A 72,089-nucleotide genomic window follows, 5' to 3' on the forward strand; every position below is an offset into this window, starting at 1 on the left:
TCACCTTGAATTCTTCAGGGCATTCGCATATCTCGAACACCGATTCCACCTTTTCAATCCATCTTTTCAGGGTTATTACTCCCCCTATGTCATTAAAGGTTCGCGGTTTGGCGTTGGTGAAATCTTTGTAGGAGCATGTCTTGGTAGGCCCCTGGTTCATTCCGTTGTTTGAACTTCCGGCCCCCTGTCTGTTGCCTCCACCATTGTTTCCATTGTGAAACTACGCCAGCGCTGCTGTGACTGCAGCAGATACAGCCGCTTGAAATGCAACTGAGTTGATTTCTGGTGGCGGCGGTGGTTGATTGTTTCGACGGTTTGGTCTTTGCGGCATCTTGCTGTCATGGAACAGAAAGATGTTGAGTACGCATCGTATTTAAGTTGGGAATTCCGTGAATCGATTCTGCATCTAAGTGGTTCCATAGATTTACACCAAATAATAAGAATATAAAACACATAGCAGATAACAACATCACGATAAAACACATAATATTTTCCACTAATAATATCCGCCTTTGATACATGAAAACTTGCCCGAAAGGGCATACATAAGGGTACAAAGTTTGGCAGCATAACGACTCTATGAGTAGTGTGATCACTTAAACATAGAGTCATCAATACATAACGTAGTGCACATAAAAGAAACATAACACTAGTAGGGGGTCTACTGATTCTAAACACACTAGGAGGTGTCTAACGGTGGTAGCGAAATCATATCCCAAAATGTTGTGCCAATAACAAAGCCATCTCGGTCATTTCCCCGATGACCTCATCCCTTTCCTGCTCCGCCTGCACGGCTCGTGCCTCCATGGAAAATAGCTGTTGCCGAAGTGTGGCGGTCTCTGCCTCCAGAGAACGATCCTCACCAACGGGATTTCCTGGTGGAGCAGGGTGGTCCTGGTGTGCCTCGTCGGTAGGTGGTTTGACGGGGGCTTCGTCTATGTCTATCTCCTCCTCCATGTCGTCATCAGTCCCATCAAACTCGTAGTCCGTATCAGTGTACTCGTCGGGCTCAATGTCGGGTGCTGCCCCTTGTCCTTCCTCGGGGTCGTCTTCAATCATTCTGTGGGCCACCAGGGCTTGGTGAAACTGAATGCCTTGATGCTCCTCCTCCATGGTGACTATGCGAGAAATTTGTGATGAGGAACGCGTAAAGAGGGTAAATTTTGTAGAAATGAAAATTTGTTCTTCTGGGTATTAAGTTTTTGTTTTATCGATCATTACAATCACACCCGGGCACATGACAGTCGTACCTTGGGTGAATGTAGTTGATCAGGCTACATTTACCCCCATTACGGCTTCATAACTGTCCGAGCACAATTGAAAATGTTCGAATCCACCCAAGACTTTTAAATGTTGTTATATTGTTGTTTTTAATATAAGCACATAAGTATGAAATTTTATTTTTGTTCAGAGTTATTTATTCCCATTATGTTTATAGTTGCATATCATGTATGGTTAGATATGCTAGTTCACTATAAACAAAGCTCTAATACCAACCTGTCACACCCCCGAACCAGACGGCAGAAACGTCCGAGGGCTCGTGTGACTTAAATTGAAATATCATCACAATGAATATACATGAAACATAACATAAACATCACCATGCATTAATACATTACAACTGACCTTGTTCACATCAAGTACATTGTTTACATTACAACATCATGGAACATAAATGTAACAACGTAAAATTTCCAAAACAATTTTTCATTTTTAATTCATACTTTTAATCATCAAAAACAATATCCAACAAAATGTATCCAATGTTATCATCACAGAACAAATCCCAGAATCTCAAAACATAATCTCTATGAGTGTGTACGGATCATGCCGGCGCCTTCCCGCGATCCTCGCTAGTACCTGAAACACATAACACAACAACTGTAAGCATAAATGCTTAGTGAGTTCCCCAGAATACCGCATACAACACATACGCCACTCGAGGCTACAATACGACCCTCCGGTCGATGTGTCTCAGCGGGACCCTCCAGTCTCGTAGCTCGTTGGACCCTCTGGTCCGGTCATAGCTCGTCGGACCCTTCGGTCCAGTCTGTGTCGTTGGACCCTTCGGTCCGGTCTATATCGTTGGGCCCTCCGGCCCGGTCTGTTCAACACATAGCATACATATAACACAATGCACATAAACTCATATATACACATAGCATACAAGACCCTCGGGTCTACACACAAATACCACTCTAGGTAATGTATAGTGAGAAGACTCACCTCGGCTATCTCGGATAATCTCGCACACATATATACTGATCTAGCCTCCGTCTAAACACATAAACAATTATCTCAAATCAATAACGACTCTCCATGATAGACTAGTCTCTTCTATATCCTTTAAGAAGGCTAAAAGACCGTTTTACCCTTCAAATGGTCCATAAGTCCAGTTGTTGACCAACACTAAAAGTCAACAAAAGTCAACGGTCAAACTTTGACCAGACTCGTCGAGTGCACTCAGGCGACTCGGCGAGTCCACATTGGTCCTCTGAATTCTTCTAAGCCCCACTTGGCACGACGAGTTCCCTCCCTACTCGCCGGGTTTCTCAGTAACGAATCGCGGGGCAACCCCGACTCGACTCGTCGAGTCCACTTATGGACTCGGCGAGTTGCTCCCATAACAACTCTCAAATGACCTTCTGGGGTCAGATCTGCTTCTCTAAACTATAGACCTGACTTCCCCACGACCAATAACCACGTAAAGGTCGAAACTTGACTCACATGCAATGCACCCAAGGCTTTCCTTGGTGAAATGGCTTCTAAAATGGCAACCAAGTCTCCTTTGCTCCATAAACCAACATAAAGCAGAATGGGGAAGGCTCTCTGGACCTCTATGGGTCCAGATCCGAGGTCTAACACAACAAGGGACCATAAACTCAACTTTTCAAGCCCTAAAAGGTTATAGAAAACCCTAGATCATAGATCTTAACCCAAAACAGAAAGGAAGTTCGATTTGATACCTCAATAGTGTAGATCTGAACTTGAAAACCCTGGATCCACAGCTCCCTTGACCTCCTCTTGCTGGAAACAACTTCTCCTTTGCTGGAAATCCGGATGTTACAATTCTCCCCCCACTAGAATCAGACTTCGCCCTCGAAGTCTTGCTCCGCAAACAACTCTGGATGCTACTCTCGCATCTCCAACTCCGGCTCCCAAGTCAACTCGGGCCCTCTCCGATGTTGCCACTGGACCTACACCAGGGACACCTCCTTGTTTCTCAGAACCTTGATCTTCCGATCCCGGATCGCGATGGGCCTCTCAGCATAATTCAGGCTCGCATCCACCTGAATATCCTCCAGCGGTACCACCGCTGACTCGTCGGCTATACACTTCCTCAACTGAGACATGTGGAAGGTATCATGAATCTGGCTCAACTCCGCAGGTAGATCCAACCGATATGCTACCCTGCCTACCCTCGCGATCACCCTGAACGGACCGATGTACCAGGGCCCCAACTTGCCCCTCTTCCTGAATCGGATCACTCGTTTCCAAGGAGACACTTTCAGGAGTACGAAGTCCCCCACCTGGAACTCAAGCTCGGATCGTCGCCTATCCGCATAACTCTTCTGACGACTCTGAGCTGTCGACAACCTCTGTCTAACCTGTTGTATCTGCTCGGTCGTCTGAAGCACTATCTCAGTGTTGCCCATCACGCGCTGCCCTACCTCTCCCCAGCAAATGGGAGTCCGACATCTTCTCCCATACAACAACTCGAAGGGAGGCATGCCAATACTCGAATGGTGGCTGTTGTTATAAGAAAACTCAGCCAATGGCAGATACGTGTCCCAACTTCCCCCGAAGTCCAACACACATGCTCGGAGCATGTCCTCGAGCATCTGAATCGTCCGCTCACTCTGTCCGTCCGTCTGGGGGTGGTAAGCGGTACTGAAATGCAGTCTCGTGCCCAACTCCTCGTGGAACTTCTTCCATAACCTGGAAGTGAAACGTACATCCCGATCTGACACAATCGAGATCGGCACTCCATGCCGTGATACCACCTCCCTCACATACAACTCTGCCAACCTCTCAGCAGAAGATCTCTCATTGATAGCAAGAAAATGCGCGCTCTTCGTCAGCCGGTCGACGATCACCCAAATTGCATCGACACCCCTCGCGGTCCTCGGCAATTTGGTGATGAAATCCATAGAAATGTGTTCCCACTTCCATTGGGGAACCTCAAGTGGCTGCAACTTGCCATGCGGACGCTGGTGCTCGGCCTTAACCCTGCAACAGATCAAGCACCTCTCAACAAACCATGCTACATCCCTCTTCATACATGGCCACCAATAGTCCCTCTTCAGGTCTAAATACATCTTAGTGGCCCCGGGATGGATCGAGAACCTCGATTGGTGCGCCTCCTCCATCAAAGTGGTGCGCGTCCCGCCTGCATACGGCACCCAAATCCGACCATGAAAGGTCATAAGCCCACGACTATCCGTAACGAACTCAGGTACCTGCCCAATTACCCGCTCTCTCTTACGGTTCTCCGGTCTCACGGCCTCTGCCTGGGCCTCCCGAATGGTGCCCAACACCGGAATCATCATTGTCAAACGCATACAAGTGTCTCGAATCGGGGCACTCTCCGCCCTACGGCTCAGCACTTCAGCTACAACATTAGCTTTGCCCAGGTGGTACAGGATCTCACAATCGTAATCCTTTACCACATCCAACCATCTTATCTGGCGCATATTCAGGTTGGGCTGATCCATCAGATACTTCAAACTCTTGTGGTCCGTGTATATAGTACACCAAACCCCATACAGGTAATGGCGCCAGATCTTGAGGGCGAACACCACTGCCCCTAACTCCAGATCGTGGGTGGGATACATCATCTCATGAGGCTTCAGCTGCCTCGATGCATACGCTATCACATGCCCCCTCTGCATAAGCACCGCACCCAACCCCGATATCGATGGGTCACAATACGCCACAAACTCCTCCATCCCTTCCGGGAGGGCTAACACCGGGGCTTCGCATAACCTCTGGCAAAGTGTCTCAAACGAGGTCTGCTGCTCCGGACCCCACGAAAAAGTAACGCCCTTCCAGGTTAACCTGGTGAGAGGCACGACGATCTTGGAGAAATCCTTGATAAATCTCCGATAGTAGCCGGCCAACCCCAAAAAACTCCTGATCTCGGTGGGAGATCTCGGCACCTCCCAACTCATCACTGCCTCAATCTTGGCCGGATCGACCAATATCCCCTTCTGATTGACGAGATGCCCCAAGAACTGGACCTCTCGCAACCAGAAATCACACTTGGAGAATTTGGCGTAAAGCCTCTCCGATCTCAAAACTCTGAGGATCTCCCTCAAATGCTCCTCATGCTGCTCTCTGGATCTCGAATACACCAATATGTCATTGATGAACACGATCACCGATCGATCCAACATCGGCCTACACACCCTGTTCATGAGATCCATGAACGCTGCCGGTGCATTGGTGAGCCTGAAAGGCATCACCACGAACTCGTAATGCCCATAACGAGTCCTGAACGCCGTCTTCTGGATATCCTCATCACATTCTCATTTGATGATATCCAGACCTCAGATCAATATTGGAGAACCAAGACGCTCCCTGCAACTGATCGAACAGATCATCAATCCTTGGTAGTGGGTAACGGTTCTTGACCGTTAACTTGTTCAACTCCAGTTAATCAATGCACATCCGGTGTGAACCATCCTTTTTCTTGACAAAAAGGATCGGCGCTCCTCACGGTGAGCTACTCGGCCGAATAAACCCCTTCCCCAGCAGCTCCTGCAGCTGTGAGGATAACTCCTGCATCTCTGGTGGCGCAAGGCGATAGGGCGCTGCCCCCGGAACCAAATCGATACGGAACTCTACCTGCCTCTCGGGAGGCACACCCGACAACTCCTCGGGGAAAACATCCGGGAACTCTCGCACTATCGGGACCTCATCAACTGACCTTGGTTTCTCCGCATCTACTCTCATATCCACCACATAAGCCACAAACCCACTACAACCCTGCTGTAGACTCTACCTCGCTCTAGCGGCCGAACAAAATGCTGACCCAGAACGGGTACCCTCGCCATAAACCGTAAGAACTCCCCCACTAGGGTCTCGTATGGTCACCAACTGTCGCTTGCAGTCGATAACCGCTCCAAACCTGCTCAACCAGTCCATGCCCACGATGACACAGACATCTCCCATCGCAATCGGTACCAAATCAATCGGAACTTAACGCCGAAGATCTCGAGTACACATCCTCGGATCACATTAGTAGCATACACCACTCGCTCGTCGGCTATAGAAATTCGTAGAGGTCGACTCAACGCCTCTCGCTGAACACTGATGTGCTGACTAAATGCTAATGACACGAAAGATCGACTCGCACCCGAGTCAAATCACACTAACGCAGGTATAGAACTCACAAGAAAAGTACCGGCCACGACATCGGGCGCTGCACGGACCTCTTCCGCTGTCAACTGGAAGGCTCTCCCGTGAGCCTTCGGTGCCTCGGCCTTCGCTGACCGGACCTCGGTAGCTCTAGCAGCATGTGCAGATCCCTGTGCCGATCCCTGTAGTAGCTGAGGGCACTCGGCCTTCCGATGGCCGGCAGTGGCGAATTTAGAACAAAAAATCACGTGGTTCCTAAATTAAGTGAGGCCAATAAAAAAATATCAACAACACTTTTGGGGTCGGGTCGGGTCGGCTCATGTACCTTAAAAGAACTGAACCAGTTCAATCGGCTCATGTACCTTGTGCCACCGATTAAAAATTTTAAAAAACTGATTGAAATATAACTGAAAAATGTGTACGATTTAACGAAAAACTAGTTGATTATTAGTCCATTGATAAAGCGGCAAAACGGAGAGTGAGAGTATTTAGCATGTGGGCTTTTATTTTATTAGAACAACTTATTTATTTATTAATATTTTGAGAGTGCTGATTAAGAGTGGTTCACTTTTTGTTATCAATCTCATAATTTAAATTAACAAATTGCCTTAATAACTTATATATTTCTCTTTTTAAAATGGTTTTTAAGAAATTTAAAAAAAAAAACAAACTCAAGTAGGTCCTTTATTTTTTCTAAGATAGTTCCTAATTTTTCTAGTGTATAAATTCTAAATGAAATTGAGAACTTAGGTAGGTCCTAAGACCTACCTAAGCATATGGTGGATACGCCCCTGATGGCCGGTCTGGTTGCAATGAAAGCAAACCGAGAATCCCTTGGGGCAATCCCTCGCGTAATGCCCCTCCTTCCCACACTTGTAACACACCCCAGTTCTGCACACCCCCTCGTGACTCTTGCCGCACTTCCCACAAGTGCGGCCCTTCGGACCCCCAGATCTCGAATCAGCGGGCTTTGCCCGCTTGGCCGCCGGCTGCGTCTGTGCCGGTCGCCTGTCCCTCCTTTGAGACTCGGCCTCCTCCCTAACCCGAGTCTCCAGCTCAATCTCTCTCTTCCGGGCATTTTCCTGGAGTTCGGTAAATGTCCAGTATGACGAGTTCACCACGAACTCACGGATATCCCTCCTCAGTATGCTCAAGTACCGGCTCATACGTGCCTGCTCAGTCGACACGTGCTCAGGGCAAAACAACGCCCTCTCATGAAACATCCTCGTAATCACGGTTACAGACTCAGTTCCCTGCTTGAGGGATAGGAACTCCTGGGCTAGACGTGATGGGTTTTTGAGCATTCTAACACTCCTAAGTGTACATGCAACCCTAAATACCTTGGATCTATGTTTTCTCTATTATACATGCAAATATGATTATCCAAGGTATTATCCTAACTAGCATACCAAAACATTGATACTAGGATACTAAAATAGATAGAATACATACCTTGTTGTTGTTGCTTGACTCCATGAGGCTTGAGAGCCTAGTGCCCCAAGTGTGACACCTCAAATGGTTCACACAACATCATGAACTCTTGGAATAACCATGAGAAGAAGACATACATGTTCAAATTGGCTAGCCCTCAAAGTATGTATCACTAGTGCCAATTTCTTGAACTAAAGGGGTTCTTATATAGTGTGGCTATTAGGGTTACACCATGTAACTCATGACTTTACCCATTCCTTATGCTCCATGGGTTTTAACCTCCATGGAGTATCCATGGATCACCACATGGGTTAAACCCAACATAAAGGAATCTTGGATCATAAGCCCACATATATAAGAATGAATGATCTACACAATCAATCCCCATATATTTAATTAGTCTCTTTTTGATCACTAAATTAAGTCCAAATTAATTCTTGATCAATACTAATTAAATCACATGATTTCATATTAATATATTAGAACTTATAATATATTAATATGTCACAAAATGTCTTTTCCTCATAAACGGTCTATCCAAATGTTCCGATGCCATGCAACCCAAATAGACCATGCCGAGTCGGGTCAAGTACATACCAATTATAGTTATGGACTTAGACACTAATCCAACAGTCTCCCACTTGGATAAGTCTAAAACTATTATTGCGTATGACTTCAGGAACCAACTGGCAATCGTAGCTCTCAAAAGCCGCTGTCAAACTCTGACCTTGTAGATGAACTCTGACCTTTGTCAATGACTTGTCCATTAGATAAGGGATCATATATTCCTCCATTCTAGATATCATATGGACTGAGACATGGATTATAATCATTCTCTCTGTCCATTTGTTGTTTCCCGATTTCCGATTTATGACGACTGACTAATTGAACAAATGAAATCAGTACTGGCTCGGCCGAGCACTTCCATTTGTCATCATCAAATCATCGAGGGGCCCACAGATATCGCTTTTATCCCGAAGGTAAAAGGAATGGATAAACTTCGACTCATATGGCTTGTTCTACTACTTGTTGAATCATACACAAAGGCACGTTTTATAACACCGAGTTATCGAATGCGTTTTCGTGCAATCAATGTACAACCAACTCATAGTAACAACTCATATCTCTAGGTTTGAAGAATATAAGATATTATCGTCTCATGATCACTCGTGATAAAATCCATGAAGTGATTCCAATGAGCGCGGGTTGAATCCAATACTCAGAACTTATGAGCACTCATGAGTGTTGTAGCCCCTTGTCCAACATCTTAGACCTCTACAAGCCAACCCATGACAGTCTTGATTCATATCTACTTCCAACATATGACCGACTGTGGATAGTTTGAATAACTTAGTCAATCAGGAAGAACGACCTAGTTATTCTGGAAGTCAAAACATGCAAAATGAAACACAATAATAATAGAATCTAATATGGTATCAAAACCTATGAACATAAATAAAACACCTTTTATTTATCACCATATGATTACACATTATTCATTGTATACTGTTTCAACTATCAACTTTATTCTTGAATTTAAAACAATAGTTGTCCCATGCTCCAAGCATGTACACAATGTTTTCTAAACACTAGTCATGCCATACACCAAGTATGCATACTATGTTTGTCTATGATCTTCACTTTGTGAATTAGATCAATTGAACATAACTCCAATGATCCTCTTTCACAGTCCCAAATCCTTACTGCAAATGCAAGAATTCCAAATTCATGCCATTTACTGAAATCTGTTAGATTCTAAACTTATATGCATTGATCCTCTTGTAATGATTATGCACAAAGTCACAAGGACTTGACAACAAACATTACAGAGCATTCCAAGGAGATCAACTCCTTGGAAACATCCTTCTTGCATTAAGTTTCCTAATCTTACACAGATTGAATAATTTCCAACTTTGAAACATTTCCATATTCCATTTTGACTATCACTTCTGAACAAGAGTTGCCTCCTTACAGATTATGTCAATATGGTCCTTCCAGAATTAACACTATACTTCCAACTGTCATTGAGCAACCAATCTTTGGTAAACCTTAGATTGTCCTCGACAATTGCTTAATCCTTTTAGTCATATCCAGTTCTAGACCTTTTCCCTTCTTAATGCCCCAGGCATTTGGAAAATTTTTAGAAAGGATAAATATAGCACATGTAATCGATCCTATATCCGAAGCATATGGGACACGAGTCATGATGTCTCACATAAAGACTAAACCAGTCTTTTGCTATAACACTTCCATTTCTATTTGCCAAGTTCTCATAATTCAGATTATGAAAAGGGATGCCGTAATCATAATCGAATTTTAGAACGCAAATAATGGACCCATATATAGAATTTCCTTATGTTGAGCCATTCCAACATGAAATTCATATATATATCCTTGACTAAATACGATTAAAATCTCAATCTAAGCTTTTAGAATTGAAATGAAGTATAATTTTCTCTCCCTTAATTATAGCAAAACAACTTTTTCAACCCCTGCAGCCTCACGAATTGAAACTTTTGTTTTCTATAATTAACATTGCTAACTTGCAACCTTTATCATAATTATCATGCTCCCACTAACATGATGATTATTAGCATAACACTTTTGCTCCCACTAGCTTTGACATGTAATCAGAAATCAGCTGGACTTATAGAAATCAATACTTTATTGACTTTCTTACCAAAGTTCAGATTTCTGATACTAGATTGCTTTGATAAAACTTTATCAATATCATACACCTTATCTTAGATAGCTCACAGGTGTGTCTAAACAATTTTAAGAACTATGAAAAGGGATGCCGTAATCATAGTCTCGATTGTTTAGACCTTTACCACTTCTCACAAGTCCATGTTAGTGTGCCGGTTAACCACACACGCTCCACTAACGACTTTGAGAATGCAAATATCACAATTGCTATCTAGCTAAAATCTACTTAGTGAAAGTGTTTCCTCACCATCATTTTCATGAATCGGAGAGAAACCTTATGACACTTAGATTTTATGGTGTATGAGTTCCTATCCATGTGAATTTTGTCAAAACCATAATCACAAGACAAGGTTACTGACAAATCCACACTTATATGGATTAAACTTGTGCAATCTTAAATTCTTGCCATTTGGCAGCTCAAGGGCCTGCCATTGCTTCCAAGTAGCTGTGCAACTAATTGAGAACTCTCAGAACTCCTATGCAAAGCCAACTTGAATAGGCACAGACATGTCGACACGATAGGTTATAAACCTCAAGTCGTGTGCTAGTGAAGAACTTCAGGTTTTATTCTTGATTAGTTCTTGAGACTTTCAAGACCTTTAAGACTCCCACTGTCCTCTTGACATATGAGACTTTCTTGTCAGATATTCAAGAGATAGTGTGGATTCTAATCAAGACAAACACTTCACACAATTGGCCTTAGTTGGTCTTTGTCTTATCCAAAACATCACAACTTACCAATTCCAAATGTACAAGAGTAGAAAACTTTTACTCTTACATTTGACAAGTGTTTTAAACCTTCTTTAAGACATGTCACTCAAGTTACAATCTTAGAGTATAACCCTAAGAATTGTTTTTGGAACGAAGTATAAATCATCTTCTTGATTTAACCACTTCAACAATTCATAACTCCTCTTCTTAGCTACCAGAATGCACTTAGAGGATGAATTGTGATAAGGTCTCTTAATCATTAAGATGATTATCTAACATGATACTAAAGTACTCTCCCATCTTTTCAGATTTGAGAAACTTTTATCTTTATGCTTAAGTTGATTCTTCTTATTCGCTCTGCCATACATTGAAACCTTTTTCCAATGCTTCAGAATTATACTTAAGCCTGTAAGTATAACCATATTTACTAAACTTTAGTAAATCATGACGAATAGTCTTATCGATCTTTTGTGGTGGACTTAATCAGTGCACAAGAATGTGTACTCGATCCCTTAGTCCGTTACTCGACTCACACATCCATGTGAACAAGTAGTTAGTCTTAATTTTTCCAATGCTTGAAGGTTCTCATTCATCATGCTCTACAAATTTCATGATTCCAAGTTTCGGTCCAATTGAAACTTGGGTGATGAGAATATTTCCTTATTTGGTAAATTTAGACACTACCACAAATGAAAGAATCAAATTCATATTTCCACTCTTGCTCTTAATGGAATCTTATAAGCAACAAAAGTTTTCACAAATGCCATTGTAAGGATATTTTAAAATAAATAAAATCAAAAAAAAAATTCTTTTATTTTAAAACTTTGCGGAAAAACTATCCTTACAATGCAAAAGCACATGAAAACTTTGTTGTTATTTATTCCTAAGCAATATATCATAACTCTTAAGAAGTAGCTCAAGAATTCGATCTTCAAACTATGCGATAGAAATCCATCTATGCCATCAGATTCAGCATATTCTTTCTTTAAGTTCCTTCACTTTTTCTTTGATTCTTAAAACATCAACATGTGACCCAGTCACATCATGTATCAAGAATCTCAGAATAGAAACTTAGCAGAGTTAGATAGTGGACTTTACCCGAAGTAGAGTCAAACTTATTGACTTTAATATCCTTAGGTAAATTTGGCAGCTTCGCAACCAATGCCCCTTTCTTTGGCAATAGACCCTTGATAATGGGACTATCTCAGACTTAGCCGTTCTCTTTACCATTTGGTCAACCGAGTTGACTATGGCCGATCCCTTTCCATTGGGAAGAGAGAGCTTTACTGGATATCCAATGTCATCATTGTCAATGTCCATAAAGTTTTAGGAAGTTGATCTTAGCAAATAGATAAGATCATTAAGGGTCTTGTCATAGTCTGTTTCATAGGAGTCCCAAAGGAACTCACTATGTGACTTAGAAAGTGATTCATCATCAGCTTCCTCTAGACTTTGACACCCAACTCTCCCGGCTTGTCAATATGTGACTACATCTCCAAGATGTGATCACATATAGACCTTTGCTTGCCAATAGGGCTTGAGTGACCTTAAACTTTTCAGGAACTTGTGGGTTAGGGAGAATAATTGGAGGAGATGAAAGAAGTATGATTTCCATGGGACATCATCTTCATTTAGGAAAGCTTGTTTCAAGAGATTTGGGAAGATCATCTTTTGGGAGATATTCAAGATAGTTGATTTAAAGTCCTTAATATAACACCCAATATGAAATATTAAGGCTAGGACCCAACAACCTATTTATAACTGGAAGAGGGATGCCGTAATCCAAGTTATAAAATAGTTGAAGGTAGGTAAATGACGATTTACCAATTTCCACCATGAAAAACGAAATATAATTAAGTTTTAATTGGATTTGAAACTCCTAGATCTTTTGAGATACATTGAACTTTCAATGGCATGTTTGAATCTCGATTGTGCCCTCTCAAGTTTGTGACTGGGATGCCGAGGATCACAAACAAGGTGTGAATAACCATACAAATTGACTTGGTACCATCAACAATATTACCTAATCGATGTGCCGGTTAACCACACACGCTCCACCGATCTATAATAAAGTTAAGTTACCCTTTGCCACTCTTACTAGTCCATGTTAGTGTGCCGGTTAACCACACACGCTCCACTAACGACTTGGTAAGGTACAAAGTGTAATTTTATGGGCTAGCACCAATTTCACATTTTCCTAAGTAACTAAGAATTGTGAATTTATAAATGTTTAGTTACTTAGTATTTATCGTTAATACTTTTAATGAAGGGAGAATTATAGTCCTTTCCTACCCGTTCGGCTAACGACCCTCCACCAGTCAAGGAAGCGGTGGGTGAGAGTGGACACCCATTAAACTGCCATTTTATAGGCAGTAACCTTATACCCCCTTATAGACCGGCTTCGTGAATGAGGTCTACTAACGGTAAGATTGACTTTATCTTATACATATCTATATAATTAAAATTATAATAATAGTATAAGGGTTTGAATTTTAACTTTTAAAATTCTAAGGGCTAACTTGGAATTAAAGTATTCATAAGTGAAACTTTTCAAATTCCAAAACTTGAGGGCAAGTTTTGAAACTATTCAAAACTAATTAATTCCATAACTTATGTGTTTAAATTAGTTTTAATTAAAAAACTCTTCAAGTTCCATAACTTGAGGACAAGTTATGGAAGACTTTAAACTAATAAAAGAATGTAACTTTTCTTTATTTTGTAATTTATGGAATTAACTAAGGTTACATATTTTATTACTTAATGAAGTGACTCTTGAACCTCCATAACTTGAGGACAAGACTCTTCATTTTTGTAACCATTACCAACTTTTATGAGTTTTATGAAACTTAAATGTGACTTTTCATATAACTTGAGGACAAGTTACAAAAACACATTTTAGAATCAACTCTTAGATTAAAATGGATTGAAAACACATAATCCATTAACTTTTCTATTAATCTAAGCAACTCATAAGAACAAGATAATTCAAATCAAACTTTTTCATGTAATTAGCCTAATCACTAAACTAATACAAAACATGAATCTATTGACAATTATCTTTGAAATTGGATTAGCATGAACATTACCACATCAAAAACAAGTTTATAAGTCCAAAAACAGCTTAGGGTAATGTTCCTAGTCCATTTCTAGCCAAAAACCTCGAAAAAATGCTGTCTGGGGCTCCTACTCGTCGAGTGTATCAACCTACTCGCCGAGTAGGATGATTTTCTTCATGGACTCGGCGAGTTCATCAGTGGACTCGGCGAGTACAGTGCCCAGAATGCCCGAAATTCGACTTTTTCAGCATTTTTCAGCAATTTGCATCAAGTATAATTGAAAACAAGCCTAGGCTCTGATACCACTGATGGGTTTTTGAGCATTCTAACACTCCTAAGTGTACATGCAACCCTAAATACCTTGGATCTATGTTTTCTCTATTATACATGCAAATATGATTACCCAAGGTATTATCCTAACTAGCATACCAAAACATTGATACTGGGATACTAAAATAGATAGAATACATACCTTGTTGTTGTTGCTTGACTCCATGAGGCTTGAGAGCCTAGTGCCCCAAGTGTGACACCTCAAATGGTTCACACAACATCATGAACTCTTGGAATAACCATGAGAAGAAGACATACATGTTCAAATTGGCTAGCCCTCAAAGTATGTATCACTAGTGCCAATTTCTTGAACTAAAGGGGTTCTTATATAGTGTGGCTATTAGGGTTACACCATGTAACTCATGACTTTACCCATTCCTTATGCTCCATGGGTTTTAACCTCCATGGAGTATCCATGGATCACCACATGGGTTAAACCCAACATAAAGGAATCTTGGATCATAAGCCCACATATATAAGAATGAATGATCTACACAATCAATCCCCATATATTTAATTAGTCTCTTTTTGATCACTAAATTAAGTCCAAATTAATTCTTGATCAATACTAATTAAATCACATGATTTCATATTAATATATGAGAACTTATAATATATTAATATGTCACAAAATGTCTTTTCCTCATAAACGGTCTATCCAAATGTTCCAATGCCATGCAACCCAAATGGACCATGCCGAGTCGGGTCAAGTACATACCAATTATAGTTATGGACTTAGACACTAATCCAACAAGACGTTCCCTCTCCACAGGGGGAACATACTCATCTCGAAACATCATGGTGAACCTCTCCCAGGTCACCGCAGTAAGCTCTGCCGTAGTGAAGTCTGCCGTCACAAACTTCCACCAGTCCTTCGCTCCCAAGCGAAGCTGGTTCAGCGCAAACCGAACCCTCAGATGCTCCGGACAAGAGCAGGTGTAGAAGCATCCCTCGATATCAGAAATCCACCTCATTGCAGCAATCGGGTCCTGCGTCCCATCAAACTCTGGTGGCTTCGTGTTGCTGAACTCTCGGTATAGCAACGAGTCACCCCCCCTGTGGCCTGGCAGCAGCGACGGCTGCGGTGGCCGCAGCAACAGCAGCATCAGTAAGAGCAGCGTACCGCTCATCAAAAGTCTCGATCAGCGTGGTCTTGATAGACCCGAACATCTCTGGTATCTCAGCTCGAATGGCCGCAACCACCTCCTCGTGAATCAACCTACGGATCTCCTCATCACTGGTACCAATGGTACCACTGCCTCCTGGGTGGTGGCGCGTCCCAACCATGACGTCTCTGAAATACGACACAAAAGAAATCAGTGACTCGCTCGAGTATACTCGCACTCGATACCCAACCCTACTTGCTCTTTAGTACCCTGAGGATTCTTACTTGGACTGTTCACCGATCCGGTGTTTCCAGTAGTACGGGCCCTTATACTACCTTCCACAGCGCATCGGTTTTCACCCCAAGTCCTCCTCCTAGGATCCTAGATCACAAGTACTCTATATCTCACTAAACTCAAGCTACTCTCTGGTAGACCACTCATAAGTTCCTCGCTGCTACCTACTTACTCTCGAAGTATCTCATAGTAGCAGTAACTCCTAGGTTAAGGCATCACAAATCAGGCCCACTCTTGTCCTAACCATGAATACCTAGCCTACTCTAGCATGCATAACATATCACATAATATCTCATAACACATAATGTAAGGGTATTTTGGGAAATCACCGTTCGGGCGCTGGCTGATCGTACACACTGCTCCGTTCCGCTTTTCTCAAAAGTCCTTTACTCTTTTGGAAAAATTGTTTCTTTTATGAAAAATTCTCTCAAATCCTCTGTCTGAGTTCAGATACGCCCGGAGGTGTATCCGAGTCTCTCAAACCAAGGCTCTAATACCAACTTGTAACAACGTAAAATTTCCAAAACAATTTTTCATTTTTAATTCATACTTTTAATCATCAAAAACAATATCCAACAAAATGTATCCAATGTTATCATCACAGAACAAATCCCAGAATCTCAAAACATAATCTCTATGAGTGTGTACGGATCATGCCGGCGCCTTCCCGCGATCCTCGCTAGTACCTGAAACACATAACACAACAACTGTAAGCATAAATGCTTAGTGAGTTCCCCAGAATACCGCATACAACACATACGCCACTCGAGGCTACAATACGACCCTCCGGTCGATGTGTCTCAGCGGGACCCTCCAGTCCCGTAGCTCGTTGGACCCTCTGGTCCGGTCATAGCTCGTCGGACCCTTCGGTCCAGTCTGTGTCGTTGGACCCTTCGGTCCGGTCTATATCGTTGGGCCCTCCGGCCCGGTCTGTTCAACACATAGCATACATATAACACAATGCACATAAACTCATATATACACATAGCATACAAGACCCTCGGGTCTACACACAAATACCACTCTAGGTAATGTATAGTGAGAAGACTCACCTCGGCTATCTCGGATAATCTCGCACACGTATATACTGATCTAGCCTCCGTCTAAACACATAAACAATTATCTCAAATCAATAACGACTCTCCATGATAGACTAGTCTCTTCTATATCCTTTAAGAAGGCTAAAAGACCATTTTACCCTCAAATGGTCCATAAGTCCAGTTGTTGACCAACACTAAAAGTCAACAAAAGTCAACGATCAAACTTTGACCAGACTCGTCGAGTGCACTCGGGCGACTCGGCGAGTCCACATTGGTCCTCTGAATTCTTCTAAGCCCCACTTGGCACGACGAGTTCCCTCCCTACTCGCCGGGTTTCTCAGCAACGAATCGCGGGGCAACCCCGACTCGACTCGTCGAGTCCACTTATGGACTCGGCGAGTTGCTCCCATAACAACTCTCAAATGACCTTCTGGGGTCAGATCTGCATCTCTAAACTATAGACCTGACTTCCCCACGACCAATAACCACGTAAAGGTCGAAACTTGACTCACATGCAATGCACCCAAGGCTTTCCTTGGTGAAATGGCTTCTAAAATGGCAACCTAGTCTCCTTTCCTCCATAAACCAACATAAAGCAGAATGGGGAAGGCTCTCTGGACCTCTATGGGTCCAGATCCGAGGTCTAACACAACAAGGGACCATAAACTCAACTTTTCAAGCCCTAAAAGGTTATAGAAAACCCAAGATCATAGATCTTAACCCAAAACAGAAAGGAAGTTCGATTTGATACCTCAATAGTGTAGATCTGAACTTGAAAACCCTGGATCCACAGGCCCCTTGACCTCCTATTGCTGGAAACAACTTCTCCTTTGCTGGAAATCCGGATGTTACTATTCTCCCCCACTAGAATCAGACTTCGCCCTCGAAGTCTTGCTCCGCAAACAACTCTGGATGCTGCTCCCGCATCTCCAACTTCGGCTCCCAAGTCAACTCGGGCCCTCTCCGATGTTGCCACTGGACCTGCACCAGGGACACCTCCTTGTTTCTCAGAACCTTGATCTTCCGATCCCGGATCGCGATGGGCCTCTCAGCATAATTCAGACTCGCATCCACCTGAATATCCTCCAGCGGTACCACCGCTGACTCGTCGGCTATACACTTCCTCAACTGAGACATGTGGAAGGTATCATGAATCTGGCTCAACTCCGCAGGTAGATCCAACCGATATGCTACCCTGCCTACCCTCGCGATCACCCTGAACGGACCGATGTACCGGGGCCCCAGCTTGCCCCTCTTCCTGAATCGGATCACTCCTTTCCAAGGAGACACTTTCAGGAGTACGAAGTCCCCCACCTGGAACTCAAGCTCGGATCGTCGCCTATCCGCATAACTCTTCTGACGACTCTGAGCCGTCGACAACCTTTGTCTAACCTGTTGTATCTGCTCGGTCGTCTGAAGCACTATCTCAGTGCTGCCCATCACGCGCTACCCTACCTCTCCCCAGCAAATGGGAGTCCGACATCTTCTCCCGTACAACAACTCGAAGGGAGGCATGCCAATACTCGAATGGTGGCTGTTGTTATAAGAAAACTCAGCCAATGGCAGATACGTGTCCCAACTTCCCCCGAAGTCCAACACACATGCTCGGAGCATGTCCTCGAGCATCTGAATCGTCCGCTCACTCTGTCCGTCCGTCTGGGGGTGGTAAGCGGTACTGAAATGCAGCCTCGTGCCCAACTCCTTGTGGAACTTCTTCCAGAACCTGGAAGTGAAACGTACACCCCGATCTGACACAATCGAGATCGGCACTCCATGTCGTGATACCACCTCCCTGACATACAACTCTGCGAACCTCTCAGAAGAAGGGCTCTCACTGATAGCAAGAAAATACGCGCTCTTCGTCAGCCGGTCGACGATCACCCAAATTGCATCGACACCCCTCGCGGTCCTCGACAATTTGGTGATGAAGGCCCATTGGGCATGTAATTGGGTCACCAAGGCCCAATAAACATGTTTTGATTATATTGGGCCCAACAATCGTATAATTGGGTCACGAAGGCCCAATAAGCACGAGTAGGAAATATTGGGCCCAACCATTGAATCGTTTTTCTGTTTGTCGATATAAGTTGTAGTATGGAGTTTGGTTTACACTTAGTGCTTACTTTCGATGTTAAAATACTCAATGTTGGTTTATAACGATATTCTTAGTTTTTATAAAAATACCATTTTTAAACCTTCATGTTGTAAAAATTTATATCTTTGATCCAATTGTTTAGAAATTTACATATTTGGCCCAAAATGTTTATTTGACCATTTCAGTCCCTTTTTCATTCAAAATTTACATTTTCAGCCCTTAATGGTGCAAAATGACACTTTTAGTCCTTTTTGATGAAAAATGACATTTTTGTCCATTATATTATTAACTTGGCATTTTCAGCCCAATTAAAATCTTAAATTATAATTTCAGCCCAAAATACAACTTTTGACATTTTCAGCCCTTATTTGCTAAAAATTTACATTTTTGGCCCATTTGCCGTAAGTTTTACAATTTTGGCCCAAAATCTATAAACTTTGCATTATTAGTCCAATTTAGCAAAAATTGTCATTTTCAGCCCCTGAATTTAATTTATTCACGTTTTTGATTTATACTTTGATAAATTTACAATTTCAGCCCCAAGTTTCATCATTTTCGCAAATTTGGGCCCAAAAACCGTTGGGGCCCAAATATAAGCCCAATAAGCAAAAATTTATGTTTTTGGTCCCTTGAGAAACATTATTTCCATAAAAATCATATTTTATATAGATATATACCATATTATCCTTGTAAAAACTGAAAATGTCATCTTTTAACCAAATCTTTGTTATTTTGCAAAAATGACACTTATGAAAATATTTGGTCTTGTTTTTCACTTCTTGAACATAAAGAGTCTTAGATCTTTGAAGTATGTTGTTTATTATATTTTTGTTTGTGTATCCTTCACACTTTAGCCATAGATCTCGAGATATAACAAATAATATCACATTTTCACAACACAAACCAAAGAAATCACATATAACATGCAAACACACATAGATCAACACACAACACTTGTATTCTCCCCCCAAAAACAAGCAAAACCGAAAACAAGGGGGTATAAACTCACTTTTGCTTGTTGTTCTCGGTTTTGAAGAATAATGGAAGAAGATGGTGTTGTTTTTGGCTCTAACAAGCTCCTTGAGCGGTCTTTGGCTTATATGGGTTCTAAGAAGCAAGATCACGAATTTTGCATGAGTTAAGAGGAGATTTTGAAGTTATCAAGAAGCTAAGCCATGGATTTAAGCAACAACTTACCAAAGATGATGATTTTGATGGAAGAACCTTCTTGAAAATGCCCAAGATCTCGAATTTTTTTGAGAGAAAGGATGAGTTGTTGTTGTGAGTGTTTAAGAGAGAAATTTTTGAATGTGTGTGTGTGTGTTTTCTATCTTCTCGGCCGAAGATAAGAAGAGAGGGGGGAAAGAGAGAGGGTGAGGTGATGTGCATGGATACCCTCCATGCAATAGTGAGGTGTCTCATGCACATAATTCACTTCATTTCTTTTTCTTTTTTTTTATTTGCATATATATATATATATATATATATATATATATATATATGTATGTATATATGTATGAATGTGTATATATATATATATATATATGGGTCGATTTTGTTGGGATTTAAAAGGGAAGAATGGGTTTTCTTGGGCCATTCATAGCTTTGTTCGAATTTCATAGGCCCATAATTACTTTTCAGCCCATTGGACTTCTTTGGATGATTCACGACCCAATTGTATAAAAGAATGGGTTTATGGTCCATGAATGCTAATTGAATCTATTATGGCCCAATAAGGCCCATTAAGGTAAACCAATTCATTTTGGATCCATTATGGCCCAAAATGTTAAGTTTCATGAAAGTAGGTTCAATTAGAGCCCATTTAAGGGTTCTAAGCCCAAAATAGTCAAATTGGAAACTTATTGGTCCATTAGGCCCAATAAGGAAATCCTAGTCCATAATGGACTTAAACCGGGATTTTCAGGGTTTCCAATCTTTCGTTGACCATTTGAAGTGTTTGTATAGAGTTTTTGATGTAATTTTGTTGTCATTGAATAAACATCATGCATGCTTCCAGATTTTGTTTACGATTTTGTCCTTGTTAATATTTACAAAAGCATAGAATTTCCTGGTTGTGACAAAAACAATGATTTGGTGGTATTTTATATTCAATTGCCAATTTTCAACAAGAATCGATTTTCAGCAAGAAAAAAAAATACATACCTGATGACGTCGACTGTCGGACGAAGAACGAAGAAGATATGCGGCGGGGAAGGACCTTGCGCCGGCGATCCGGTGGCGACGACGAGGTAAGAATCGATGGGTAGGAGGTATGCCGCGGTTTTTTTTGGAGTGGGAGGATCCGGTTTGTTTTTAGGTTTAGGTTTGAAGAGGTGGGAAGAGGTAAAACAAGTGCTTCCCCAAACAGCACACGGGCATAGGTTTTCAGCTCTGAAGACTTCCGAAAAACAAACTGCCGCGGGACAAAAAATATTGCGCGTGTGCTGCGCCGCGCAACAATAAGTGTTTTGAAGAGGTTTTTTTATAAAAAAAAACAAACACCACCTTAGTAACTGTGGTATCAAGACTATGCAAATCAATAATTCTCTCGAAATTGAACTTATGCTCAACCACTTCAATCTCGTCCATAGTCATCACAAAAGAAATGACATTAATTGTTTGGTTGATCATTATTATCAACAAAGGCAAAAGTGAAGGTAAATATTATAGTTTGGGGACATTTGTTAAACTGTATTCCAACTAGATCGATTGATCTTCCATTAGTTTTTTTTCCTGGTTTGTTTGAACTATGAAGAAAAATTGAAGCATTTGTTTTTTAAATGTGAAGTGATGACTAGAATTTATAATGATATTGCACATTGGAAAGATCTGGATATACCCTCTTATAATTTGGTTGTGAACATTTATGAGTAGGGGATTCACAACGTTTGACAAGCACGAAAAAATGGTAGTGGAAGCGACAATGACCACTATAATATGGTTGTTATGGCGCTCTCGGACTTCAAATATATTTGGTAACTATAAACATAAACGAGAGATAATTTATGACATAATAGTTGAGTCTTCTTATTAGGTTGGACGAAGTACTTCCTAGATGAAATTTTTGGGTTTGACCAGGGAGGATTTGAGTGTTATGCGGGTTGAATCTTTAGAGATATAAAGAGAAAAAGAAAAGGAAGGTTTCAGCTTTGATGACCAAAAGAGAGAATGAAACAAGAAGAAAAGTGGACGAAGTGAAGGTTAAGTGGATTGGCTAGAGGCGGCATGGGTGATGGGTGGGAACACTATTTCATCCTCATTGAGACTGAGGGTAGCGGAGGGTTTGGAGGTAACCACTCCGTCCACTCTTATTGGTTCATGTATAAGAATTATAAAAATGTCATAAAGTAGCTTTCTTGGTTACAAAACCAAATACTTGTTAGGCCTTGTGGTATACATACCACGAAACGATTCGTGGTCCAGGTGGCCACGAGAAAACTTCGTGCACACCACCCCGACATTCTGTGGTCGGGCGTGGTCGTTGTTCTTCGTGTTCCCGACGACGAATGTAAACGGAATCGATGATTGGATGCTCATTTTTTGACCGTTGATCGGTCTTTTGGCCCTTTTTTTCAAACTCAATTCAATACACAAATAAATAAACCATCTATTTTCACCAAAACACACCTTCATTCTCTCACAAAACCTTCATTCTCTAAAACCACAAAACACAAACACATGGATTCCACAAAACACATGGAATTCTTAAAAACTTTTGACTCGGATGACGACGTAGAATTCGTCGAGACATTCTTCAACGTTGCGCAACACATTCACGACGAAGAAAGTTCGAATGTTGCTCGTACAAGGGCGGTCGTCAATCGTGATCGCCAAGCCGCACACGACTTATTGGTACGTGATTACTTTGCCGATAATTGTCTTTATAATGACGACTCGTTCGAACGTCGTTTCCGTCTGAATAAGGATATATTTTTACGTATTAGTAATGCTTTAGAATCTCGTTATGATTTTTTCAAACAAAAACCCGATGCTAGAGGAAGAATGGGTTTTAGTAGTATACAAAAATGTGCGACTGCTCTTAGGTATTTGGGATACAGTATAACATTTGATGCATCTGACGAATACTTGAAAGTATCCGAGAGGACCATAGTTGAATGTGTAGACTATTTTTCTGCATGTGTGTATGAGGTTTTTCACGAACAATATTTGCGCAAACCAACTCAACGTGATATTGAGAGATTATATTCGACTCATGAAGAGAGGCATGGATTTACGAGTATGCTTGGCAGTCTAGATTGTACGCATGTGGCTTGGGAAAAATGTCCAAATGCATGGCGTGGTGTCGTGGTCAGTTCACTCGAGGAGATATAGGTGAACCAACTATCATCCTAGAAGTTGTTGCATCTCAAGATTTCTGGATATGGCATGTCTTTTTTGGAGTAGCGGGGTCTAACAACGACCTTAATGTTCTTGGCCAGTCTCCACATTTCAACGATATTTGGACCGGCAAGCACCTGATATGACGTTCACGGTGAACGAGCACGCGTACAAATACGGTTACTGCCTTGGTGATGGGATATACCCGGATTATTCTATATTGATGAAGGCATACTCGGTTCCTCGAAGTGAAAAGGCAAAGTTGTTTACAAAAAAAAACAGGAATCGGCGAGAAAGGATATCAAGAAGGCATTTGGAGTCCTTAAGCAGACATGACATGTAGTGAAATATGCTACCCGACTCCGGGATAAAGAAATAATTAAACGAATGGTCCTAGCATGTATTATAATGCATAATATGATTATTGAAGATGAAGGTCGAGCGATTTGCACGTATGATCCGAACGACGTTGTCGTTCCAATTGAGGAGTTCGTACCCGGAACGAATGCGTTTTTAGAGCGAGTTGTTGAAATTTATAACAGTGAAACGTGTTTCAATCTTCGAGAAGATGTTGCGGAACATTTGTACCAACGTAGCATGAACGATGATTAGGTTTTTTATATGTATGTTTGTTTGTTTTTTTAATTAATGTAATGTTTTTTTTCTAGATTAACTAAGTAATGTAGTTTGAAGTTGTAATTTTATTTTTATAATTAATGAAAAACTAGTTTAAAAAAAATGAATGTATTTTAATTATAAAAAATGTAATTTTATTGTATTTTTGAATTAAAAAAAATAAAAATAATGATGTGGAGTGGTATGTTAGTGGTAGGTATCTCATGTTAGTGGTAGGAGAATGTGGTGCTGATGTGGTACCCACCACATATGTGGTACCCACCACATATGTGGTATATGATTGGTATAACGAATGACCTTATTATTTTGTAATGTTCTCTTTTTCTAACATTGGACATTGCAAGCATGGTAATAAAATTTATGGTAATAGAATTTAAAATTAAAAAGAACTTTATTAATAAATGAAACTTTATAACTAAATCCAATTTAGATCTAAAAAAACTGATAACTAAATGAACCACTTTTGGGGTCATATCCACCCAGGTATAAAATTTATTTTATAAAAAAATAAAAAAATAAAAAAATAAAAAAATAAAAAAAACTTCATAACACTACCATGATATGTCCTTCCAACCTCTTTGTATAAAATATGATGCGGTATGCAAGAAATGTGTTGTATACCTAAAAATGATTGGAAATTTTTTTGTTTCCAGTTAGTTTAATTAATATGATGTAATTTTCTATTTATTTTAATAATATTTAATATAGAATTAATTTTTAATTATATATAAGTTTATGCCATTTTAATTTTTATCTATCTTATTAACTATTTTTTGTCAAACTTTATTGTTTTATTAGCTAGTTAGGCTAAATGATATGATAGATAACAATGCCTCTAAAAAAAACAATGTCTCTAAAATTTGGTGCCAATAGAGGTCACATAGGATTCAAACATTCAATGTCTTTTTATGCATATATAGTGGTGTTGTGTGTATCAACATTTGCAAATTTTTGTTTGTATCTCTTAACTTTAATAGTTGTACATCAAGATATGGAGCGCTATTGTCGCTCAAACTTGAGTTGCAAATATTTACCTATGAACTATGCCTGCAATGGGGTTGATGTTTGCCGCCGGTATCCATTTCGTCGACACTTTATAGTCTTGCCTAGACAGAAATAAGTTTTTTTAACCTAAAAATTAGTTTTTCATGTTAAAGTCAAAAGACAACCTAAATACATGTTTTTAATATTCCTATTATTCCTTGAACACTTGCATGTTATGTTATGACTTATGAGTTGTTATTTATACCCAATCTTGTACTTAAATATGTGATGTGAAATGTAATACAACTCATTTATAATTTATGAATAAAATTAAAAATTATGAAAATGGGAGGCAACCACTTTCCATGCATTTGGTTTCATGGGCGGCGAGCGTGTGGAATCCACAATTAGTTCCCGGCGCCCGCGTCTTCCTTTAATCGTTTTTCTCATGGCTTTTCTTGTTTCAGTTTCCCTTCAAAACCGGATGAATTTATGGGAATTTCTCATATCCAACGAATAGGCTCATTAATTTAAGTATTATAGAATATAGATTTAAAAGTCATAATTTTTTGTTTCCATGTAATTCTTATAGTTGACGTAAGGATCAAAGGCAGACTTTCCATTATTCAGTGGAACCCAGTAGAATGCCAGAAATCTGAGATATTCAAAAAATACAATATGTACATATTAGATTTTATTTCCATTATCCAGATCCGCCTCTAATTAGATAAATATTGAAATGTGAAATGTAAAAAATACATGAAACCAGGTTCAGCATTTTCACATTGTCATTGTGAGTCACACAGTCACGCCTGGGCATAGCGTAAATTGAGCAAAGCCGACACTAATTGCGGCATATATATAAATCAGTCTGCTAATTAATCTTAATAATTCTAACGTAATCAAATGCGTGTCGGTACATAATTTCTACATAATTACATCACCTCTTCTGTTCTGTCTTATCATTTTCTTTCTTTATTAATAAAAATAAGTTTTTCCTCCTCATTTCCACTCACAAACGGACTCGTGAATCTAATACAAATTTTGTGTTTTTAAGTTTTACATATCCTCCTTTATATTACGACATGTTTTCACATTTGAAGTTTTTTTTTTTGGTTAAAAAAAACATTCAGTTTGTATTTAAATATTAAACATTGGACACCATAAGTTTACCAAAAAGAATATTACCAGTCATTAACACAACTCGAATATGAATGTGTTCGGTAAAATTAGCTAGAAGTTGGAAGCTTAGTTTTTATTTGTATATTAATGATTGACAAAAATAACTGAAAACTTTTAAAACAAATAAAATTACTTATCGAAAACAAGTTATTGGTTTAAAAAAGGATAATAAAGTCGATTTGTAAAATTATAAAAGAGCATTTGTTTAAATGCTCATTGAAATAGCTTTTGGAAAATTGCTTCCCAAACTTGCCCTATATAACCGAGTCTTGAAATTTAGTGTTAATATGGGTTTAATATCCCAGAATATATATATATATATATATATATATATATATATATATATATATATATATATATATATATATATATATATATATATAAAAGTTCAATAGAGAACCATAATTATTGGTTGTTTAAGGAACCAAATCTTTTTTTCAATTTCTAGAGCTTATTCTTTATCGAAAAAAAATCTAAAAATATCTAAATTCATATATTAACATTGTGAATGTGAAAAATATTTTTCGGATTCACCGTGTGAATCCGTATTCACATTGTGAATTTTCAAAGATTCACATTGTGAATTTGACGTAAAAAAAAATCGAATCTGATATCATTGGAAAATGGATAAAAAGTTATGAATTTCTGTATTTTTAGTTTTTTTTTTGATAAAAAATAAATTCTAAAAGTTGAAAAAAAGATTGGTTCATTGGTTAATTATGGTTCTCTATTGAACCTCACCCTATATATATATATATATATATATATATATATATATATATATATATATATATATATATATATATATATATATATATATATATATATATATATATATATATATATATATATATATACACCCCGGTATATGAAAGGCAAAAAGAAATAACCAGTCAAATAAAAATATTATAACGCCATAATCTTGACTTCCATAAAAAAGGATTTGTATATGTTGACATAATTTTTTTTTTTTTTTGGTACATGTTAACAAATACTACAGTGTAAACAGGATATATCTGAAGTATTTAATTGTCATGCATTATTTATTTTAATTATAAAGGAATGGAAGTCATAAACATAATTGTGATTATTAATTGCCATAAACTCTATAACATGTAACAATAATAAATTAGGTAAGCTATGAATGTGAACATGTTATGTACATACGTATGCAATGGTATAATGTTTACAAGTTGCGACTACTTATAAGATTGGAAGGTTATACATTTAATACTTTAATTATATCTTTCATATGTAAAGCTATTAGTTATTTAGAAAATAAAGCAGTTAGCCTTTTAATACACAATTAAGTTGGAATTTCTATTATTAAATTACCTTAACATGTAAAACTAATACGATTGATTATTAATTATAGAGGTGGCAAAGTATACTAATCCGATAAGTTAACATATCAAAACTCAAAAGAACCAAAACAACTTTATATGGATTAATCAATTTTTTAAATGGAAAAATCAACTTCTTATCCAGTCAAAATACAAATATTTTTTTTTTCTTATTCTTTTGAAGTTATAAATAATTAATATGCTTAACATTTTAATAAAATTTATTATTTCAATACTGTAGTTTTTTTTTAATATATTCGTTTTACAAGTTTTATGTACCATTATTGGAGATTAATTTGACCCTTTTGCATACTAAAGTGATCAAATTATCATTTATAATCAATTAGAATTCCATAGAAAGTAAGGTAATGATACTTTTCTAAGTTTGAATGGTGTTAAAGTTCCATGGAAAGAAATAAAATTATCAGTAAAATTAAAATTCAAAGTATTGTGGTGTTGGCTTTTTGGGTACAAGTCATAAACGTTTAGTTTAGTTTCATACCTGAGTTGAATCGTTCTAGAAACTTGAACATTCTGGGAACCTCTTACTCGAGGCTCGCCACTCACAACTCACTCACTCGGTCAGGCTTACATGGGCAATGACGGCTACGGCTACCCACTATTTTCACATTCATACCATTATTCTGCACATTTTTCACTTTATCCCCTTTTTAATTACTACTTTCCCTTTTTCGTCCCCACACGCATCCCACTTGTCTTCAAACTTCAACTCTCCAGTTCCGTGTCTAATAAGTAACTAAAGTCGCTTTCGTCATTCACACACTTTGGTCAAACTAAAATAAGTCAACACTTGCCACCTATAAATACCATCTCCCACAATCAACTCTTCACTCCATTCATTCTTTCACATTTCCATTCGCTTCCAAAACTCTACTTTTCGGCTCCATACTTTTACATTAATACCCCTCATCAACTTTTCTCATAATCCCATTTCGAGGGTTAATTTGTAATTAACTAAAACCGATATACTATGGTGTGTTTACCGATGAAGAGATCAAGAGATCAGGATGCACTAACAAGCATGGCGAACTACTTGATGATTCTATCGAAGGGAACCACAAGCACTGAATCTTACGATGTTAATACAGTTAACAAAGTCTTTGAATGCAAGACATGTAATCGTCAGTTCCCATCTTTTCAAGCACTTGGTGGACATAGGGCTAGCCATAAGAAGCCAAGGCTAGATGGCGATATGACAGATCATCATGACGCCATTGTTTTGGGTAAGCCGAAAGCACATAAGTGTTCGATTTGTGGGCTTGAGTTTGCCATCGGACAAGCGTTGGGCGGACATATGAGGCGGCATAGGGCGGCTACGACGACTGAGAATCACTCTCCTCTGCCGCTAGATCTGTCGCCGGCGCCGATGGTAAAGAAGGTGAATCTTAGAAGGGTTTTTAGTTTGGATTTGAACTTGACACCATTAGAGAATGATTCTGGGTTTAGGGTTGATGATGAGAAGGTGACTCCGATCACGGTTGACTTCTTCTTATGATGTATTATTGTTGAGATATTATCTTTTTTTGACTTGCGGATTTTAGAATAGGAATTTTATTTTATTTTTTATTTTATGGGGGAGAGGTTTTTTCTTATATAATTATTAAAATGTATTTATACACGAATACACACGATCATTACCATATGATTTATTTTTAGATTTTGTTATTACATGGATATTAAATACATCATTTTTTAGTGAAGAAATGATTGAAATGTTTATATATATTACCTTGTAAAAAGAAATTACCATACCTTATAAGTTATAAGTTAAATTAACATAATAATAACAATAATCCCATACTTTTAAAAATATTGACTTTAACTCTTGCATCTTTAACAAAACAAAAGAATAACAATAATCCCACACGTTTAAAAATATTGACTTTAACTCTTGCATCTTCAACAAAACAGACAAAAGAACAAGGGAAGATACAAGATTTAGAGGTTGGAAGAATATATAAGCCGAAAATCAAGCCGTAAAGAAGGAAGGAGTTTTCCAATCAAGCCGAAAATCAAGCCGTGACATGTATAACATTTAATGTTCATTTAATGATATACAGGATTTAGAGGCTGGAAGAATATATAAGCCGAAAATCAAGCCGTGACATGTGTAACATTTAATGATATTTTTGTAAACTAATATGACATATGTCATCATTTAATTGGGTAGGAGGATTTGTAGGAAGAAAAGTAGGAGGATATTTAAGTTTTCCAATGCAAAGAGAAATTAAATATCCTCCTATGGTATGGATATTTATTTTTGAGATAAGGAGAATTAAAGATATTCTTAATATAAATTATTTCTGTATATTTTAAATATAACATCGATATAATTATAAAATTTTCTGTTCGGGTAAACCTTATATACTTAATAAAATACCAAACAAAAGATGAACTATATAATATGAATCGTCAATTTCCCGAACTAGAAGTCTAAACCCATACTGGGTGCATAACTACACTCCCGTTCTTTTTCATTTCCACAGTTCCTTATTTAATAGTTACTACTCCACATAAATATATTAAGCGTGGGAGTTTAAACTAACGAATATTATTCTGGATAATAAATAAGGTTTGTGCCTTTGTGGACTTTTTTTAAAATTATTTTCCACATTAGCTGCACAACGTGTTAAAATTTTTCATTCGATTTTCATTGAGATTTTATAATTTCTAACATTTTGTTCCATTTGAAAAGACAAAATTATAAGAATGGTCCCTGTGGTATGTCAAAACTAGCAACTTTGGTCCAAAATGGGTTTGGCTTGCAAAGATGGTCCAATAGTTTCGTTTGTTGCGATTTTAGTCCAAAAATTTTAAAACTTTTTATAATGACTGATTTGCCCTTGGTATTTCCCCTTTTTAATTTTTTTATTACATAAATCAAAAAAAGAAAAAGAAAAAAAATCTCTCTCTCTCTCTCTCTCTCTCTCTCTCTCTCTCTCTCTCTCTCTCTCTCTCTCTCTCTCTCTCTCTCTCTCTCTCTCTCTCTCGTCATCACCTAGAACATTACCCAAGAACATTACAATGGAAAATACCCTAAAAATCCGAATTATCAAAAGATAATAATGCAGAAATTTTATTTGGATTCTTGAATCGATCTAGATGGATAGAAGGGAAAGGGCTTTTTGTGCCCGTGTTCGATGTTTGATTGGGTGATATGAACGCGAATGAACCACAGTAGACACGAAGGAAACAAGAATGAAATCAAACATTAGCCTCCGATTGATGACCGATCGTGAAGAAGATGAAGCGCCTCCGGCGCATGACGGGACCGGAGAAAATGAAGAATCGTAAGAAATCTTAAGTAACATTTTGATTGAGGGGTGTGGTTCGACGGCGGATGGCGATTCGCAAGGGGAAGGGAAGAAGGCTCGCATGCGGCTAATCCCGGTGCTCCTGGGTCGATTGATAGTGACGAGGGAGATCGTCAGTGGGTATAACGTGGTCGTCGACTATGGAACAGGTGAGGGAACGGGATGGGTAGGGCAGTAGTGAGGGTCGATGGGGCCGAAGAGAAGGAAAGGGAAGGCAGTGAAGCTTCTCTCTTCCTATTCTGATAACAAGGTTCCGGTTGAGCTAGGAGAGCAGCAACATCGGCGCAGGTGGTGTGTTTGGCAGTGGAGCTCGACGGGAAGAAGAGCAGGTGCGATGGGGAGTGTTCGACGTTGGTTTTTGCTCGACAATCACATGTACTCTTCTTTTTACTTTGACTGTAAATCCATGGGGTTTAGTCAATAGATTTAGGTTAAGATGAGTGTTTGTTGATTGATTCTTGACAGAAATGGATAAATGGAATGGATGAGTGAGGTTAATCTTTTACAGGAAATCGATGGGTGTATGTTTGTTTTGCTTGACAGAATCGATGGGGTGTAAATCACTAGGTTTAGGTTTGTGTTTTGGTTGCTTGAAATTGCCATGGAAAGAAGATGAAGCAATAACAAGGAGTGGTTGTATTTCTCATTTGCAGGTATACATGAAAAGAACAAGAATACTCTTGTGTTCTTGGCTGGGAACGAATGGAGAAGGGAAGAACAAGGATATATGTTGATTGTATTGGTTTATTAGAGAGAGAGAGAGAGAGAGAGATTTTATTTTTGTTTTATTTTTAATTGTTGTAATAAAAGAAAAATGGAAAATAAAATAATAAGGGGCAAATCCGTCATTATAAAAAAGTTCATAGGAAATTGGATTAAAATCGCAACAAAACGAAACTATTGGACCATCCTTGCGATCCAAACCCCTTTTGGACCAAAGTTGCTAGTTTTGACATACCACAGGGACCATTCTTGCAATTTTGTCATTTGAAAAACACGGAGACGGATTGTAAGTGTATCCCCGTTATATGAGTGTACGGTGTTTTATAAATAGTTTTTATACTTAGTTGAAAATATTTGTTTGTAATTGTGGATATCAAAAATCAAAACTCGTTTTCTTATAAAATTTAAAGTTCAAAGGGCAAGAAAACAACATAAGCCTTCCGGAACATACATAGCGAGCCATTCGGGCTGATGAGGTGGCAGGCTGGCGGCTCACCATATTAATTTGTGAACACCATCATAATGCAATGTGGTGGTTTGTGATGTGGTTGAATGGTCATCACCAAGGTTCTAAATAACGTAAGGCGTGGCTTGGCGGCAAGGTAAAAGTTAAGCCATGACAAGCCTTGGCGAGCCATGGCGTTTTTCAAGACGTGACTATTTTATACATATTAAAAAAGATAAATCATATAATTATTGATTTTTATCAAGTATATCAAGTTTTTAGAAGTGGTATGTTAGTATTTAATATAAAAAGTTAACAAAAACTCAATTATTTTAGGCCCGATAAAAAAATCAAAAAAAAAAACAAAAAAAACTCGCGCCTTGAAAAAAACTCGCGCCATATCGCGATAAGGCGCGCCTTGACACGTTATTTGGACGTCACGCTTAACAAACCCGCCTTGGACGTTTTCGTAACGGCTACACCACGCCTCGCGCCATGGCACGCCTTGAGGCACGTCATGTCGCGTTTTTTAGAACCATGGTCATCACCATAATTGAACACAACCATCATTTTCTTTCTCTCTATATCTATCTTAACCGTTTAATTAATTAAAAAAATTATTTAAGTAATGAAAAAAAATACAAAAAATGTGGTGTGGTGAGTATATCAAACTATGTGGTGATGAGATAGTGGTGACATGACACCCTTAGACGGGTATAGGATGAACTTAATATTTGGTTCACTGACACATTTAAAAGCCTATGTCTAACCCTTGTGATGAGATCCTAAAACCGGAGGGCGTCACATTTTCTCATTTTGCCACATTGCCACATAAGCGACACATCAACATTTACTATAAAATGTGGTTTCATGTCACACCCAATGAGTGGTGCCACATTCATTTAAAACCATTAATACTTGTCAAAATTTTGAAGACTTGAATTAATGAATGCTATTAAAAAATTAATTTGGAGCAAAATAACAATTTTAAAATATTAAATCCATCAATATAAGTTAAATATAAGTTCTAAACATAAATATTTTAATTAAAAGTGGTAATATTTCTTATTACATAATAACTAATAACAAAATCTAATAATTATTTTCCCGTAAGAAATCTATTCGCCAAAAAAGATATTTGTCGCCGCTGCTTTGCGCGGGCACACATCTAGTATGTATGTATATATATATATATATATATATATATATATATATATATATATATATATATTCATTTGAAATATGACCGTTTAATGGTAATGTAGGTGGAAAGTGCAACAAAGGAGCGTGGCCACAGAGTGCCACATTGCGGTCTCTACCGCATCAAAACCGCAATGAGGGGGCGATATTCCAAGCTGAGGTGGCAAGAGAGTGCACCCTCTGCCACATCCATTCTCCCAGGCCTAATGATTGAGGAGCGGAATTTAACACAGAAGACATATGGTTTAAACAATTGCACATCCAAAATATTATACTATTTTTTTACGATTGACCTCTCATGTGGGCCGTGAGGCGGGTTAACAATGTAGGCCGTTCAGATGGTGCAATTTATTATTTTTTATGATAATCGGATTTTTTGTATGCCCAAATCTTACAATCGAATAAAAGGTTTTGAACAAGATTGATTCATTTATTATTGTAAATCGTAAATAATAAATATAATAAGACCATACTAAACTAGCTTCGTGTTTTTGTTTAGTTGACTTCTGGTTGCTAAACTTTTGGGTTTCAGTTTAAAGATTTAGATCCTATTGTAATTTGATAATTATAGCAATTCTTAGTAATAATTGTTTTATTACGAAAATTTTATAGTTGCGTTTTTCTCAGGTAACATACTAACATACGTCATAAATGTAGGCATGCTTTCGGCCATTCAATTATTCAAATACACCCATTGAAGCCCAAAATAGGCCGGTTCTTACTTGTGAGACCATGCTAAACTTCATTTGTTGGTTCTACTTTCTAAAATGTAAATAGAATAAAGGGTAAATTATACGGAAGGTCCCTATGGTTTAGGGTAATTTGCGTGCTTGGTCCCTAAGAACTTTTTTTAACTCGGACCATCCCTAATGTATATTTTTGTTACACGTTTGATCCTCGTCTGACCTAAAAAGACTATTATGCCCTTATTAATTTCTTTTTTAATTTTCTTTTATTTATTTACTAATTTTAAAATCAAAAAATAAAAATAAAAAAACAATCTCTTCACCAACCCACCCCTCCCCCTTCCTTTTTCCTGTCCCCTGTTTCCTTCCTTCCCTTAGCTCTCTTAAAAGAAAAAATGGCGGACCCTAAAACTCTCGATCCTGTCTCTGCTCTACTGATGAACTCCGGCGTACACTGCACTGGAAATCGTTCGTCGGAATGGCTACGATGGATTGAAGGCGGATGCGTGGTCACTATGACGACTCTTCCTCACTCTCCTTTATTTCCCGTCCAACCATTTTCCGGCGACCCTAGAACTCCCACCACCCCCGCTCTGACGCCGCCTAGCTAGGGTTTTGAGTCTACCGGTCGTCAGGGTGTGAGATCGAGGCTGTATGTGCAGAGCTGCGGAGGCTACCATCACCCCAATCTTCCTCATTTGATGTGAAATACACCCAGAAAAAAGAAAACCTTTTAAGCTTCTTTCTTTGCAACTCAGAATCATCACCGACATACCTGCAAGGTCTGGGAAGATCATTGTTCACGGTAGGGTTCATGGTTTAGAAAACCATGTTCTGATTTTGCTAAAGTCTTGGTTCTAATTTTGCTAAACTCTCACAGGAAAGCATTAGGGTTTCAAATTTTCCAATTTTGTATCTGTATATTTTTTGGTGTGTAGCTTAAAAATTGGTGTTAAGATTTCTTTTTCTGATTTGGGTTTTTGCATGTAGCTTGAGTTTTGGATTTTGATTTCAAATTCATTTTAGTTTTGGATGATATCATTTGATTTGGTGTGGTGAGGGTTATTCAGAACGAGGACAACAAAGAGGGGTTTCCGGTGATGGTTATGCATATTTCCTGGTGTAGATTTTCCGATGGTAGTGGTGGGTATTGTTCTTAAACGAGAGAGAGAGAGAGAGAGAGAGAGAGGGTCGTGTGGTATATGTTCTTGAATCAGACCAATGTTTATCTGGTTAATATGTTTTCCACATTTAATTAATATTTTTTTAATAAACTGATAGTTTAAAAAATGTAAAAGAAATCAATAAGGGTAGATCAGTCTTTTTAGATGGGACAGGGACCAAACGTGCAACAAAAATGTAAAATAGGGATGGTCCGAGTTAAAAAAAGTTCTTAAGGACCAAACACGCAAATTACCCTAAACCATAGGGACCATCCGTGTAATTTACCCTAGAATAAAAATGGTACAATACTCGGATCTTTAGACATTTAAATAGTAACTAAAATTTTGTTCTTGGGATGAAAGAATTGGTGTCTAAATTATTATAGCTCGTTTCTTTAGCGATAAAGATTTTATAAAACACATCAAGCAAGCAGCTAGATAAACCACAAAAACATAAACAAAGTGCAACATTACAAACAATGATCATAGGGTTTTGTAACCAACTCACCAAATTAATCGGAGTCCTACACCAAACATAAGGCTTGAGTAACAATGTTTTTGAAAAGAATGGCCTTCTTACGTTGGTCCTTACCAAACACCATCTTGTTGTGAAACAACCAAAACCAAATACCCCACCACATAACATAAAAGACTCCTTCAAAAGATATCTTTAATGCCCTTCCTAAGTCCGAGACCATTAAACCCAAACAACCAATCATCATGGGAAAAAAACTATGTGAATTGACACATCCCACTAGCCAAGCACTCTTGCCAAGAGATCCAACACCACCGAACAAGAAAATAAGTGATGGTTAACAGATTCCACTCCATTATGACAAACTGGACAAAAATTGAAGGAAGATTGAAACCTCTATGAGAGGGATCCAACCTCATAGCAACGTACCTATCCAACATCAACAGCCATGCAAGCATATTATTAATCTAGCCATGCAATTAAGCATATTAATCTTGACATGCATCACCCAAACCCATCTAGTAGCTCTAAAACCCGATGCCAGTACAACATCATCCACCAAATTACGAGCTAAAGCAACCGAAAGTTCCCCCGCGCCAACCAAGGACCATACCTATCTATCTTGAGCCGTAGGTAAAGAAACCGATGCAAAAAGAAGTTAAGGGAAGCCCCTTGATCACTCTCCCCTATAGGCATCCAACAAAACGAAAAGAAACAAGAACCATGATGTGTCTTCTCAATGACTGTGATATATAGTCTAGGAAATCTAACTTTAAAGGATAAATAACCGAACCACATGTCCTCCCAAAACAAGGTAAACTCATCATTAACCATATTTTTTTTAAACAAAGACGTAAAATCCACCTTGTGATATATTAGCTAACTTAGACGGTTGTTTTTCACTTGTTACAATCTTCAAACATCCTACAAATTGATTTTGATATGTATCTTGTCAACAAGATTTGGATATAATAATCTTTCTTTCTTTTTTTTAACACATCAAATATTTCCTTCAGACTCTAATGTTGAAAACCATTAAAACATTATCAAGAATAAGAATATGAGAATTATGAGGCAAAATAGAAAATTTTGTTCAAATGAAAATAAAATTGAGTCTTAAAGGAAGATAATGACATTATTATTATAGATCAAATCATTTCAATGATTGAAAATGTTTGATAGTTTGTTTTATTTACTTCTTTTATATAGTTTATTTTAATATTTTTAGTCCTTTTTATTGTTTTTGCATTGCATATTCTATTCATTCTTTATCTTGGATCGTATCAGGTACTATCACTTTTGCATAAAGTGTTTTGTAGGTTTTTGGAGTCTCGTTGCAGTTGCAGATTAGCTTTTTGTTGGGCTTGGTGGGCTTGCGATGAGTTATTGGGCTTTACAGATCCATTTTGGAAGAATTCGGCTTGATTTGTTGAAGACTTGGATGAAATGGACTCTTGAAGACGGGTCATGGACTCTTAAAGATGGGCTTGGACTATCCATATTGAAGCTTGAAGATGATTGGTTCATTTTGAATCATGTGAGGTGTGGAGGGGACTAAGGGAATCAAAACTAGTGGGGTGGAGTAGTGGAAGAAGGAGCCAATGACATTCCAGCATTATTTGCGAGGGTGAGGTATCCACCCGCGCAACTGTGCATGGGTACCTGCGCAACTACACAGTTAGGGGCATTTTTGTCATTTGACTCATCGTTTACCTTGGGGGTTAGGTCTTGGGGCCTGGTGAGCACATATGGTTTTCAACCCACAATAATTAAGTTCTTAAATTATATACTTCACATCAAATAACTTATCCTATTACCCATTCTCGTTATTCTCACATACTGATCCTAAATTACTGATCTCAAGGGACCTATTCTAAGGATCATCATCAGCAACGGGTAGACAGTATTTCTTGGGGATTCCTTTATCATTATATGTCAATAAGGCAATCATGGGGGGATAAAGTACATCAAATGAATAGATAGTTCATTAACACCTACAGTTTGCGAGCCTGTCAGCATTCCACTGAACTGTCTAGAATAGTCTGTAGTCATCATCTATACTCTGCTAGATGACTGGTTCATCAATAGTCACTGCCTCTCATCATTATTCATCTTTCATAACCTATCACTACCTAATATATATATATATATATATATATATATATATATATATATATATATATATATATATATATGAAAAAACGTATATGATTAAAGCAATTAAAATCATATCATCTAACTCATATATCAAGGAATGCAGATAATAGGAACACATACCATTTAATCATCTAGATACTTTATATCTATGTGTAAGTTGAAAGTAAGTATGCACTCACTTGTTAAAGTGGATGATTGGAAAGTTGGGTAGCGCTTCGCTTCAGCACTTAGATTTTCCTTTGATGTGATCTAGGTTCATATCACTAAGCCTTAGTTTAATATTCTTTGTGACTAATGATAGTTTAGATTCCTCAACAATCCCAATGTCTACATGAAGATATATCAAGTAAGGAGCAACCAGGTAAGATCATATCGGAGCTAGGGTTCGTTTGTATACAGAGTATACTGTTTGGAAATATCACTTTAAAAACCTCACACAAACTAGCCTAGACATCACTAAGTAGATCAATCAGTATAATGAGTTGGAATCATTGATAAATCTTATTTATAAATTCATAACAACGACTATGAATATAAATATATGTTACGCTGAAAGCAATATAAGTGTAGCTTAACTTACAGACCTGACAAATGTCTGAAAATTGCACTGGCAGAACCTCGAGCTAATAACTACTAATACTAGGCACTCAGGGACCTCAGATCTTGCCGAAATATCCTAAATACTAAAGAACTTTTAGGAAAAATGGAGAGAAATTCGAGAGAGAGAGAGAGAGAGAGATAGAGAGATAGAGTTGGAAGGTGTAGGAAACTAAATGGGGTGTTGAAGGCTATTTATAGGAATTTTTTTACATAGGAGCGTCACGCCCTTCATACACGTCGACCCTCTCGCTCGTTGAAACGTGTCCTTCGTTGGCTGGTGTGACTTAGACGTTTCTAGAAGCACGTGTCGTGCCTTATTATGCGTGACGTCGCCAGAGAATTTTCAAAAATTCATAACTTCTTCATACCAACTCCGTTTTTAATGTTCTTTATATCCACGTGTAGCTATCGATGAGTTATACAACTTTCATTTAGACTCCGTAGACTAACTCTCACTTTATTTTTAAAGTTATATTTTTAATAGACTTAGACTGTTAATGTCCATATAAAAATCATAACTTTCGCATACGACATCTGTTCTCGACTATCTTTATATCGACGGACTCCTATTAATGAGATCTTCGACTCTCGTTTAGATAGTTTTTACTAACAATCAACCGACCTAAAAATTTGATTTATGTGCTAACACTATTACGCTGAAATATTAGAAAAATCACAACTCCCTCTTAATAAATCGGATTTAGACGTTCTCTACATACATTCTCTCGGTTTTACGATTACTACGACTTTCGTTTATATTACTTAGATTAACGAGCAATCCATCTATGTGTCGTTAATTACGACACTCGTTGTCGTATCGGGTTTGAATGTGAAACTTGAAATGATCATAACTTCTTCATACGAAGTCATATTTAAGCTTTTCTTATATCCCAAAATCTTCATCACGACTACTTGGACTTTTATCAATGCTATTTATCATAATTATATTTTATTTTAATATTTGATTTAGCCCTATTTATTAACTTTTCACCTAATATTATATATGCATAACATAAACGCATAAATCACATAGATTCAAACAATTTTCTTTTATTTATTCATGTAAAAATTACAATTGTTGACTATTATCAATTACACATCTTATTAATGTCTAGCGGGAAATGTAGGCATTACAATGAAGGAGTTAATAACATTCCAACATTATTTGCAAGGATGAGGTATCCACCTGCACAACCGTACGCGGGTATCCATGCAACTACATAGTTAGGGGAATTTTTGTCATTTGGCCCATCATTTACCTTGGTGGTTAGGTCTTGCAGCCCACACTTTGATTTTTCCACCAGTGGAGCACCTTGGAGGCGATTTTGGAGAGCTAGAGCTACATTCTTCTCATTCTTCTTGTAATTGCTAATTTCTTGATGTTAAAACACTTTTATGATTATTGTTTTGTTGCCATGAGTGGCTAATCTCTTTATTTTGGTTGACTTGGGCTAAAACCCTTGGATATTTGAGGGTATTGAAGGATTCATGTTTGATTGTCATTTATCTCATGTTATTGATCCTTAGTTCATAATTCTTATGCTTGTTTAATACTTTGATCATGATCTTGGTACTTGAATGAGCAATTGTTGGTTTCTTCTTTTGATTTAGCAATGAATCATTGAATTTACTTAGAACAAAGACTTTATGATGGTATAAATCATCTCTAGCTTATGGATCATGACTCCTTTATGGATGTGCAAGCATTGACATCCTCTAGGAATTAGGAATTCCTTCAGTATTAAGGCTAATCATTTTTCTTGGGTTCAATTGCTTTAATTGAGTCCATGATTTTGATTAAGAATGTGTGTCGTGAGCTTCCCCAACCTCCATACTACCTTTGAAGAGTTTTGGCATATCATGATTCATGATTGTTACTACCAATTTGGGATTAATGATAAGCTTACATATTGAAACTTAATGATAAAGACACAAATGTTAATTGTGTTGAATTGCCTTAGTTGACCAAATCTCTCTAATATTTGAGCATCTCACCATCTTGCTTAATTGCAAGTATTTTAGTTTTTCAAGTCTTTTAGTTTTCAAACAATCACAACCCCCCCCCCTTCCTAGTATAATTCTAGTTAGTTTTATCATACTTGTTCTATTGGATTGCATTGGTGATTGAATACAAGCATTTCTTCGTGGATCAATCCCTTTTTTACTAATATATAACGTTTTATTTGCAAGCAAAAGAGTGTAATTTGGTTGGTGGACTTGTCATGCTACCAATGATTCTAAAAAGGAAAGTAAAAAAGGTAAACCTAAATTCCAAAAAAAAATTGTCAAATTTAAAGGTTTTTTTTTGTTGGGAAAGAAAGTTAAGGGTTTTTCCAAATAAAAAACTGTCTAAAAGACTAAAACCAAAAGATTACTGGGAAACACTGCCAAGATGGTCCAATAAAAAATGAAAGGTCTTTAAAAACCGTTGAAGTTTAATCAGGAAAAAAGCTCAATTATAAAGTTTTTTGAAGATATTATCAATTTTTGAGTTGTTTAATAATCTCTTAACCATTCTAAATGTTTAGGGCAATTTTGTAACGTCCCAAATTTCAAAAAAAAATCATTCAAAATAAAAGCATTTGTTTCAATTCCATTTTCAAAGATCGAATAATAGCCATTTGTTCAACACAACAATCATGAATCAAATCAGAGTATCAAACATAGAAAATCAAAAGTGCGGAAATCTGAAAAACATATCCAAGGATATCATCCAATTATGCCATGCCCTTCTCTTTGCTACCAAAACAACCTGAAACATTCAACTTAAAACTGTAAGCACAAAGCTTAGTGGTTTCTCCAAAATACCACATACAAAAAAGAGTAAAAGGCCTAGTCCAACGAGTCTGTTACAACCATACGGGCCCAACACAACAAGCATGTAAGAATACAAGTAAAAAGCAAGACTATACTAGTCTAACTAAACATATAACCAATCATACTTCAACACCTAGTGTCCTACATAGTATAGTGAGAAGAGTCACCTGATCAAAGAGCTAAAATCAACTACCCAAAGTCCAACGAATTAGCTATATGGAATGCCTAATCAATCATAGTCTAAAACACAGTCTATAACTCAAAACCTCTAATTTGACCAAAAGTCAAACCGGTTAAAAAGTTATCGATCAACAGCCATCACACCGTGACCCACTATTGGTCATGTTGTGACCACATGAGCCATCATAGTCGGGAAAAGCTCAAAGCTCGTGTCATGACCCTTAAGCTCGTCGCGCCGCAAAAATTGGCATAACAACCTTCCTCATTAATGACTTAATCCTTTAAGTCCAGAACCCTAAATCTCATATTTGACTCTTTTATGTGACTTAATGGATAAAGTTTCCAACTTTATCCATTCTCATGTCTAAATCTCTTTAAAACTCTAACCCTAACTTTAAGATGATCAAAATTGATGCATGGATTAAACTGAATGCATGCATACCTATTTTCCATCATTAAACAAGTCCAAAAGTCATAAAATCCAAGCATAATGTTCTGGAGATCTCCAAATGCCAAGAACTCCAAAGAAATGGACCGGAAGGGACCAAAATGTCACAATAATTAGATATAAGGAAATAAAGATCAAGATTGGAAGTTTATACTCACAAAGGTCCAAAATTATTAAAGGAAAGCTGGATCTAGGCTAGAAACATAGCTCATTTGCACCACAATGACCTTCCTTTACCTTCAAGATTCACCAAAACACAGAAGAATTCAAGAACACAAGAGAGGGAAGCTAGGGTTGCAAAGGGGATGCTTTCTAATGATGGAGACTGGTGAAATGACGAAACGCTAAATAGGGCCCAAATCCTAATATCTAGGGTTTGGGTCATCGGCCTCCTCGCACCACAAGATTTATTAAAGGTCGTGTCGCTACACCGTCGCGTCACCACCCTTAAACCTCGAGCCGCTACCAGTCAAAATCCCCAAAACTTAATTAACCTTGAACCAAAGGATTGAAGATACTAGCCGAGAAAACGGATGTTACTAGTTTGGCACCCTCTATTTTATAAGCTTTGAATTAATCGGCCATTGATATGTTATTTGGTTAGGTTTCTGAATGGTTGTGTTAAATTACTATTTTAGCCTTTTATTTAGAAAATTACCATTTTACCAACCGAAAATTGACAACAAATCAAACATCAATATTTTATATATAATATCTTGATTGTCTTCATACCAATTTAGTCGTACCAATTTATATATTTAATCATGATTGTCTCCATAACATTTTATTCAATTGTAATAATTTCCAACAACCATTTAACTTTAAACACAAATTCAACGGAACACTTAAATGTTTCCTGGAAATTGTTTCAGTTTGTTTCAATTAAATAAAATTCTATGAAGACAATCATGATTTAATATATGAATTGGCATACCAAAAATCACGATCGAATAAAACGATATATGTACAATATTGATATTTCATTTGTTGTCAATTCTTAGTTGGTAAAATTGTAATTTTTTAAATAGATTCGTAAAATAGTAGTTCAGCACAACAACACAACCATTCAGGGACTTAACTTATATCATGTTTTCAATTAGAAGCAGATTAATTCAGAGCTTTTGAATCATTTAGATGGTGCCAAGCTTTCCCCTTAATAAAAGTTTAACATGCCTTCAAATTTATATGGACTTTTTTATTTTGTAACGTGTTGTATGATTTTTGCATGCACATTTTTTTTAGAACAACTGAATTATATTAAGACAAGAAACCGCTAGCAGGAGCTAGAGAAAAAGAAAAACATTTAAATCAATAATTTTAAAATCAGATTTAGAAGACAAGAATTCCAAGCAATGTAGAATTTATGCTTCCTATGGCCTATGCACGACTCACTATAAGTAGTGGTAACAATATATATATCATCAAAAAGTCTATCATTTCTAGGTCTTCATCTAACGTCCCAAAATCCAAAATAAAATTTTTTATTTTTAAAATAGAATAGACACCTATTTTTATAAAGTTACATTCAAGTCAAACCATTTGTTCATAAACCATAATTTAAAATCAGAGTTATAAGGAAACAGTGCGAAATATTGAATCGTAAAACTGTTGATATGTGTAGAGTCCCGCCTTCACAATCTGATAAGTACCTGAAAAAACATTTAAATCCACAACTGTAATCCAAAGCTTAGTGAATTCCCTAAAATACCGCATACAACAATACATATACAATGTATGCACACATGAGCCTACAGTTTGACAGGACGACCTCATTGGGCCTACAGTCTGAATGGACCGCCTTGTAAGGCCTATAGTACACTTGGATTGGTCGAGTATCTTGACCTACAACACAACATGACCGCCTCAACCCAACTACAATATGTTTACATATGCAAACAAATAAACAATAACCAACAAATCACAAGTAATCATAACAGATCTACCAATCTAACAGATCACTACAACATACCAACATCCTACACACAAGGATACATACTGCAGTACAAAGTATAAACAGCAGAAGCACCACAACAGTCTCAACAATATAACCAACTACCTAAGCTAACTAAATTCAAACCAAGACTATCCTTTAACTAAATACTCAATTCTACCCAAGGTTGACAAAAAGTCAAACTAGTCAAAAAGTAAACGACCAAAAGTCAACACAGCTGGCTACCACATTGTGGCCAAGCTTGGATGTGGTAAACTCAGGACAAAACAGTCACGAGAATCCCAATCGCCATGACATGGTGAGCATATCTCCATGTCGTATGAATTGCTCCTGGACATCTTAATGAATTAAGTCCTTAATCCATTAAGCCACCCGTTCATCTCTTCCAGAAGGCTTCCTTACACCCATATAACTTATAAAAATCCTTTCTTTATGGACATACATGTCCAATGCATGTATTGAACTCTAGTTAGGTCAAAAATGTTAGAAATGAGGTCAAAACCTCATGCATGGGACCAAAACTCTACAAAACTCAATATCTGGAAATAGAAACTACAAAGTGACCTCAAGGATCCATAAAGTTGCCAACTTTATGGAATCTATCCACTTAAACCACCTTAAGCATGAAGAAAATTGCATAAAAGATTAGATCTAGAATAATAGCACATAAAGGTATAAACTTGAGGACTTAAAAAATTCCAGAAGGTATACAAAAGATGATGAGGAGGTTTGCTTGCTGGATCTATGCATGTAACGTCCGCAAATTCGGGCTAAACAAATAAGATATAATAAGAGATAAAAAATGACTTTTTGATATAAGAATATTTAGGATAAATAATCTTAACCGAAGTATCGTATATGTGACAAGGATTCCGTACATATAAAGAACGCTGAAATCTGACTTCGTATGGGGAAGTTATGATTTTTTGAAGTTTCAGCGCAGCAGTGCGGGTACAAAAATTTAAGTTAAGATCGGTCGATTGTTAGGAAATACAATCTAAATGAGAGTTGAAGATCTCTTCCATACTTATTCGTCGATATAAAGACTGTCGATCGTATGAAAGAGTTATGATTTTTACACGGACTTTAACAGTCTAAGCCTGTAAAAATAGAACTTTAAAAATAAAGTAAAAATTAGCCGACATAGTTTAAATGAAATTTTTAGATCTCGTCGATAGCTAAGCGTGGATAAAAGAACGTCAAACACAGAGTTCGTATGAAGAAGATACAATTTTTTTAAGTTTTGTAAAAGTTTACGCGCAGACAAGGTGCAATGCGTGCACCAACATCCCGTCGTAGCCCCACCAGAAACTCGCATTGTGTCACACGTCTGTAGGAGCCCCATCACCGACCCCGACCGAGTACGCGACACACACTGCTTTTTCCAACTATATATAGGAGGCGAATGATAGCTCATTTTCCACCCCATTCATCCAGAACTCTCTAATATTATCTTGTATCTTTAGTCCCTTTTACTCTCCAGTTCCCGACCACTCTAGCGAGGCCCTGCAACTTTAGATAACTGGAGAATAGAAGCTCCCGGGTCAGAGTTCAGTCCGCACAATTCCTATTTTCATAAAAATACTTTGTAAGTTAAACTGCACTTACTCTGTTTAAGTGTAACTTGTAATAATAGTCATAGTCACTATTATGAACCTATAATTAAGATTTATCAATGATTCCAAGTCATTATATTGATTGATCTACTTATAGGGATGATGTCTATGGTGGATTTAGTGAGGTGTTTAAAGTAGGATTTCCAAACAGTATACTATGTATACCTAAAGGACCCTACCTCCTATATGATCCTATGTGGTTGCTCCTTACTTGATAGATCTTGATGTAGACATTGAGATTAGTGATGATTCTAGACTATCATTAATCACCAGGAATATAAGACTAAGACTTAGTGATATGAACCTAGGTCACATCAAACGAAAAGCTAAGTACTGAAGTGAAGCTCTGCCCAACATTTCAATCATCCACTTTAAAAAGTGAGTGCATAGTAACTTTCATCTTAAAAATAGATATAAAGTATTTAGATAATTGAATGTTATATGTGCTTATGTACAAAGATGTTATGTGTTAGATGAAATATTATAAAATAATTTTTATATGATTTATGTCATATATGTATTTTCATGAATATAATATGTTGGGTAATAAAGGGTAATGAGAGATTTGAATGATAAGATGCCATAGTATGATGAGAGATGAAACTAATAAGATGTCATAGTACGATGAATGATGAAAATGATAATAGGATGTCACGAATTTAATAGTACTAGTGTACTAACGATGTAATCATATAATAGAGTATGTGTGACGACCATTGGACTATTCAAGGCAGTCATGTGGAACACATGCAGGTTTATAACCTGTAGGTGATGGACTTTGTGCCCATTTGATGTACTCTACTTCCTACTGACATGTATTATGGACAAATCCTTGAAACAGTACTGTCAGCAACGATGAGTAAGATGATCCTTAGGAATGAATATAGAAAGAAACCTACTGATATGTATTGTGGAGAAATCTCTGAAACAATACTGTCAGTAACAATGACTATGATGACCCTTAGGATAAATCATTGGGGATGAATAAAGAAGAAAACGGGGATGAATAATTGGGTTACTTGTTTGATGATTAAACATATTAACTACATTATTGTGGGTTGAAAACCCTATGTACTCACCATGTTTCCCAACCTGACCCACTCAGTTTCTTTGTATCACAGGTATCGATACGAAGGTATTTGATGTCGGGATTTGATGAGAGATTAAAGGAAATGTAGGCCATTAGATGTGTAAGGCCAATAATGATTACACGTATGCTTATGTTTCTTGTATCAATTATGACATCCCAAGTTTTGATAAATCAATGGAAAACATTTCTTCAGAAATACTTTTTACAGGATCAATTCCATATTTGTACATAAGCTTTGCTTTAAAATAAGCATACATAAAAAGGTCTTTTCTGACCGAGAAAATTAAGGATCTCACAATGCACCAAGGACACCTTCTTCTTCTTCTTCAATACCACCAAAAACTACCAAAAAGCTTCAAGATGTTAACAACGGAGGCTAGGGCTTGTTTCTGGTATTGAGAGGGTGATTGTGACATCCCCATTTTCACGGCCAGAAAAGACTGATTTGTTTATGCTTTGTTTTATAAAATCAGAGTAATCCTTTGATTAAAAGAGTTGCGGAATTTGTTCCCAAAACAAAATATGATAAGAATTTATCAAATCATTTCTTTAAAGAAATGTATTTTCATTAAATAACAAAATCTCGGGATGTCATGTTCCGATACAGACACATAAGCATAAACAGAACTTACATTTATTTACACTAATGATTTACATCTCCTTTAATCTCTCAGTGAAATATGTCTCCGTATTGATACCTGTGATACAAAGAAAACTGAGTGGGTCAGGCTTGGGAGCCTGTGAGCATATAGGGTTTTCATCCCACAATATTATATTTATTATATTTAATCATCAAGCAATCAACCCAATTACACATCCCCATTATCTTCTTTACTCTTAAGGTTTTACCCTAAGAATCAACTATCCTTCATTCATTCATTCCTAAGGATTTACCTAAGGAATCGGCACGAAGTCCATTGCTGCCAAAGTTTATCTATCAGGTACTAAATCCATAGCTATCAGGCGCTAACTCCATAGTCACCAGGGTTCACTTAACAGCCGCTAACTTCATAGTCACCAAGGTTCACTTAACACTGTACTAAATCCATAGATACCATCGTATTATTATGAGGCACTAAATCTATAGTTGCCAGGGTTTTTAGAGTACACCGGTGAACATCAAGTCCACAACACCTACAAGTTGCGAGCTTGCTAGTGTTCCACAGGACTGTCTAGAATAGTCCGTTGTTGTCATCCCTACTCTGCTGAATGACGGGGGCCATCGTTTGGGTAAATGTTTCACTTATTTTTCACCTGTCACCCTCCTCTCATGATCTATATCATCTTTCGTCTCATCCTCAAACTAATCTTTCCTCACACACCAACTATTTCATCTACCCATGTTCTACCCAACATATTTGTAGATATAAATTACATCTATAGTTTAAATCATTTAAAAACATGTATAAAACATTCATTCAACATCCAACTCAAGTAAACAAACAACGTATAAACACATAGCACGTATTTCATATCAAATACTTCATATCTATGCGGTAGAAGAAAGTAACTACACACTCACCTGATAATACGATGATCGGACAGCACTACGACTCTAAATGTAGTATTTCTTCGGTGAAACCAGGAGATCTTCACAAAAACCGGGCTTCTCGCGGGCAGAGTTTCGGCTTGGAAACTTTACTTCTCGGGGTCTTCGGGGCTTCGGGACTCGCTTCGGGTCTCGGGATGATACCGAGGCTTCGGGATATAACTTTCCAAGAAAAAGGAAGAATAAGGGAGTGAAAGGAAAGAATTTAGCAAACAAAAACGGCAGCCCTCGCTTTCTATTTATAGGAGGGGTCTGGCCTCCGAGCGCAGCGCGTTCCGCCGTGCGTCATTGCTTACGAACTTCGGACTTGACAGGCGACGGGACAGGCTCTGGGCTCCGAACGCGGGGCGTTCCCCCCGGTGTGCGTGCCTCAAAATTTCAGAAAGTCATAACTTTTGCATACGATCTCCGTTTTCGATGTTATTTATATCCACGCGTAGGTGAGATTATGCTCTACAACTCTCGTTTAGACTCCGTCGACAAATTTTGAATTAATTTTTATTATATTATTTTTAGTAGGTCGGGACAGGAAAACTCCGTTAGAAATTCATAACTTCTTCATCTGACGTCCGTTTTCGTCTGTCTTTTTACCGTTGCACTACTATCGACGAGATCTTTGATTCTCGTTTAGATTGTTTCGGCTACAAACCACTCGATCTCATATTCGAACTTCGGGCTGCATACTGCTAAGCTGAAACTTAGAAAAATCATAACTTCCTCATACGAAGTCAGATTTGGACGTTCTTTTTATGCACGCTCTCGGTTTAACGAACTCTACGATTTTCGTTTACATCACTAAGGCTAAATATCGCTCTATCGTAAATTCACTATTTACGTCGCGCTGTGTCGTGCCGGTTCTGTCGCGAACGTTCGACAACTCATAACTTCTTCGTTATAACTCGGATTTCGGCATTCTTTATATTTTCGGAAAACTTGCCACGACCACTACAACTTAGTTAAGATTATTCATTCTAAATAATCTTTTATCAAAAAGTCATTTTTGACGCTTATTGTCTCTAAATTGACTAGCCCGGATTTACGGGCGTTACAATGATGGAGGCTAAGGGTGAGCAAACCCTATCCATCACATCCTTTAAATAGGGGGACTAATCCCGGAAATTAGGTTTTTGCACAATGGCCGCCACCACGTCATGGCCATACCTTTGCCACGTTGTGGCGCGCATAAATGCACGTTCCATCTAGCCACCACCGCGTCATGGTTGCCTTAAAAACCACTTTTGAAGTCTTTAAATTGCCATAAATACAAAAGAAGTAATTACCTGGAATGGGTGTTACACTCGATCTCTCAAAAACACATTTGTTTATGAAGTTCTACAAACACCACCACGTTATATTCACGATAGCATCTAACACCAACTTCTAGGCTGTTGTCGAAGAGAAGGACCATATCGAAGCTCAAAAACCACTAACCAAAATCACAACAATAGCTAACACCAACTTTCGGGTGTGCACATTTTCTTGATAAAAATTGTGAGACAATCAAGCTAGCTTGTCTTGTTGGAAGCCGCACAAAATCTAAATTTGTAAAATTTCCTATTTTTTATGTAATATAAAATTTTTTTGAAACACTCACACACACACACACACACACACACATATATATATATATATATATATATATATATATATATATATATATATATATCCTTTTCAATATATTAACTAGAGGGAATGCCCTCGCTTCGCTACAGGTCGGGGAAAGGCAGGGATTAGAGATGTGAGATTATGGGGGATGCCAACAATTTAGGTCATATTAGATACTTGATTTTGCAAAACATATTGATTTAGCATCCTGAATAGAAAATGAAAAGAAATTTGTTTCCTCAAATTACAAACTTAAACCAAAACTAAAATTTCCCTCCATGTGTTTTCCACCGGTTTCCTTACCAATGTTCTTCTTCCACATCTCTTTCTCTCTTCATGGCCAGATGTTTCCATGTTTCTTGCTACATTGTCACTGTTAATAAACCAATTCCCCTTACTTAATTCCATTAACTGATAAGAATTCTTCTACTTTCAAATAAAAAAATGATAATCAGATAAACAAACTATGACAAAGTGAGGAATTGACAATGACATCATGTAAAAAATAGTGAAATTACAAGTTATATAATTTCATTAGTTTGGTGCATCATGTAAAAATATGAGAAATCGAAAACAGTCTTAGTATTATAAAGTCATTGAAATGGGACAAAAGAATATAACTAAAATTGAAATTAGTGCATTTACAACCTAAATATGAGAAATGCACGAAATGGCAATGTACTTCGGTTTTTGGTTAAGAAATCAAAATAAAATGAAAAAAAGAACAAAAATAGGTGTAAATTGAAAGTACATTGATATTTGGTGCATTTACCACCTAAATATGAAGAAAAGCAAAAAATAGCAAAGTATTATGGTTTTGGTAAAAAAAATCAAATAAATTGCAAAAAACAAAAACAAAAAGGTGTCAATTCAAAGTACATGGCTATTTAGTGCATTTACCACCTAAATGTGGATAAAATGCAATAAATGTCAATGTACTTTGGTTTTTGGTAAAAAATTCAAATGAATTGCAAAAAAAGGTGTAAATTCAAAGTACATTGTTATTTAGTGCATTTACCACCTAAATATGAAAAAATGCAAAAAATAGCAATGTACTTTGGCTTTTGGCAAAAAATCAAATAAATTGCAAAAAACAAAAACTAAAATGTGTAAATTCAAAGTACATTAATATTTAGTGCATTTACCACCTCACCAAATGGAAATGTAATTTGTATTTTGGTAAAGAAATGGAAAAAGCAGAAACAAAAAGGTGTAAATTAAAGTACATTGCTATTTAGTACACTTACAACTACATTGCTTTTTAGTGCATTTACCACCTAAATATGGAAAATGCACCAAATGGAAATGTAATTTATTTTTCGGTTAAGAAATCAAAAGAAAATGGAAAAAAAACAGAAACAAAAAGGTGTAAAGTAAAAGTACATTGTTATTTATTGCATTTACCACCTAAATATGAAAAAATGAAACAAATAGCAATGTACTTTGGGTTTTGGTAAAAAATATAACAAATTGCAGAAAACAGAAACAAAAAGATTTAAATTCAAAGTACATTGCTATTAAGTACATTTAACACCTAAATATGAAAATTGCAACAAATAGCAATGTGCTTTGGTTTTTGGTAAAAAAAAAACAAAATAACTTGCTAAAAACAAAAACAAAAAGGTGTAAAATTAAAGTACATTGCTATTTAGTGTTGGTTTTTGGTAAAAAAATCAAAACAAATTGCAAAAAAAACATAAAAAATGTGCAAATTCAAAGTACATTGCTATTTATTGCATTTACAACCGAAATATGGAAAATGTACCAAACGGCAATGTACTTAGGTTTTTGGTAAAGAAATTGAAAAAAAAATAGGTATAAATTCAAAGTACATTGTTATTTTGGGCATTTAACTCCTAAAAATAAAAAATACACCTAGGCAATGTAGTATGGTTTTTGGAAAAAAAAATCAAAAGAAAATGAAAAAAACAGGAAAAAAACGTGTAAATTCAAAGTATATTGCTATTTACTATATTTACCACCTAAATATGGAAAATGCACCAAATGGCAATGTACTTTGGTTTTTGGTAAAAAAAAAATCAAAACAAATTGCAAAAAACAGGGAAAAAAAATATAAATTCAAAGTACATTCTTATTTAGTGCATTTACCACCTAATTATGAAAAAATCCAACAAATAGCAATGTATTTTGTTTTTTTGGTAAAAAAATGAAACAAATTGCAATCTTTATTTAAAAAAAAAAAGTATATTAGTGCCCCATGTATGATAATAAAAAATAATTTGTTTATGCATAATCAATTCATGAACCAAAACACCTTAGCTCTAACCCAGCCCCCTCGAAATATTAAAAACTATATAAGAACGTGAAAATTGACACAAAAAGAAACGTTAATGCGTGTGTGTATGTGTGTGAATTGACACAAAAAAGAAGGTGAAAATGTACCACAACTCTAACCCAGGCTCAAAAGGTTCGTTTTTGAGAGTACAACGATAGTCTTTTTTTTTTCAGAAAAATATTCCAAAGAATAGACAACGCATTAGTTGATTGAATGTGAATAAACTGAAAATTGTTTTATTAGATGTTTGTTTTCATCTATTAATTGTTTTTGTATTTCTTAGATGCTCCTTATCATTCAATGGATCCATTGTGCCAAAAAGAATCCTTTCCAACTATATTAAGTATATAATTATAAAATTTATAATATTACTAATAAAAACATAGTGCTAATATAGATATTTAACTATTTTTAGTTATTAACTGTTAATTGAATACGCTTTTTTCACTCGAATCATACCCTACAAAAGTTAAAAACTTAGACCCAACCCATTTTATAAATAATTTATTACTATATGATAATTAAAAAGGTTGTGTTGTATGTAGGTGGGAATGTGATAAAAGCTTCACGCATTCCTTGGAAAACACTTCCGGCTTTCATTTCCATATGTAGTTCATCTTTCTCTCTAAGCCAATCGAAGCTTCTTTTTGAGATAAAATCACGTAGCTTTTGAATGACCAAAGTCGACCAAATTTTGAGATTTTCGGTTTCTTTATTCATCCGGTCATCAATAATACAAATGCCACAACAGCTTCTACAAAGTTCCATTCTATACAAATTCCTTACACCTCCTGGATGGAGCCGGTGACAGGATTGAAAAAGAAAATTATATTTAAATGAAAAAGATTTTATGATTATGAAGATGATTACATATTTATAAATGGATTTTATTTTTATCTTTATAAAGTCAATTCCCATTTGGTTATTTATTTGTAGTGAATTTGTGGAGTATAACTTGAATTAATCTCTCACGTTTCATGATTGCACCAGCAGATGTAGGGGAATGCCTTGCTATCGCAACCAATATAGAAATTAACATGTCTTCCAAAGCTGTTTCAGGGACAATCGATTCCAATCACCACAAATGTTGATTCGATCTTTGTCTTTGTATGTGGAAATACCATCGATTACAATTCTTTCTTGATTATAACCTTTTACATCTCCAACATCTATCACAACCCCTGTTAAGAGGAAATTGGCAAAATAGTCAATATAGAAAAATCATAAGTTACCTAATTCACTATATCTTTTGGGAATTCTATGGAACAGGTGGTGTACATATCTAAAAAACAAAACAACCAACCTTAGATGTTGTGTACCCAACAGCTAGAGCAAGCACTCGTTGAATCGCAATTCAAGTTCTTAACATGGAAAATAAAAATCAAAAGACGGAAAATCACACCAGCAATTTTAAAGAAACCCTAATCTAGAAGGAATCAAGAAAGAAAACGTACTGTAGTGCAAGTGTGGTCTTCCGATGTCTATTTCATCTACTTTACACCTCTCTCTCACTCGATCTTTGTCTCTCGACTCGTCTGTCTATAAAAATGAAGTATCAAACCTGTCGCAAGAACGGAAGGAAGGCTTCAAGAGGTAGCGAAAGGAACCACATGGCGGAAGTAAAAAAAAAAAAAAAAAAAAAAAAAAGATGAAAGCACAGAGGAAAACAACGTATGAATGGAAGCCGATGATTGTGAAGGAGTGAAAGGAAAGACGGAAATTTGAGGAACGGTCGTTCATCACCGGTGACTGATCGGAATCGGAAGCGGAAGAAGGGAGAGGCGGTCTCAAACATAATAAATAAAGTTATATTGAGGGTGTAGCCATTCCATATATTTGAAAGAAAACCATTGACATTGAAATGTTTCTTGTATTCATATACAAATAAAAGACATTGAATTGAAATGCAATTGCGATTTCGTATATCATATTGGCGCTTGACACTACAATAATTCATAGTTAAAACTTGAATTGTGTAATAAAACTACTAATCCTGGAGATCTAATTCACTCTATATTTTTCTGTTAAAAACTTTAGTATAAATCTCTTAATTTTTACAAAATCACGATAGTATAAATAAACTACAATAAATTTTAATATATATATATATATATATATATATATATATATATATATATAATTAAAATCCTAATCAAACTAATAGTAGTTTGATTTTTTAAAGACTAACACACATTCTAATAACCTCCTTCTAAACTATAGTTTGATATCATCTAATCATTTCTAATTGTACTTCCCTAAAGGTTTGAATCAATCGATTTCCCCTTTGATTTGAACAAAAAGATTCAGACCGAAGCTTCACCATCAACTATCTCGGATTTTGAAATCCCATTGTGATTCTTTTCTTGGGTCGGATTCAGGTCAACAATTCCTAGCTCGTCATTTCTTGAATCAGACAAAGTCGAGTCCTTACTTTTACCCCATATGATTAGGTATAATCCGAGAACAATAATTAATGCTCCAATAACCCTGAAAACAGTTATTCAAAATACAAAATGATATATATGGTCATGTAAAGTGAACATTACAAGTTTTTCCAATCACGTAGAGGTCGTTTATGTCTTTTGGATAGTAAGTGATGTCTCACTCGGGTCCACCTTTTTTGGTAGGATAAAAAAAACGTAATTATTGTTTTAATCAGCTTAATGCATACCAAACATACAAGATACTATGTCATGGGTTACAAAACTTACCTTCCCAAGTCCATTTGTTCGCCTAGAGTAAACGAGCTCACAATCACAACGATCACCATCCCAAGGGGATTGAAGGCTGTTACAAAAAAAGGTCCCTTCTTCTTCATCACTAGACCCGAAATATAGTAGCTCGCCCCTGACCGAACTATTCCCTGTATCAAACCCCAAAACAAAAGAAGTTAAGGGAAAAATAAAATAGAAAACATATGAGAAATTAAGGTAATTAATCGATATGTTTTCTTACACTATATAGTGTCGCGAATAGTTTCGTGTCCCAATTTATAGACCAAATGCCTTTTTTGCCCTTCTCAATAACAAGAGTCATCACAGATCCTTGCAAAGCACCCATCATACAAATGAGGGTTGTTAGAGACAACTGAGCAGGATATTTCTTCAATGTCACAGCCTGGAAAAAAAAATCGAACCATTTAAGACAAAAATTTGAGTCTTACATCATTGTATGTAGCACAATGACGAAAATAGCCTTTAGTCTTATTTACCTGAAGAATGTAAAATCCAGCCCAAAAAACACAGCCAGCAGTTATCATTAGCGCACCCTTGAAATGGTGGTCTGAAGAGGGTGTAGCGGGTGGTAGAGGGTGGTGGTGGTGGTGCACTCTGGTGACCTTGGTCCATGGCAATGGGATGGGTGGTCCATTGATAAAGGTCATGACCATGGCTCCACCTACTGTCACAAGGGTCCCTATGATCTTTCCTTGGCTATGCAATCTTCTTATGTTCACCTTCTCAAGCCTACGTACAATTAAAAATTAACACGTCTTTATAAAACTAGCTAGTTTTGTTTCATTGTTTGTAAATTACGCAAGTCGTATTGTACGTACCTAAATATCCACGCCATGAAGAACGTCAAAGCAGGGAGAATGTTGCACATTGCTATGGCAAATGTCGCAGTGGTGTACTTCATTCCAGTATAATACAATATTTGGTCCATAACAGGCCTAAATTCCACAAACTTTTTGTAATTAGCTAATTTAATTAAAATGTAATATTAATGTGGGTTTAATTAGGCCTTGATGAATGCGTACTCTAATTGTGCAAGCAACATTATCTTCAAGAACACAGACAACGTCATATGAGGTCGCAGTTTCCTGTAATTTTAAGAAAAATAAAATACAATATTTGAGACACATGCATTAATATTAGTTATGATTAAAAGTAAGTAAAAGTATTAAAGTACCTTTCAAAATAGAGAGCAAATGGGCCGAAAACGATGACTGCATAAATATTTCGATAAACAGAAAATGTGCATGGATTCAAGCCCTTATTTAAAGCAGACTTCACTATGATTCCATTAAAAGCGTATCCCAATTGTAAAAAGAGCACCCCGAGATATGGCTTCCCTCCATCAACAAAACGAGACCATCGATCCCTCCAAATTAATTCCTTCATCTACCCTCGATCGATGTTTTAATTTGATGTCTCTCTTGATCAGTATATGCAAATTAAAAGTTTTATAATCGAATGAATGAATGATTTTTTGTTGTGCAGTGTCCTCCATTAAAGCATGTCTTAAGAAGCTTGAGAGATGCACTAGAGACTGTGTGTTTATGTCTTCAACTTTTCTGTTACGAAACAAAGAAGTGAAGACAATTTCTTTTTCTTAACCCGACAATCAATAGATTAAGTTGTCTTTACTAGTATTTATGTTAAGTTTGTTACATGTCTTTGTCAAATTATTCTTAAAAGGGATTTGGCAATGTTGTCTAAAATGTGATGAGATTTTTTTTTATAAAAAATAAGTATCTTTCTATGTTGACACATGGTGGTATTATACAACACTACTACCTCTAAAAACATGTGCTTTTACGTATCTTTTCTCTCATGCAAGGCGACATAGCGTGTTAATTTAGCTTAACTATTTATGACATGTGAACATATCGTGTGTGAATGGCCAAATCTTTTCTACAAAAGCTAAAATAAGGGACCAAAAAGTTTTTACCATTCTTGTATATATAGAAAACACGGAAAATTTGAAGGTTGCAATAAGCCATTATTTTGATTTTATATTTGACCAGATTCTAAACATCCATAACCCATTTGACCACCCTCCAATGTGGATACATGCAATTGACATTATACAGAGGTACGTTATGGAAGGTTCAACTGTTCAAGTCAAAGATCTTGAGGTTGAATTTATGTGAATGAAGCAATATTTGATCATGATCGTTGGATTTTCTTTTTACTCCTCTTTTTCAGAAATTGGCCTAAATGCACTCACTGTCTTGGCTATTTGGGTATAGTTTAGAAACTTTGGTTGTTTTGGGTTACTGTCATTGCCATATAGGTTTGGTTGTTTTGTGTATGGTTTAATGTAATTAAGGTACAATTTAAATTATATATGTCCCAAAAATCTTGCAATAAAAATATGTTTATATTCCATTTCCTTGTGTTTGTTTCAATTCTATTTTAGGGAATGAAAGAATGCATAGAGAGCACATTGTTCAATAGTTCCCAAAGTAAATGGTTATACAATCAAATATGTTTACATTACCGGTTTTTACAGTATGGGCTTATGTAATTTATATATGGTTGATTGTGAAATGTTTCTAGATAAATTGCATAACCAATACTGCCCAATAGTGAAACAATCAACGATTCCCAATCTTTTTCACAAACAATATCAAAGTAAAGCAAACATGGAATACGTGAATAACCAATAAAAAATTGCATAACCAATACTTCCAAAGGTTCCCAAATTAACCATCAACATCAGTTTCCAAACAAGCTTACACATAAACTATTAGTTTCAAAACAAAGGATATAAATGTTTCAAGATACCAAACATTTCTTTGCAAACATAACTAGTTCCCATTTCTCGTTCTTGGTCCATTTACCTTACCAATTGGCACACGTGATTGTTAGCAAGCACAACTCTAACATTTCGGGAGCCTTGTGCAAAAATCAAAATTGAGGCCCTATAAAAAGTTATTGTAAAATATTACTAAGTCAGTCCTTTACCTCTAAGTTCAAAATTTTCATATACAAAGTTGATAACAAACATCTCCTAAACTCCTTATACAAGCATCATACTCATTAATTATAAATTTAAAGTGTTAATTACAAGCAACTTTTCAAAATAAGATAAACAGTCAACATATTACTATTTTCTAAATATTGACCATTGAGAATTTGTAAAAGTAAATTCATCTATTACACTTTCATAATCTATATTTTCAATTGAAATCAAACCCAAGGCTTTTAGTTTCTCTCTTGAGGCATGAAAGATCGCAAATAACATTTTATAAGTTATAGTTTTGAAGAGATCCTTCTACTAATGTAATTTAATGAGAGCAATCAACAATATTGTGTATGATAGATAAGAAACTGTATAAGTGTTTATCATTTATAAGAAATTTAATATTGTGTTAGTTGTATTATGTTAAATTGACATTTTTGTAATGATTCCAGTTTTTTGAATAAATCATCACCAACAATGTCTGATATATGCTATTTTGTAACCTCTTTTCATAATTTTTACAAGTGGATTTTAGTTCTTCGATATTCAATGACTTCAACTTTTTTTTGTTGTGAACGATTGTTGACGTGAATGTTCATGTACAAGTTCAGATGACTCTACTTCACCCTCTTCAATTTTTATTAAAAATTGTTATATTATTAATTTTTAAGAAACACCAGATCAATTCCTAAATCAAGAGATATAACTCTAGCACAATTCAAAGCTTTTCAAAACCATGCTCTTAGTGATCTTTGAAAAGTAAATAAGTACTCACACAATACTCATGTTGTTAGAAACTTCCTTTGTAAACTCTCCCTTAAAATTACCCTTTGATCGGTACATTGGGTCTTCATTCAAGCATATGTCTAGCTAGGTTGATCAGTTACTCGAAATGTTGTCTAAATATCAATATACTTAGTTTTATAGTTAGAAGTATAATAAGTTAACTAATAATCTTAAGCATCTTCTTTTGTATCCAAAACTTGATTCAGTATCTATTTGTAGTGACATAATACAACTCACGAATTAAGAATTCTCACAACAACAGTGTTTACTTTACATGAGTTAGCGTTAATGATTTTATTACAAAAGATTTTCAAAAAATTCCCAACTAAAGTAACTATATCAACTAGTCATAATGGTTGATTATTAGATAAGGCATCAAAACTTATTTTCAATAGGAGGGAAGTGTTAGATTTAGTAACACATTAACCTTTTGGACAAAATGTTTTATTTTTTATAAGATCAACTTTAAAGGTATACATATGCTTCCATGTAGACTACCAGTAGAAATGCACCTTGTAATTTTCGGGAAAACCACAAATCTCTTAATCATTGAAAGATAACGTTCCAAATTTTCAAACCAAATTTTCTTTTTAAAAAAAAAGGAAATCATGACATACAAACATAAAAGTAATATCTGAATCGTTTTGGTAACACAAATCATAGTCAAAATCATAATGCAGAATATCTCAAATCATAAAAAGCCGATGTGATGCAATTACATCGTTTCCTTCCCTTTGCTACCAAAAGTACCTGAAACATTTAAGCTTAAATCCATAATCACAAAGCTTAGTAAGTTCCCCAATATACAACACACCATATAGTAATGGGCCTATCCCAACAAATATAAAGTGGGCCCAGCCCAACGGGTCCAACCCATCAAACAACAAGTGGGCCCAGCCCAACAACATACCATACAACATGAGTCACAAAGATAACAAGCATATCAATGACACCTAGTGTCTTATAGTATAGTGAGAAGACGCATATGATTAAAGCTGAAGCACAAATGAAACATCCTAAAAATACGGTCCAAAAATTGCTTTTTAAATCATTAAGAAAACCATAGTTATCAAAAATCACATAAAAATCATAAATCGTGTATCTCAAAATATCATGAACATCTGTCAAATATATCAGAGTATAAACATCCCAGGCTAAACAAATGGTGTGTGAACTGCAATCATCCCGAGCTCTTCCCCTTGCTACCGGTAGTACCTGAAACCAAAACTGAAAACTGTAAGCACGAAGCTTAGTGAGTCTCCCCAAACTACCACATACCATAAACATAATAACATAATCACACAATAACATAACATGGGCCTTGCCCGCTACATCGGGCCCCGCCCGGCATCGGACCGAAATCCGGTATACAAAATAACATATCAACAAATACATATAAACATATTCACATAACGTAAACATATAAACATTCCTCGGGCCCCGCCCGACATCAAACCGAAATCCGAAACATATAACATAACATATAAACATTCCTTGGGCTTTCCCCCGGCATCAGACCGAAGTCCGGAACATATAAACAAGCATATTTAAGAATCACGAAGACATCAAGCACACAAACATTCCTTGGGCTTTCCCCGGCATCGGACCGGAGTCCGGAAACATATAAACATATAAACCTACATCGGGCACTGCCCGACATCGGACTGAAGTCTGGCACACGCTAACATACATAAACGGGCCGGCATTGGTGCCTTAGAACCGTTCCTAGGAGGAAACTCACCTCGCAAAGCGGAGTGTCGAATCTCATGGTAAGGAATCCCCAACGGCTGCTCCATCGACTCCCCGACTATCATTATCACAACGACACTTAGTCAAAATCCATAATCCTTCTTAGGGTAAAATGACCATTTTACCCCTAGTCTAATTTGGACCATATTCAAGGCCCAATTCCATCTAATCTTTCCAAGCCCACTAATGGCCCATTAATGGCCCAATTTTCTAAATTGGGCCTAACTCCTCAAATGGGCTTTCCCTTAAGCCCAATCATGTCCTTGGCCCAATACCTGACTCCTGATGGCCCATTAAGGCCCAAAAGTTAAGAAGTCCAAAGATTAGCCCAAACCGAGGCCCAAATGTCGTGAAGCCCAAACTCAGCGAGTACGCAGGGCGTACTCTTCTGTATGCTAAGCGTATAGGCTGTATGGCTTCTACGATGCGCGTACTGGCTTGTACATCCAATGTACTACCCTGTTAAGCCATATTCCTCAAAAGTGCTTAATCCTTCAAGACCTTTAATCCAAATTACAGATCTGAGTCTATTAACATGTCTTAACTCATAAAGTCGATTACTTGGTGGCTTGCAACCCACCAAATGGACCCAAACTTGGAATATAGAAACTAACTTCCATGGAAATGACTATAATTCATGCATGGTTACAAAAGGACCTTAAAGATCGAAACTTTACTGCTAATGGGGCTCATATATCACTAAGGGTGGCAACCCTATGCCTAGATACGAAGTTGAACCATAAAAACCCATTCTTGGGACCTAAAAAGGTCCAAAAACTCCATTAACATAGATCTAAGCATTCATGAAGCAAGTTGAAACCTTTTTACCTCAAATGAGTGCCAAATGGTGATGTTATCTCGGATCCTTGAGCTCAAGCTACTGAAGTTCTTCTTCACCAACTTCTTCTTTCTTCTTTCAAGCTTCTAAACACCACCAAGAACTTCACAAAGCCAAAAACACACAAGGATGAAGGATGAGAGGCTATCCAGGGTTTATGAGGTTGAGAGGTTGGTAAGGAGGCTAGGGTTTGAGTCATAATGTTGTATTTATATGGTTTAAACCCCAAAAATTAGGGTTTGGAGTCTTCTTGCATACACTGCGCCTACACCTTGATACGCTGCACGTACACCCCCCCTCTCGCATCCATTGTTACTCTATGCCCTGCGTACGCTGAACTTACGCCCAGCGTACGTCTTCGGGTAGCCCAATCCAATCGGCCCACTTGCTAAAGTCCACTCAATAATCCATTCCTTATTCCATAGTCCAAAAAAATAAATTACAATTATTTTAAAATAAATATTACCTCAAGTGACGGATGTTACAATTCTCCCCCACTTGAATCAGACTTCATCTTTGAAGTCCACTGTGCCTGGAAATAACTCCGTATAGTGCTCCCTCATCTCCTCCTCGGGCTCCCAAGTCTACTTTGAGCCCTTGCGGTGTTGTCATTGCACCTTCACCAGCCCTACCCTCTTGTTCCTCAGCTTTTTTGTCTTCCTGTCGAGAATGGCTACTGGTATCTCGATGTAGTTCAGGCTGTCATCAACCTGTATATCCTCTAAAGGCATAACTGCGGAGTCATCCACTAAGCACTTCCGTACCTGGGAGACATTTAAAGTGTTGTGGATCTGGCTAAGCTCTGCTGGAAGATCCAAACGATAAGCAACTCGGCCCACCCGAGCAAAAACCCTGAACGGACCGATGTATTTGGGGCCCATCTTGCCCGGCTTCCTGAACCGGATGACACCTTTCCAAGGTGACACCTTCAGGAGGACCATCTCGCCTACCTGAAACTCCAAGTCTGAACTTCGCTTGTTGGCATAGCTTTTTTGCCGACTCTGAGCAGTCTGAAGCCTGCTCCGGACCTGCTAAATCTTCTCCGTGGTCTTGAGTACTACCTCAGTACTCCCCATGACTCTCTGATCGACCTCGCCCCAACAGATTGGGGTCCTACACTTCCTCCCGTAGAGCATCTCGAAGGGAGGTCGATCTATGCTAGCGTGGTAGCTGTCGTTATATGAAAATTCTGCTAACCGAAGATACGTATCCCAACTGCCGCCAAGGTCTAATACATACGCGCATAGCATGTCCTCTAGAGTTTGAATCGTACTCTCGATCTGTCTGTCTGTCTGAGGGTGGAAAGTAGTACTGAAGTGAAGACGAGTACCCATCTCATCATGAAACCGTTTCCAAAATATGGAAGTGAAACGAACATCTCGGTCTGACACAACCGAAACCGACACTCCATGACGTGCCACTACCTCACGTACATAGATCTCGGCTAGCTTCTCAGCCGATATACTCTCCTGGATTGGGATGAAATGAGCACTCTTTGTCAACCGATTCACGATGACCCAAATCGAATCCACTCCACGTGCGGTCGTGGGAAGCTTTGTGATGAAATCCATAGTGATATCTTCCCATTTCCACACGGGAATCTCTAATGGCTTCATCTTGCTGTGAGGTCGTTGATGTTCGGCCTTGACTTTCCTACAAGTCAAGCACCGCTCCACATACCATGCTATGTCCCGCTTCATGTTGACCCACCAATAATCAGGGCGAAGATCCCGATACATCTTCGTCGCCCCGGGATGAATAGAGAATATCCACTTGTGAGCCTCATCCATCAGAACCTGGCGTACCCCGCCATAGTAAGGAACCCAGACCCTCCGATGCAGGGTCAACAACCCACAGCTGTCATAGTCAAATGAGGCCACCTGGCCTATAATCCGCTCACACTTCCAGCGCTCTTCTTTCATACCCTCAACCTGCGCCTCCCAAATCTGTTCCAGCAACGGAGTAATCACTGTCATCGTCAGACATATATCCTGAATCGGAGCCGCCACTGCCTTGCGGCTAAGAGCATCGGCCACCACGTTGGCCTTCCCTGGGTGATAAAGGATCTCACAGTCATAATCCTTTACCACATCTAACCACCGACGCTGTCTCATGTTCAGATTCGGCTGATCCATGAGGTACCTCAAACTCTTGTGGACCGTGTAAATGGTACAACGAACCCCATAGAGGTAATACCGCCAAATCTTGAGGGTGAAAACCACAGCCCCCAGCTCCAAATCATGTGTCGGATAGTTAGTGTTGGGTTTTGAGCATTCTAACACTCCTAAGTGTACATGCAACCCTAAATACCTTGGATCTATGTTTTCTCTATTATACATGCAAATATGAATATTCCAAGGTATTACCCTATCTAGCATACAATCCTTGATACTTGGGTAATATAACAAGTTAGAATACATACCTTTTAATGAAGCTTGAAGTCTTGAACTTTAAGAGCTTAGCCCCAATAGTGTGGAAGCCTCAAGTGGAATCACAAATCACCAAAACACCTTGGAAGACTTTAGAGAATATGGATACTTGGCTCACACTTATGAAATCGGTTATTGCCCTCTTTAGTGTATCCACACTAGCCACTCGCCTAATTTCATGAACCATAAGACCCTTTATATAGTGTGGAGGATTAGGGTTAAACCCTAATACCCATGACCTTTCATTTCCTAGGATCCATGGGTTAAAGCTCCATGGACTATCCATGAAGAATTAGCCCAACCTAAATGAACTTGGCCCACTACACATATATATCTAAGAGTCCATATTTAATTAGTTCCTTTTGATCACTTAATTAATTATAAATTAATTCTTGATCAATACTAATTAAATAATATGATTATATATTAATATATTAGAACTTTTAATATATTAATATAAATCATAAATATACTATTCTCAAAAGACTATCCATATAAATTGTGCCGGTGAAGTGCAACCCAAATGGACCATGCCGGGTCGGGTTAAGTACATACCAAATATAGTTATGGACTTAGACATTAATCCAACAGTCTCCCACTTGGATAAGTCTAAAACTATTATTGAGTATGACTTCAAAAACCAACTGGCAATCGTAGCTCTTAAAGCGGCTGTCGAACTCTGATCTTGTCAACGAACTCTGACCTTTGTCAATGACTTGTCCATTAGATAAGGGATCATATATTCCTCCATTCTAGATATCATATGGACTGAGACATGGATTATAATCATTCTCTCTGTCCATTTGTTGTTTCCCGATTTCCGATTTATGATGAGTGACTGATTGAACAAATCAAATCAGTCCTGGCTTGGCCAAGCACTCACATGTGTCATCATTAAATCATCGAGGGGCCCACAGATATTGCTTTTATCCCAAAGGTAAAAGGAATGGATAAATTTTGACTCATATGGCTTGTTCTACTACTTGTTGAATCATACACAAAGGCACGTTTTATAACATCGAGTTACCAATGCGGTTTCGTGCAATCAATGTACAACCAACTCATAGTAACAACTCATATCTCTAGGTTTGAAGAATATAAGATATTTGTTGGAGATAGTGTCTAAGTCCATAACTATATTTGGTATGTACTTGACCCGACCCGGCATGGTCCATTTGGGTTGCACTTCACCCGAACAATTTATGGATAATCGTTTGAGAATAGTATAAGTTATGATTTATTAATATATTATAAGTCCTAATATATTAATATAAAATCATATTATTTAATTAGTATTGATCTATAATTAATCTAGAATTAATTTAGAGATCAAAAGTATGACTAATTAAATATGGGCTCTTGTATTTATATAGTGTGGGCTAATGCTTATTTGGAATGGGCTAGGCTTGCATGGAAAGTCCATGGATACTCCATGGAGCTTTAACCCATGGATTTCATGGAAATGAAAAGACATGGGTATTAGGGTTTACATGGATGTAACCCTAATCCACCACACTATATAAAGGAGGCTTTGGTTCTTGAAATTGCACTAGTTGATGTGTGTAAACTAAGAGGGCCGATTTCAAGAAGTTTGTGACTATTCTCTCAAGTTTCCAAGTTTGTGGTGATTTGTGACTTCCATTTGAGGCATCCACATTATTGGTGCTAGGCTCTCAAACTCCAAGCAATCAACTACTACTACAAGGTAAGTAATTCTACTAGTTTTATTTGATTCAAGTACCCCATGCCATGCTAGTTAGGATAAGAACCTTGGAAAAATAATTATTTGCATGTATCTTAGTCAAACATAGATCCAAGGTTTCTAGGGTTGCATGTACACCATAGGAGTGTTAGAATGCTCAAAAACCCATCAATATTATCGTCTCATGATCACTCGTGATAAAATCCATGAAGTGATTCAAATGAGCGTGGGTTGAATCCAATACTCAGAACTTATGAGCACTCATGAGTGTTGTAGCACAACTTTGTCCACCAACTTGGACCTCTACAAGCCAACCCATGACAGTCTTGATTCATATCTACTTCCAACATATGACCGACTGTGGATGGTTTGAATAACTTAGTCATTCCGGAAGAATAACCTAGTTATTATGGAAGTCAAAACATGCAAAGTGAAACACAAGAATAAATGAATCAAATATGGTATCAAACCCTATGAATATAAATAGACCACTTTTATTTATCACCATACTGATTACTCATTATTCATTGTTTCGGTTTTATCAACTTTATACCTGAATTAAAAACACTAGTTGTCCCATGCTCCAAGCATGTACACTATGTTTTTCTAAACAATAGCTTTGCCATACACCAAGTATGCACTCTATGTTTGTCTATGATCCTTTTCTTTGTGAACTAGATCAATTGAACATAATTTCAATGATTCTCTTTTCATACTCCCAAATCCATGTCTTAAATGTAAGAATTCCAAATTCCTATCATTTATCGAAATCTATTTAGATTTTAAACTTATATGCACTGTTCCTCTTGTAATGATTATGCACAAAGCCACAAAGACTTGGCAACAATCATTACAGAGTATTCTAATGGAGAGCAATTCCATGGAAACGATGTCTCAAATTCAAAGCGCATTGCTTTGAACATGCTTCTTGCATTAAGTTTCTTTAACCTTACACAGATTGCTTCCACCTATGAAGACAACTCTATATTCCCATTTTGACTACCACTTCTGAACAAGAGTTGCCTCTTTTCAGACTATGTCAATATGGTCCTTCCAATATTAACAGTATACTTCCAACTGTCCTTGAGCAACCAATCTTTGGTAAACCTTAGATTGTCCTTGACAATTGCTTAATCACTTTAGTCATATCCAATTCTAGACATTTTCCTCCTTAATGCTCCAAGGCATTTGGAAAATTCAGAAATAATAAATATTATAGCACATGTAATCGATCTTGTACCCAAAGTAAATGGGACACGATTCATGATGTTTCACATAAAGACATTGTTCTAGACCAGTCTTTTTCCATAATAATTTTTTGTTTGCCATATTATCAAAATTTGACTATGAAAAGGGATGCCGTAATCATAATCGAATTCTGAGAACGCAATATATAGAATTTTCTTAAGTTGAACCAATCCAACATGAAATTCATATATATATTCTTGACTAAAGGTGATAAAAATCTCAATATAAGCTCTTTAGAATGATTATAAACTCAATCTAAGCTTTTTAGAATTGAAATGAAGTATAATTTCCTCTCCCTTAATTATAGCAAAATAACTTTTTCAACCCCTGCAACCTCACGAATTGAAACTTCTGTTTTCTATAATTAACATTGCTAACTTGCAATACTTATCATAATTATCATGCTCCCACTAACATGATGATTATTAGCATAACACTTATGCTCCCACTAGCTTTGACATGTATCCAGAAAACAGTTGGACCTCTAGAAGTCAATACTTTATTGACATTCTTACTAAAGTTCAGATATCTGATACTAGATTGCTTTGATATGGTTTTATCAAAAACTATACACCTTATCTTAGATAGCTCACAGGTGTGTCTAAACAATTTCAGAACTATGAAAAGGGATGCCGTAATCATAGTCTCAATTGTTTAGACCTTTTCCATTTCTCATAAGTCCATGTTAGTGTGCCGGTTAACCACACACGCTCCACTAACGACTTTGACAACTGCAAATATCACAATTGCTATCTACTTAGTGAAAAAATTTCCTTACCATCATTTTCATGAATCGGAGAGAAACCTTATGACACTTAGATTTTATGGTGTATGTGTTCTTATCCATGTGAATTTGTCAAACCATAATCACAAGACTAGGTTAGTGATAAATCCTAACTCATATGGATTGAACTTGTGCAATCTTAACCTCTTGCCATCTGGCAGCACAAGGGCCTGCCATTGCTTCCAAGTAGTTATGCAAACAATTGAGAACATGTAGAACTCAAATATATATATATATATATAGCCAACTTAGCTGGAATGGGCACAGAAATGTCAACACGATAGGTTATAAACCTCTAGTTGTGTTCTAGTGATGAAATACAGGTTTTATTCTTGATTACTTCTTGAAACCCTTTCAGGATCTTTTAGACTCCCACTGTCTCCTTGACCTATAAGACTTTCTTGCCAAATATTCAAGAGATAGTGTGGATTCTAATCAAGACAAACACTTAACACAATTGGCCTAAGTTGGTCTCTGTTTTATCCAAAACATCACAACTTACCAAATTCAAATGTACAAGAGTAGAAAACCTTTTACTCTTACATTTCACTAGTGTTAATAAACCTTCTTTAAGATGTGTCACTCAAGTTACATTTGTGGTGGGCTTGATCAGTGCACAAGAATGTGTACTCGATCCCTTAGTCCTTTACTTGACTCACACATCCATGTGAACAAGTAATTAGTCTTAATTTTCCAATGCTTGAAAGTTCTCATTCATCATACAATACAACTTGCATGATTCCAAGTTTCTATCAAACTGAAACTTGGGTGATGAGAATCTTTCCTTATTTGGAAAATTTAGACACTACCACAAATGAAAGAATCAAATTCATATTTCCACTCTTGCTATTAATGGAATCATATAAGCAACAATTTTTTTCCTTTTCACAAATGCCATTGTAAGGATATTTTAAAATAAATAAAATCAATTTTGTTTTCTTTTATTTTAAAAACTTTGCGGAAAAACTATCCTTACAGTGCAAAAGCACATGAAAAACTTTGTTGTTATCTATTCCTAAGCAATATATCATAACTCCTAAGCAACAACTCAAAATTTTGATCACAGCATCATGCGATCGAGATCCATATTCGCGATCAGAATCAGCATATACTTCCTTTAAGTTTCTTCACTTTTCTTTGATTCTTAAAACATCAACATGTGACCCAGTCACATCATGTAACAAGAATCTTAGAATAGAAACTTAACAGAGTTAGATAGTGGACTTTACCTAAAGTAGAGTCAATCTTCTTGACTTGATCAACCTTATGATCTTTCAGGTAAATAGGCTGCTTCGCAATAAATGCCCCTTCCTTTAGAAAGAGAAACATAGGGACTCTTTGGGAATGGTACATGGGACTATCGTAGACTTAGCCTTTCTCTTTACCATTTGGTCAACCTAGTTGACTATGGTCAATCCCTTTCCTTGGGAAGAGAAGGCTTTTCTACATATCCAATGTGTTACCATTGTCAATGTCCATGGTAGTTTGGGAAGTTGATCTACTAATCAAATTTTCTCTCCCAGTGCTCCAAATTATTGCTGATTCAGCAGCACCAAGCAAATAGATAAGATCATTAAGGGTCATGTCATAGTCTCTTTCATAGTAGTCCCAAAGGAATTCACTATGTGACTTTGAAAGTGATTGAAGCACCAACTTTCTCAAGAGTTTGACACCCAACAATCCCGGCTTGTCAATATGTGACTTTATCTCCAAGATGCGATCACACATAGACCTTGCTTGCCAATAGGGCTTGAGTGACCTTGAACTTGTGGGTTAGGGAGAATAATTGGAGGAGGTGGAGGAAGTGAAGTTCCAAGAGATTTGGGAGGATCATAGATGTCTGAACCAGACATTTTTTTGGGAGATATTCAAGATAGTTGATCTAAAGTCCTTAATATAACACCCAATATGAAATATTAAGGCTAGGACCCAACAAATTATTTTATAACTTGGAAGAGGGATGTCGTAATCCAAGCTATAAAATATTTGAAGGTAGGTGAATGACGATTCACCAATTTCCACCAAGATAAATGAAATGTATTATTAGGTTTTAATTGGTTTTGAAACTCCTAGATTCTTTTGAGATTCATTGAACTTTTCAAAGACATGTTTCAATCTCGAGTGTGCCCTTCAGGTTTTGTGACTGGGATGCCGAGGATCACAAAACAAGGTGTGAATAACCATGCAAATATACTTGGTACCCTTAATATTTACCCCTCAATCGATGTGCCGGTTAACCACACACGCTCCACCGATACTATGATAAACATTAAGTTACCCTTTGCCTACCTTGTTAAATCAAGCTAGTGTGCCGGTTAACCACACACGCTCCACTAACTGACTTAAGCAAAGTGCAAAGTGTAATTTCATGGGTTAGCACCAAATTCACATTTTCCTAAGTAACTAAGATTGGGTATTATTAAGAGTTTAGTTACTTAGTATTTATCATTAATAATTTTAATGAAGGGAGAATTATAGTCCTTGTCCTACCCGTTCGGCTAACGACCCTCCACCGGTCAAGGAAGCGGTGGGTGAGAGTGGACACCCATTAAACTGTCATTTTATAGGCAGTAACCTTATACCCCCCTTATAGACTGGCTTCGTGAATGAGGCCTACTAACGGTAAGACTGACTTTGTTCTTATACATATATATATTATTAACTTATAATACTATAAAGTATAAGGGTTGAATTTTAACTTTTAAAATTCTAAGGGCTTAACTTGGAATTAAAGTATTCATAAGTGAAAACTTTACAAATTCCAAAACTTGAAGGCAAGTTTTTGAAACTATTCAAACCTTTTCATTTCATAACTTATGAGTTTAATGGTTCATTAAAATGAAGACTCTTCATTTTTTATGTAACCTCTTATTCTTTAATAACACTTTTAAAGAAGTGACTCTTAAACATCTATAACTTGAGGACAAATTATGGAGTCATAATACTATTTAATGAAAAAGACTCTTCATTTTTTTTATGTAACCTATGGCACTTTTATGAGTTTTAAGATTCATAAATGTGACCTTTTATGTAACTTGAGGACAAGTTACAAAAACACATTTTATGAACTACCACTAGATTAATTAGGATTGAAAACAAATAAAACACAATTTTTTTATTATTTTTTTTCATTAATCTAAACTAAGTCATAAATCAAGGAAACATAAACACTTTTGGTAATCCATAACTTATGGAGTTAAATGTTTGTTTTATGATGAAACTTTTCATGTTCCATAACTTAAGAATAAGTTATGGAATTCTTTAAAACATTAACACCAAATTTTGTAACTCCATAAAAACTTTGAATCAATTTTTTTTAAAACCTTTTCATATCCATAACTTATGAAGGTTTCAAAACACTTAAGATCACAACTTTAAAAAAAACTTTTGAGCTCCAAAATTTTATGATAAAATTTGTAACTCCTTAAAACATTTAGATCAAACTTTTAAAACTAATAAAATAATCATATCATTTTATCTTTTACTAAATTTGACCTAATTCAACTCATATAGCAAATGATTCAAATTTTACAAATAATTAGTTTTTCACAAAACAAGTAATTATCTTAAAATTTGACAAACTTCATGTTTTTTTTTTCTTTTTTTTTTCAACTTTGAAAATCAAACATTTGCATGAATATAACAGAAAACAACCCATGACTCTAATACCACTGTTGGGTTTTGAGCATTCTAACACTCCTAAGTATACATGCAACCCTAAATACCTTGGATCTATGTTTTCTCTATTATACATGCAAATATGAATATTCCAAGGTATTACCCTATCTAGCATACAATCCTTGATACTTGGGTAATATAACAAGTTAGAATACATACCTTTTAATGAAGCTTGAAGTCTTGAACTTTAAGAGCTTAGCCCCAATAGTGTGGAAGCCTCAAGTGGAATCACAAATCACCAAAACACCTTGGAAGACTTTAGAGAATATGGATACTTGGCTCACACTTATGAAATCGGTTATTGCCCTCTTTAGTATATCCACACTAGCCACTCGCCTAATTTCATGAACCATAAGACCCTTTATATAGTGTGGAGGATTAGGGTTAAACCCTAATACCCATGACCTTTCATTTCCTAGGATCCATGGGTTAAAGCTCCATGGACTATCCATGAAGACTTAGCCCAACCTAAATGAACTTGGCCCACTACACATATATATCTAAGAGTCCATATTTAATTAGTTCCTTTTGATCACTTAATTAATTATAAATTAATTCTTGATCAATACTAATTAAATAATATGATTATATATTAATATATTAGAACTTATAATATATTAATATAAATCATAAATATACTATTCTCAAAAGACTATCCATATAAATTGTGCCGGTGAAGTGCAACCCAAATGGACCATGCCGGGTCGGGTGAAGTACATACCAAATATAGTTATGGACTTAGACATTAATCCAACAGTTAGCCTCATGAGGCTTCAACTACCTCGAAGCATAAGCTATCACGTGACCCCGCTGCATCAGCACAACACCCATGCCCGTGATCGAAGCGTCACGGTAAACCAAGAAATCGTCGACACCCTCTAGTAAAGTCTGAATCAGTGCCTCACATAGCCGCTGTCTGAGAGTCTCGAAGGCTGCCTGCTGCTCAGGCCCCCAACAGAATGTCACCGACTTCTTGGCCGGTCGGGTCAAGGGAACAACAATCTTGGAGAAATCCTGGATGAATCTCCGATAGTAACCCGCCAAACCAAGAAAACTCTGAATCTCAGTTGGAGACCTCGGAACCTCCCATTGCATCACGACCTCCATCTTGGCCGAATCGACCAGAATACCCTTCTGGTTGATAAGGTGCCCCAGAAAATACACCTCGCGCAACCAGAACTCACACTTTGAGAGTTTTGCGAAAAGTATATCCCTCCTCAGTGTCTCCAGCACCTCTCT

The 72,089-nt window shown here is 37.0% G+C and overlaps 2 protein-coding genes, 1 long non-coding RNA gene and 1 pseudogene across 3 annotated transcripts; 2 read left to right on the plus strand and 2 right to left on the minus strand.

Moving 5' to 3' along the window:
• The first annotated feature begins 22,807 nt into the window (after positions 1-22,807).
• Positions 22,808-23,461, plus strand: LOC145158567 (uncharacterized). Its single transcript, XM_079077449.1, has one exon. It carries the CDS (start codon positions 22,808-22,810, stop codon positions 23,459-23,461), a length of 654 nt encoding a protein of 217 aa, XP_078933575.1.
• A 5,007-nt stretch (positions 23,462-28,468) lies between these two features.
• LOC145161217 (zinc finger protein ZAT11 pseudogene) lies at positions 28,469-29,316 on the plus strand (annotated as a pseudogene).
• A 23,172-nt stretch (positions 29,317-52,488) lies between these two features.
• LOC145157047 (uncharacterized) lies at positions 52,489-53,819 on the minus strand. Its single transcript, XR_013737062.1, has 3 exons — positions 53,403-53,819; positions 53,252-53,309; positions 52,489-53,129 (listed from the first exon to the last, which is right to left on the minus strand). It is a non-coding gene; the product is annotated as an uncharacterized LOC145157047 (long non-coding RNA).
• Positions 53,820-54,135: 316 nt separating this feature from the next.
• On the minus strand, positions 54,136-56,227 carry UMAMIT14 (nodulin MtN21 /EamA-like transporter family protein). Its single transcript, XM_079076197.1, has 7 exons — positions 55,858-56,227; positions 55,706-55,768; positions 55,502-55,618; positions 55,160-55,412; positions 54,904-55,065; positions 54,660-54,811; positions 54,136-54,435 (listed from the first exon to the last, which is right to left on the minus strand). Exons 1-7 carry the CDS (start codon positions 56,067-56,069, stop codon positions 54,252-54,254), a joined length of 1,143 nt encoding a protein of 380 aa, XP_078932323.1. The 5' UTR covers positions 56,070-56,227; the 3' UTR covers positions 54,136-54,251.
• Positions 56,228-72,089: the final 15,862 nt, after the last annotated feature.

This window comes from Lactuca virosa, chromosome 2 (genome assembly GCF_052849685.1).
Source record: "Lactuca virosa cultivar CGN04683 chromosome 2, Lactuca_virosa_CGN04683_v6, whole genome shotgun sequence".
NCBI lineage: Eukaryota > Viridiplantae > Streptophyta > Magnoliopsida > Asterales > Asteraceae > Lactuca > Lactuca virosa.

Bases quoted from the DNA above. Each gene is read 5' to 3' on its own strand.
- LOC145158567 (XM_079077449.1), top strand. From the start codon at position 22,808: ATGGATTCCACAAAACACATGGAATTCTTAAAAACTTTTGACTCGGAT.
- UMAMIT14 (XM_079076197.1), bottom strand. From the start codon at position 56,069: ATGAAGGAATTAATTTGGAGGGATCGATGGTCTCGTTTTGTTGATGGA. The intron at 55,413-55,501 runs GTACGTACAATA...AATTGTACGTAG, and splicing joins TTCATGGCGTGGATATTTAG to GCTTGAGAAGGTGAACATAA. The intron at 55,066-55,159 runs GTAAATAAGACT...TTTTTTTTCCAG, and splicing joins CTGGATTTTACATTCTTCAG to GCTGTGACATTGAAGAAATA.